At 52.8% G+C, this 69448-nt stretch overlaps 13 protein-coding genes across 13 annotated transcripts; 8 read left to right on the top strand and 5 right to left on the bottom strand.

The window, feature by feature from the left end:
* Positions 1-16427: 16427 nt before the first annotated feature.
* On the bottom strand, positions 16428-19659 carry ALTATR162_LOCUS9796 (uncharacterized protein; the record flags this gene model as incomplete). The annotated part of the gene is made up of 4 exons (XM_043317432.1): positions 16428-19003; positions 19059-19362; positions 19427-19448; positions 19526-19659. The coding sequence occupies 4 exons, from the start codon at positions 19657-19659 to the stop codon at positions 16428-16430; spliced, it is 3036 nt and encodes a 1011-aa protein (XP_043173367.1).
* A 4544-nt stretch (positions 19660-24203) lies between these two features.
* On the top strand, positions 24204-26996 carry ALTATR162_LOCUS9797 (uncharacterized protein; the record flags this gene model as incomplete). Its single annotated transcript, XM_043317433.1, has 2 exons — positions 24204-25126; positions 25217-26996. 2 exons carry the CDS (start codon positions 24204-24206, stop codon positions 26994-26996), a joined length of 2703 nt encoding a protein of 900 aa, XP_043173368.1.
* A 1257-nt stretch (positions 26997-28253) lies between these two features.
* On the bottom strand, positions 28254-28574 carry ALTATR162_LOCUS9798 (uncharacterized protein; the record flags this gene model as incomplete). Its single annotated transcript, XM_043317434.1, has 1 exon — positions 28254-28574. One exon carries the CDS (start codon positions 28572-28574, stop codon positions 28254-28256), a length of 321 nt encoding a protein of 106 aa, XP_043173369.1.
* A 4077-nt stretch (positions 28575-32651) lies between these two features.
* Positions 32652-33563, top strand: ALTATR162_LOCUS9799 (uncharacterized protein; the record flags this gene model as incomplete). Its single annotated transcript, XM_043317435.1, has 1 exon — positions 32652-33563. The coding sequence occupies one exon, from the start codon at positions 32652-32654 to the stop codon at positions 33561-33563; it is 912 nt and encodes a 303-aa protein (XP_043173370.1).
* A 191-nt stretch (positions 33564-33754) lies between these two features.
* On the bottom strand, positions 33755-34597 carry ALTATR162_LOCUS9800 (uncharacterized protein; the record flags this gene model as incomplete). Its single annotated transcript, XM_043317436.1, has 1 exon — positions 33755-34597. One exon carries the CDS (start codon positions 34595-34597, stop codon positions 33755-33757), a length of 843 nt encoding a protein of 280 aa, XP_043173371.1.
* A 1837-nt stretch (positions 34598-36434) lies between these two features.
* On the top strand, positions 36435-37628 carry ALTATR162_LOCUS9801 (uncharacterized protein; the record flags this gene model as incomplete). The annotated part of the gene is made up of 2 exons (XM_043317437.1): positions 36435-36647; positions 36726-37628. 2 exons carry the CDS (start codon positions 36435-36437, stop codon positions 37626-37628), a joined length of 1116 nt encoding a protein of 371 aa, XP_043173372.1.
* Positions 37629-38788: 1160 nt separating this feature from the next.
* On the top strand, positions 38789-39971 carry ALTATR162_LOCUS9802 (uncharacterized protein; the record flags this gene model as incomplete). The annotated part of the gene is made up of 3 exons (XM_043317438.1): positions 38789-39109; positions 39155-39360; positions 39434-39971. 3 exons carry the CDS (start codon positions 38789-38791, stop codon positions 39969-39971), a joined length of 1065 nt encoding a protein of 354 aa, XP_043173373.1.
* A 101-nt stretch (positions 39972-40072) lies between these two features.
* ALTATR162_LOCUS9803 (uncharacterized protein) lies at positions 40073-41049 on the bottom strand (the record flags this gene model as incomplete). Its single annotated transcript, XM_043317439.1, has 2 exons — positions 40073-40870; positions 40927-41049. The coding sequence occupies 2 exons, from the start codon at positions 41047-41049 to the stop codon at positions 40073-40075; spliced, it is 921 nt and encodes a 306-aa protein (XP_043173374.1).
* Positions 41050-42181: 1132 nt separating this feature from the next.
* Positions 42182-50912, top strand: ALTATR162_LOCUS9804 (uncharacterized protein; the record flags this gene model as incomplete). Its single annotated transcript, XM_043317440.1, has 3 exons — positions 42182-49358; positions 49418-50364; positions 50418-50912. The coding sequence occupies 3 exons, from the start codon at positions 42182-42184 to the stop codon at positions 50910-50912; spliced, it is 8619 nt and encodes a 2872-aa protein (XP_043173375.1).
* A 274-nt stretch (positions 50913-51186) lies between these two features.
* ALTATR162_LOCUS9805 (uncharacterized protein) lies at positions 51187-52985 on the bottom strand (the record flags this gene model as incomplete). Its single annotated transcript, XM_043317441.1, has 6 exons — positions 51187-51437; positions 51697-52305; positions 52359-52427; positions 52486-52588; positions 52644-52796; positions 52878-52985. 6 exons carry the CDS (start codon positions 52983-52985, stop codon positions 51187-51189), a joined length of 1293 nt encoding a protein of 430 aa, XP_043173376.1.
* An 814-nt stretch (positions 52986-53799) lies between these two features.
* Positions 53800-55335, top strand: ALTATR162_LOCUS9806 (uncharacterized protein; the record flags this gene model as incomplete). Its single annotated transcript, XM_043317442.1, has 4 exons — positions 53800-54480; positions 54532-54846; positions 54909-55075; positions 55128-55335. 4 exons carry the CDS (start codon positions 53800-53802, stop codon positions 55333-55335), a joined length of 1371 nt encoding a protein of 456 aa, XP_043173377.1.
* Positions 55336-55895: 560 nt separating this feature from the next.
* On the top strand, positions 55896-56831 carry ALTATR162_LOCUS9807 (uncharacterized protein; the record flags this gene model as incomplete). Its single annotated transcript, XM_043317443.1, has 1 exon — positions 55896-56831. One exon carries the CDS (start codon positions 55896-55898, stop codon positions 56829-56831), a length of 936 nt encoding a protein of 311 aa, XP_043173378.1.
* A 7285-nt stretch (positions 56832-64116) lies between these two features.
* Positions 64117-64911, top strand: ALTATR162_LOCUS9808 (uncharacterized protein; the record flags this gene model as incomplete). The annotated part of the gene is made up of 2 exons (XM_043317444.1): positions 64117-64308; positions 64363-64911. The coding sequence occupies 2 exons, from the start codon at positions 64117-64119 to the stop codon at positions 64909-64911; spliced, it is 741 nt and encodes a 246-aa protein (XP_043173379.1).
* Positions 64912-69448: the final 4537 nt, after the last annotated feature.

Raw genomic sequence — 69448 nt, forward strand, 5'->3', positions numbered from 1 at the left:
ATGCACCCACAGCGGGACCCCATCGAAGGATGGAGATGATGCGACACTGTATGATGCCAAAGGTTGAGTGGAAAGAAATTTTCCCCAACCCTCCATTATGAGGCGGGGAGAAAACTTGGATCAAAGGGGATTGCACAGCCACTGCCCAAATCAATTTCGGCTATCCGATTTGTCCCAGGACTTGGAAGCTCCGTTGACCAGTCAATATCTGAGCAGCGGAGAGTTAATTAATTGGAGGAAAGTAAAGTGCAGCCGGGAAAATCTAAGTGCAATCTATCAGATGAAAAAGGGAATGATGTCGTCACACAAAAGTCTTCGGTTGGTGCACTGTGCTTCACAAACGTCCCTTCCGCTGCAAAATGCTATGCAGAGAAATCTAAAACGAAAGACGGATGTCGGTATAGAACTCGTAAATTATTTTTTTTGTATTCCTCACTGTTTATAATCCGTCCCGTAGCCAGCCATAATTTTCACACTGGGCTGCCACGGTCGTCCCCGGGGCCAAGTCGCCCATAAAATTGTGCAATCTGTCTATCTCTGGGCCGTCGGGTTGGACAGGGGCGGTATACTGCGTGCTGACAAACCAAGCAACGTTTTAAAAACCCCGTTTCGTCGTTGGGGTTTGGGACTGGGGCTTTGCACCGCGCCCAGGCCCGCGCCCCCTCCGGCTGCCCCAAATCCGCGCCTGTACGGGGACACGGGGGGCCCAAACCCCCTAGAGTCCCCCAGTACACTTGCAATTTCCCGAAGCGTTGGGTAGGGGGGAAATCTGCAAGAGCGTGGAAGACTTCACACGCAGGAGAAGCCGCACAGATACCCGATGAAGGGGTTTTGCGCTCCGACCCCGGCTGCATCATGCATGACCTTCAATCAAGCTCAAAAGGGTTCCCCTCTGTCTCGCACTTCACCGCTTGTTGGACCCCAACGGTTCCTGTGCCAGTCGAGATGCCCCGAGATAAACATTTTTTGTGATCGGTGACCCAGTTCCATAGGCGTATCGGTCTGAAAAAGGATGCGATAGACCAGATGTTTTTAAAAAACGCCACGGCCTGGCAGTGGTGGAAGCCCGGTGATTCTCCCCCGGGCCCGGGTCATAGCCAGCAATGTAAAGGACGAATCATGGTGATATGGATAGCTGCCGAAGTCTTCGGGTCTGTTCCGTATGGGCCAACGCCGGGGTGTCACGACTCGGGTTTCCCCAGCGAAAAATTAGCAGTAAATCCCAATTCTTCTGGAGACTGATCACACCAAAAAGCGACATCAAGCGGGTTTTTTCCCCATCCCCAACCTCATGGTGCTTTAGCTTTCTATACGAACACGTTGGGGATACCAAACAGCATGCATCGGGGCAAAAGAATCTGCATAGGGGGCTACAGTTCCACGTGCCCAAAGCCAGAGATATCACAACGCGTTCATTCCCTACTGTTCTCTTTTTCTCCCCCTCCTCAGGTTTGCCCTCTTTCCGGAGCGTAATGGTTAAAGCAGACTTTGGCACTGCCTCGCTTACCTCTGGGGCCCAAATTTCATAGATTCGAAGATCGTTTTTGGGCCAAAAACCCGGCCCTTTTTAATGCCCAAAAAGTATTCTCCCCAAATTCGTGCAGCCCCAAGGGTCGTCACTGATGAGACGGCGGGGTTCAATGGGTGGCCTACACACGGTAGGTCTTGCCATGGGGCCGTTCAAAAGCCCAGACGTTTTCATTCCTGCTTCGTCAAATTTTTTATGCCCTGTAAAAAAGACAGCGGAAGAATCGGCCAAGGCATTGAGGGCGCACTGCGTTCGCTCCGGTTCGAAATGAGCTTCTTCACCACAAGACGATGGCCCCATCACGCCCTTACAGTCAAAGAAGCACGGGAAGAAAAAGCAAGCCCCTAAAAACTTCGATAGTGCAAAGGGTATCCGGGTGGTTTTAGTTTTCGGGAGTCCTGTAAACCCTTTGGGAAGCTCAGCGCGAACGGGTAGAACAACAAGAAGACGGAGCTGACAAACCCCAAAAAGGCACATGCAAGAGAGCTAGAAAAACCACAAGCAAGAATAGGATAGCGGGGGGAAGCAAAGGCGCTGGGGGAAAGTGCAAAAGAAGCCCAGCAAAAGAGGAAAAAGGGGGGCTAAAGGGCTGGCCCCCCAAAAAACCGAAAAAGAGCGGGGGGTGGTAATCACTTTTTCCCCGGGGGGGGGAAAACCCACCCCCAACTATCCCAACAATACGGGGCCCGATCAATAACGGGAAACCCAAAAGATATTAGAAGAGTAAAAAAGTTTCGATGAACTTATGTAGTGTTATACCAGAAGATTGCCCGATAATCATGATTTGGGGGGCTCTACAGCTTCATATTTGACTTCACGTACATGTGGGTGGGTGGCTCGATTTGCGTGTCGGGAAAAGTGGAAAAGAGAACTTGCATTGCCCCGGCCTCTGGCAAAAGCCCCTACTTTGGGAACTGACGATGTTCTGGAATGGACCCCGCATGCTATTTCAACCCTTACTAGACAAATCGGCGGCCGCCCGGCTGCGGTAAGACAACCCAGGAGACGCGCCAAAAAAAGCAACGAAAATGAGTCACTGTCGAAGAAAAAAAACAGATGCGGATGTTTGTGGAAGATTTTACCATCGGTCCCTTGCCAAAACGGTTTTAAGCTGTGTACTGACGAAGTAACCCCCGGTGGTTTTTTTTACGGGGTTTTTTCCAACAGACGATCGTGGGCATCATCGTATCCGGGATCTTTCAGGGAACGCCACTGGGACGTTGCCCACATTTCCCAGTATTGGGGGCCCCCGGATCCGGCACCCACGATCGAACAATCTGCCTCTGCGAGAGGCGAAATGACCCCCGACCATGTCCCGCTTGGTGTAGGAGGGAAAATGTCGATACCGCTTACTGGGATACCTGCGCGGGGCCGTTCCTTCGTAATGAGACACTTTGGGAGGGCACAAGGTTGCAGGGATGGGCGGCAATCCGCGGGGCCCAAAAAGTATACCCCCGGCTAGGCATAACTGAAGACTTTTTCCCCATAGAGAATCTGTATCGAGTTTTTGTGCTCCGAAGAGCAGGTATACGCGGGTTTCTTAAACGCGCGGGAAACTCGGTCGGGGACTGCGGGGGTTTCCGCCGTTTCTGAAGTCCCTTTTGGTGGGCTACCTGCAAAGCGGGCCCCGTCCGGGAAGTATGGGGATTGTGCGGGAAAACAGGCAGGGTAGCCACAAAAAAGAACAGAGGCGTCGCATCATGGTTGATCCAGCTGTACGGAGAAAAGGGGCTAAAGGGGACGGTGAGGGGGGGTGAAATGGAGTCTTACACGATCATTTCTGAGAACATATCTGGTCGACGAAGGCTTCCGCTGAGAACGCGGCCCAGACCCCTGACCCCGAGCCCCGGAGGGGCCTACCAGATCGACGTTCTCAGGGAGGGGGAATCGAAATGTGTTTCGATCAGGGTTTTTCTTGACATACCATACTCAGCACCTTTGGGCCCAAAGGCCAAAACGAGTTATCGGGACGGATGATAGTGCGCTGTATCGCCGGGGGGAGGCCCCCGGGGGCCCCGGGAACTGGGCGACGATGTGAGTAAAAACCAGTTTCCATACGGCCACTATCGATTGCAGATTCACCTCTGCGGGCAGCATTCCACAAACCAGTCACGTCAAATCGACGGCTGAACAATCACATCGACTGTTCTGCAGCAGGCATCTAGACTACGTCATATACAGAAGGTGAGACTGCTCATAACAGCTGGGTGAAAGGGGGTAAAGGGTAATAGCTGGTGGCTGTAACAGAAAAACGAGTGTTTTCCCCTTTTCTTACAACGGTCTCTCTGGCTTGTACCGGGTTTAAAGAACCAAGACCACTGCCTATCGTGGGATATCCCCCCCGTCTCCACCCCATTCATCTAGCACAAAAAGACGCAACAGGCTTTTTTTTCCCTCTGCATGCACGGAAACGCTGTTTCCCAAACATAAAGGGCCCCTGGAAAGCCATGCAAGACTTCAAGCCCATGCTAAAATTTCCCCTTATTTACTTTTTTCTTAACTATGAAAAAGGAGGAGGCGCTATTTTCCCCTGCGAACCCGGGGAATTGTGCGACACCCCCAAGATCCCAATGGGGACGTCGTTTTGTGTTTGGGACGACACGGCTTTTCCTGCAACGGGTTTCGCGTTTCGCCCCACGTCCTTCGGCCCCCGCATCTCCTGGGGTTTTTCCCCATGTTCACCCTCCTTTTTTCCGAAGGGCAGGGGACTGCTCGTCGAAGATTGCCCTGTGGTAAAACCCTGGAGACAAAGATCCGGCTCATGGGGCTAAACCCCCCGGGATCCCCACTATCGGGGCGGCCCTGCAGATTACGAGATGGAAGCCGAAGCATTGGCGGGCTCTATTCACTGCGAAAAGTACGACTGTACAAGACCCGGGGCCCCTGGGTCCCGACCTGGCTGAAAAACGGGGGGAAAAAAGGGACAACTCGGCCCAGGCCGAGGTTCCAGACCCTGCTCCTATATCCGGTGACTCGCTCGAATTCGGGAAACAAATCGCGGACCGCCCCCCCTGCAGCTAACACCCTCGCCCCGTGGCAGCGTGGGAAGAGGAAAAATTGTTCCCAATACTCCCGGGTCAAGCGTCACGGGTAAGCCATGGGAGACCTTCAACGAGCTAATTATCCGCCCCATCTGGTATCCATGACTAAGGCATTCAGCGGGTGTTGGACGAACCCGGCCCTTAATTTCAAAACATGGAGCTGGCTCTGCGTCAAGACACGAAGGTTATGACACCTCTCAGCTCCCCGTTTGTCCTTTTGGGCCCCAGCCTTCCCCAAAAGGGGGAAAGAAAGGGCAGGGTTTTTCCAAAAAAAAGACCTCCCGGGGAGGCTTTGTACCACAGGACAAAGGGGGGCTGAATACTTTTGAAAACTGCGCAAGACAGAGTTATGGCCGACGGTAACCTCATTCACAAATTTCCGTATCCACGTCTCCCTCGCGTTTCACCCGTGCTAGGAACGACGCGAAACACATACCCCAAGCGAACCCCTCTGTCCCTACTCACGACCTTGGATCTGATGATCACCAAAGCCAGTGAAGCTCAAGACTGGGGCGAATGGACTGTGCCTTCGCTGCGTTTTGGCAGGATGAAAAGGTCCGGGGGCCATTTTATAGTGGTCCATCTCTCCGCGTTGTTTTTATGGGGGAAACTGTGCCATGCTATAGTAAAGGCAAGAAGGAGATCCCCACACCTCCGCAACCTCCGCTACTCGGTTGAGAAAACCCTGGGGGGTTGATCTTCTCCTCGACGCATCAGCCTTCATGGCACTTGCAACTGTCTGGAGGCGTTGTATTTTGGGAAATTCTTCACCACAAACCTGGTCAGGTATCTAAAGAGTAGACATATCTAGAGGTTAATACATCAAGACAAAAACCCCTCTAACAATCTCTCTATTTAGGCTCGGGGCATGAAACTGTTGTAGGCGAGCGGGGGCAAAAGTTCGCCTTGTTGACTTATATCCCCAAAACAAAGGGGATGGAAGGAGTCGCCTCAAGCGATGAGCACTGAAAACACATTATACGCAGGTGATTTTGGGTTTTTGAACCGCAGACCCCAACGTAACAATACGCGCCGTTCGAGTTGCATTCCCGGGGGTTTTTGGAAGGGGGACGACTATGGCGATTTGCCGCTGAGTGCCCGCAACGTCCTCATCCCCCACGGTTTCCGGGGAATCCTTCCCAAAAACAAATTGCTCTGAGCGCGGCTGTTGGCCCTTCAATACCCGGGTTTCGCGTTCCTTCACGGGGCTAATCGCCCCCAACTTAGTTCACAAACTCTAGAGCCGGGCCCCTTAAAGGATTGTCAGCCCATGGTAGAAGACAAGGGGCGCCTATATGGGGTGTGCTACTCGTTCCAGTCTTAGGTCGTTATTGGGGGCCCTTTTTCCCATCCGGTTTTTCCCCCTGTCATCGCAGGGCCGGCTGCGCGACCACTGTAATCGCCAGCGCCCCCCTCATCTACCACTTCCCGCACCCACATGCAGCCTTCGTCACTGGTGAGCCACCGTATGCCCCCCAAACCCCCCACTCCGGGTCCGATCTCCAAGATCCGTCCCCCCGCCCCTTTTTCAGACCATGGACATGACCCTGTAGGGGTGTCGACTGGACGGCCGACTTGCCCGCAAGCACGCAATAGCACAGAGGCTAATCGTTATCCGTCCGATTTGGACCGCGGTGCCCCGCCAGCAGCCCACCCGTAAACATGGCCTTTAACATAGTTTGGGAAGATCTGGATGAGGGTTCCCCCCAACTTGCGCTCGTCACCCCTTCCCCTTTGGATGGTGAATAGCATTCCACAGCCCCCACCCCCCGATTGATGGACCCCGATGTTATCAGCATTCGGGCCCCAACGGCGTCTTTGAGGGGGCGATCTAACGGCTGGGGGCAGAAAGCCCGGAAAACGCGAGCATGTCCATGATTTTCGGATCTAAAGCCATCCCGTCAGCCCCCCAGAGCAGTTTTGTACATACCGGGCAAAAGCTATGCCTCTCAAGCCAATTTTTCGCATGAGTTCCGCAACGGCGACGCTCTTTCCCGGTTCGTCGATGCTGTTTTGATTAGATAGAGCGCCGTCATCGACGCTTCAGAGCCCACGCCAATCACCGTCGCTGTCATGAGAGCCAGCCACGACGAACGGCTCAATCTTTTGCCTGTTTCTTGTTCCCCTCTGGTGAAACACGCGTTGAATGCGGAATATCCACAACAGCCGGCGCGGGGGTGCGGCGGCTCGATCATCCCTGGAGACGGCGCGATACTCTCGGCATGAAACCCCAAAGTTTTCTGGGTGTAGCAGTAACGCTGGGGAAAATGCAATAAATATAGGACCGTTCGTGTATGATTCTCCTCCTGCGCCCGAACCTTATCCCGGGTATCGGGTGCGTATGATCGTACGGGTGGGTAACCATTATCTATGGTTTGTTTCGGGTCGCTGTGACGAAGTATCTAGCGCTTGTCGAAGCGCTCTGCATCAGATTCTCTCACTGCCACTTGGGTTTCAATCCAGTACTGTGTACTAGTCCACAGTCTCGGTCCGACGTGGTGATGCTCAGCATGTTCACCGTGATCATCTATCACTAGGGAGGTTTTTGAGTCTGGCTCGAGACTTGATTCATAGCTGCTTACCAGCGACCATGTGTAAGCATGTGCAACTGCTGAGCATGATGCGGTGAACAATACCGGTGGTAGACCATACGAACTTTGAATTACCCTCTCGAGGTAGGTGTGTTCATTGCCCTTGCAGGCTGCAAAGGAAACCCCGGTTTTAGGACCCCCCGGGAAAATTTTTCAGGCGGTCCCATCTCCGTTCAATCACGGCTCTGCACTTCACACAGCGAGGCTCTCCAGCTGAATTATCCCCCTGTGTCGGCCCCGTTTTGATCTGCAAGTGAGAACATCCCCTGTGCCTTCAGGATAAGGGGGCATGAATTCCCCCGGGCCCCACTCTTTGATGGAGGCTTTTTGGGGGCCGGGCTGCATCCCAGTAGCATTGGCCAGAATCTAGCAAGGCAATTGTTAAACAATTTTTAACATGACACTAGACGCGCCATCTGGGAGAGGTTCGATACTGCCATAGAGTAAAACTAGACACGAATCGTTATTAAGCCCACGAGCGATAGACAGGCCCCATATATATAGAAATCCCAAACCTTGGCCCACCCAAAACCTCCAGCCTGACAACAATCAGTTTTCGCCAAACTTTGCCTCGCCAATTTTAGCGACAGGAAAAGGGAAAAAAGCTGCTGCTGCGCAGGGTACTTTAAAAATTCCCCCACCGTGGGCTGATAGCCTGGGAAAACTTGCCCCACTTGGGGGGATGGCCTCAATTCGGTTCTATCCGTTGATCATCGCTCGTAGAAACGGCCGGGGGTGTCCAACAGAGTTTCCATGTCCAAACCATTTCGTGAATCAATTGTGCGACTACATCTGCAATGTCCTTTTTCGATCCCGCCTCATCATTCATGGAGTGTAGACGACACTCAAATACCTCAGCGTATACGATCTCTTTGACAGACAAACTCGCGTATTGGTAACCCAAGTTCTGCAAAAAATTCACTAGGCTCTGGATCCCCCATCTCAGTTGTTTTTTGCGGCCCCGTAGGGCGGACGTCCGTGGGTCTCAACCCTACCAAACGTTGCGCCCACAGGTAGACCTTTGCTTGAAAACATTCGTCGGTTTTTAAAGCCAAGGTTGAGAGCTTTCTGGTAATTGCTCCCGGGATTTTATGCCACTTGCGGGGACCGTTCATTATCCCGTGCGACTCAATCTGGCCGGGGGGGAAAAATTCCGTGAAAGCTCTATCAGCCTTTTTCAGCAAGCAGGTTTTTAAACTGGCCGAAAAGCGCGAAAAATTTCTCCGGGACGGCCATCCTCGTAGTAGGCTTACAACAAAGCGAGTCGTGGTTTTGCTGGCTGGTAAAAGGGTTTTTGTTATCGAGGTTCGATTTTGTTTTCACTGCAGACCGGCAACGGGAGTAGCCCCCCCTTCCTGATGTTGCTTAGCGCCGGCTGTCAGCCTTTTCCGCCAGGCGTGCATACGGACAGTTGTGTTAAGGGGTCTGCTTAAAGCCATACAGCCTAGGGAAACTGGCCAGCCCCCCCATCGCGCACTTGGGCCCCCTTTCCCCCTCATCAGGAAACCCCACTTCATCAGGGCCAGCTTGCCCAGTGCTCAGGGGGCTCAGGACTCCACGTCAGCGTCTACATGTGAGTGTACGGCACTCTGGCGACAGTGTTTTGTTGCACCGTTCCATTCCCAGGCGCTTACATGTGCTACCATGAAAAGCAAAAGCAAGTGAGGCAAGACATGCGCCCAAAAACAAATATGGTGCCATGTGCGAAAAGGGAAAATTTGCCCAAGATTTCTTACGCTGACATCACGTCGGTTGATGCCGTTCATTCCTACTTCGCCAAAGCACATTTTTACGCTATGAGGAACCTCCTTTTTTAAAAGGGTTTCCTTGATGGCCTCTAAAAGTTCATGCGGGTATCTTTGCTGGTCAGACAGGTTCATCCCCAGCCATTCCTTCCTACCCAACTTCTAGACACTCTTTTTCCCCGAACATCACCCTGCAATTGAGCGACGCCCCGGGGGTTTCGACACACCCTTGACAAAAATTTATCGCCATGAGGTATGGTGTACTCCCCCCTTTTTCCCCGGCGTCTTTGCACTTTGCGCCTCTCCACGCCCCAGACCGGACACGGCAGCCAATCCACAGCCCTGTCTGATCAGGTCCTCATTCGCATAGCACCAACAACCGCCTCTTGCGATGGTGCAGGTTTCCCGAAAAGGGGTGTGCGGATGCGAACCGGGGGAGCTAAAAACACGGGTTTCAAACATATGGGGGCTCCTTCCCGGCGAAAGGGGCCCCGGGTTAGTGGGCCACATGTTTGAGTCAGACAACTTCAAGTACAGCAGGGAAAACCCCTTTTCCAGGCAGGCCAGGTCAGGGCACAAGGATGATGGGGATGCCCCCTGTTGTCAAGCTCTACGCGGAAAGCGTCGCTGGCGCCGATGCTGTCGCGGAGGCTGAAGCCGACGGAGGGGGCCGCAGGCCTGGGCCGGGGGGGTACGGCTGGCCAACTGCAAGACGAGGGGAAAAGTTTTGGGGTGGCGGCTTGGTTTCTCAGGGACCAGTGCACCCCCCCCCGTTCGAGCGGGGCTACGGGGGAGGTGGACGGGTGGCACGATTTCTTAACCGCGTGCGTGGGCACTACCCCCGGCAGCGGGCGTGACACGTTTTTGGGTGGCTACAACAAAGTTATGAAAGGGGGGAATGGGGGAAAAACGTTTAAAATTCTATACCAATACTAGTTTCTGCCTAAAATTCTTGTCCAACGTAGTACATACTAACCTTTTTTGTGACAATATTACTAGCATCCTCATCTCTCGAGGTTGGTTCAGTCTGGCGATAGTTTTGGACAACAAGCTGCGCTGACGACTTGACGTAAGTTGTAGGTCTCACTGTTCTCTGAACCACTTGATATATTTATGTTTCCCAGCGTTTAGATTTCGTGAACAACCATGCATGGTTGCGGCGACCACACAGCGGCTAGAAAGGCCGTCAAACTGGAAATAGGACGGTCACAAACTGCCCCCCCAACTCTCACATCCCCGATTTCGTTTTTCTTTTTTTCCGGATCTTCTTTTGAAGAATCCCATGGTTGAAGCCAACCGGGTCCCTGATAGCCAATTTAGACGGGGAAAACTTTCGGTTATCGCCAGTCGACGGTTTATTGCATGTGAACTTTCACTTGTCTGTATCACAAACTGACGTACTCCACAAGTAGTGCACGCACACGAGAAAGCCTACTCGTCGTGAAGAGAAGAACTTCAGCAAAAAGCAACATAAAAAAAAGGTATGCCCCCAAAAAAAGATCTACAAATGCCCGTTCGAGCGCAGAATCCGGGGGCGCGAATGTCAGATAAGTGTGGTAAAAGCCTTTTTCAGCACGTTTTGTCATTTTTCTTACGCCCGTAAACGAAACCCGGCTAGCTCGGTCGGGGCGACCCTCGGGTGACGCTATCCCCAACCCCGCCCATGTAGCAGCAACACCCACCCGTAGCCACAATTGGGTCAGAAAAATCGCTGCATCGCACACGGCTCCGTTACAGCGCACGTTCGTTACCCAAGGTACTGGCCTGGCGGGTTGTGGTGCTGTGCAAACCCTGCACGGTCATAGATGGTTCCAACGGCGAGTCTCGACAACCTGCTTTCATGTAACTTCAAGGACTAGATGGGTCAGCCGACCAAGGTCAATAGAATCAACGAAGACAGCTTGTAGTACGACTACATGGCTGACGAGTGTTCCGCAGGGTAGCTGTGTGCGCGAGTCACAAACCGGACGGTCAGCACGATGCGAGATACGTATGTCTTGAATCGGGGCGCGTCTGAACATCACTATCAGTATCATGGTACTGCAACGAAAAAACCCATTTTTCTTCTGGGTAGTGTGAACGAGAGCGGCAGGGTCGAAGCCGCCAACCGTTGGCCGCCCCCCAGTCTAATGCCCTTCCCAACCCCCCTGGTGTGTGTAGAAGCGAAGAGACACGGTATGTTAGTATATAGGCTGCGCAGTCTTGAATGTCACCACAAAACCATCTTACCCACTCTCAAATTCTGCAGGCTCACGGTAGAACAAGGGAGAAGTTTTGTGTGTCGCGGTCTCGACTCCACTACCAGTATCCGATAGCAACGACATGGCACACGGTGAGAACGGACGGGGGGTTTCGCTTGTGCCGGTGCCAGGTTGATGCCAAAAACACAGTGAAGGGCGGCCTGCTAATATCCAGGCACAAATCTCGAGAAAAACCGGCCAGTCCCCCCAAAAGGACGAAGGGAAGGTCGGCCGTCCGCCGGAATTGGGCAGGGTGATCGTGCCCTCACCAATTTTTATCTGCTCTGTTTTCGACAGGTCCCCGATGTTCCCCCATCAGTATGGAACTCGCTGACAGTGAATGCAGAATCAACGTTGGGGGAAAGCCAGAACCAAGGCATGGCAGAAGAGCTGGTCTCAACCAAGGCTACCGCCTGGAATTGGGTGACCTCCATCTTTCATTGTGTATATGTTTGTCGGGGGCCGAGCAATACTCTGTTGAAGAAACCCGGGCCCCCGGGTTTTAAACCCGCCGCTCTTGGTGTGTGGCTTTGGGCTTGTCTCCTTCAGTGCCTTTGTGCAGAGCTTCGAGGGACTGCTGGTTTGGGGCCTTTCTCGGTGTTTTGAGGGGGGGTTGCCGTAAGTCTAGGTTTTGCCTGGTGCTACCGCGTCTGACTTGTCACATCTAGAGGGCCTTTCCTTCTTCATATCCTGCTTCTAAAACGCGAGGGGTTTTTTTTCCGCATCGGCATCTACCTTTTGCGTCCATGGCGGGGTGGGGGCCCGCTCCCCTTGGGGCGAAACTTTTGGGGTTCAACGTTTCCATCCATCGCTCATTGCAGCACCTGTCTCGCATTCCTCCGTGGGGCGCCTCTTCGATGGTCATCCCTACCTGGGGAACATATTCTTCTTCGGGGGCCCGTTCACGGTACTATCGGTTTTTTTTGGCTTTTCCCGATGCCCGAAACCCCAAAATGCTACTTCCGAGCTTTTGGGGGCGTATGATGGGCCCCCTGAGCGGCTTCTGGAGGACCATGGGGCGAAAAAAGGGCGAAAATATTGGGGGGCCCAATTTTGGGGCGCCTTCAAAGATATCAACAATTACTTTCTGCGCTCGGATTCTTTTCATCAAATCACATGCAAAGGGTACGCTCTTTTTGGTGGCACCATCCCAAAAAGGAAGGGGCATAAAACGCTGACAGTACCCCCTAGCCTACTATTTTTAAAAAACCTGGGATGGACCGCCACGGGGGCCCCTCACCCCGGTACCTCCCCCACGCTTGCGCCTGTCTCATCGCCATCGCCGTCGCGACCGTCTCCGATAAGACGAAGCGGCGGGGGATCTACCTTGCCATCTTCACCCTTCCCGCCATCGCTGGCTTTTGTATTATGCTATGGTCAACCGACTCCAACGCACGTTATGGGGGTATCTTCTTGATCACAGTCGGATCCTTCCCCGGAGGCCCCGGATTCCTTGCATGGGCAGCAAACAACGCCGGTGGACCAGCGTTTCGCGCCGTATATATGGCGTGGGTAGTGACGCTGGGCACGGCTGGTGGTATTGTTGCAACCTGGTCAGTCAACCCAATGCAATGGCTCCCTTTGGTATCAAGCTGATGCATCGTAGGATATACACCGTCCATGACGCACCGAGGTACCCCAAGGGTCATAAGGTTAATCTATGCGGTCAAATCGGCGTGTGCCTCTTGGCATGCTTTGGCATCGCCTACTGCAAGTGGGAGAACAAGCAGCGCGACCTGGGCAAGCGCGATCACCGTTTGATCAACCCTACCCCAGCCAAGATCAAGAAACTCGGTAACAGACACCCTGAGTTCCGCTTCATGTACTAGGTACGCATGGTTGCGTGTCCGATACGATCACTTCTGTATGGTTGTCAGATTAGATGAGATAATGCATAGAATTAATAGATGTTGATTATTTCGTGTCCCTTCCCTGGAAGGTGGTGCTATCACGATGTATATGCTCTCGTACAAATAAGGCCGAAGTAGGATCGAGGCGGGTTGGCCAACATGGCTGCAATCGACACCGATGCTAAATTGCCTGCTGGATGGCCTTCCATCTGACAGCAACACATGCTATCTGACAATGGTGTTTCCATTTTGCTGCCTGTCGTTGGTGCATCATTGTGGTTCAGAAGTTGACTTGCCTGATTTTTGCTGTGCGCGGAACGCTCGACACAACTAATTCCTTTCTTGGGCCCCTTTTGGGTTTCCGCAACGCCTGGGGAAAATCCCCACGGGCATTTGATGAACACCGTACTTTGCAGCCGCTTTACCTTAGGCAGACCTCTTCTCTTACCACCTCACCTTGCGATTGAAGAAAACAATTAGCAAAACCTTGTCAACTGTTGCTGCAAGCCATCTCTCACTTAGCCTAGGAAGGACTCACAACACGGCATGGTTTCAGTCGCCGGCAAGGCAGAGAGCTGCCGTGTCACGAAAGATGATCCTGCCTTGTTCCACTGTCGATGAAGATTAAACACACCACTGGCACATGCCATGTATCCGCTCTCAGACGCTAACGTCCGTCCCTGGGTAATGGGACACCCTGCGTGGCGGGACGCCACTGACACTCCCCAACACAACAAACGCAACGACAGGGCAGAAGAACAGATATTCTCGGAATAGTAGCCTTGAGCTATATAGTCTATTCTCTTCTGGTGTCTTTTAGGAATAGATCTTGCTTACTGCGCAATACGACAATGTAGCATAAACGTCACGCGACCGCCTCGCTGACGTCGAGACTTGTGGCTGTGTGGCTATGTGGCCGAGTGGCTGAGTGGCCGTGCGACGCTTTTGCCAAGCGCTTCAGGACACTGGAAAACCGGCTCGGATTGGGAGCAGGGCTAGGTTTGAAGTCCCCCAGCGTTTAGCTCGCGACAACAAACACACCCAGCATCGGAACCGCAACTAGCTTCCGACACAGCTATTGTGCAACTTTAAGACGCGTGCAACGCACGACTATAGCTAACGCGAAAGTTGCCACGCCACAGAGATAAACCATCGCGCCGCCCTCTAGCTCCGCAGACCCGCCGCAGCTCCCTCGTCCGACCCACCACGTTCTCGTGCTGTCGAGCATGTCGCGACCGATACTTATACCAAGCCGTAGCCGAATACTGCTTTGGCTCGTAGAAGGGCACAACGAGTTAAGAAGCGTCTGAGAAGAATGTGTACAGGACTCACACAGCGGGCATTTAAAAAAGGAGACAGACCCGGGGGATGCTACAAAATACCAAGATCCGGGGTCTGGGGTTTTGGGGCGGGCGGGTGCTACTGGAAGATCGCCGTTGCTTGACGCACACACAAAGGTGGAAAGGGTCTACATATCTTAGAGATACAGCTGTTGTATGGTTATACAACGAACAGCTTCTCGTATGAGCACTGCGGTTATTAGGGCAGAGGAAAGGTGCTTTAGTATAATCTCTAAGGGTGATGAGGAGTTTGGGTCGTTGATGCTCATAAGCGCTGGTAGGGGTAGAGCAGAGCTCTGGTAGTACCCACGCATGGTAAGGTACTGCGCTATCTAAGGCTGCATGCCGTCCTGTCATCGATCATGGGCCTTCCATCTCTTCGCAATGCCATCCAGTGCGGACGTTCACGGCAAGGGTATGGCAGGTGCGGGCTGGCCACTCACCCTGCTACCGAGAGCAACATCAAGAGCCAAATCACCTTCAATGTTGTTCGATTCTGCTTCTAAACGCGCTTGCTCAACCACGTGATGCTCAACCCTAGTGGCTCAGTCATCCTGCCGTTGCTTGCCCCCACCATCGTCATGAACTCTCTGCTTTCGGGTTTTCCTCACGACACGTGTCTACTATTGGGTTTGGAAATTTTTGGCCCCCCTTTTACCCCCTTTCTTATAGTGCCTGGGGGGGCGGTCGGTTTTTATCACTATCTTGAATTTAGTAACGCAGACAAAACATTACTTCAGCAATGCCCTGCCGTCCCACCAAATGGTTGCTCAAAAGTAAACCCGGGAAAACCTAGAATCTGGGGGAGAGATATCAACGCCATTGCACAAGCCAGCCGCCGAATTTACTGTCTCCCAGTGGGTACCTCTACCGCTAAAAGGCCCAAAAACCGGAAACTCCGGGGCTGTTGTGGGCTGCCCGACATGGCCAAGAAAGGGGACGGGGCGAAAGTCCCCTTTAGGGGAAAAAACCAAAACAGGCCACAAAAGATGGCGGCCAAGCACCGCTTTTTTGGCGTGAAAAGGGCCTTTAAACAGGTAGTAAGGCTGCTGGTTACAAAACCGAGGTCCCCCAAGGGGGGATATGGCAACCCCACCCAGGCGGCTTCAGCCAGAGGCGACGAGGCAGTGGTGAGGCTGGCCTTTGGGAAAGGGGGCCGACGTCAACGCGCAAGGGGGGGGCACTATGGCAACGCACTCCAGGGGGTTCAGCTCGAGGCTCCCAGGCGGGGTGAAGATGCTGTCAAAAAAGGGCCCAAAAGTCAACGCGCAGGGTGGATACTACGGAACCCCCACCCAAGGGGGCCAGGGGGGGCGAAGAGGGGGGGTGGGGGCGCCGTCGACAAGGCGCGAGATTCGCCGCCCGGGTGGGGTGGGTGGGCCCGGAGGGCCTTGGGGGGCTTGGGTTTTGGGGGCTATGAGGCAAATGGTGAAGATGCTTTTCTCCCACAAAGGGGGGACCCCAACCGCGGGGGGGGTACTGCCGCACCTCTGAGGGAATGAAGGGTCAGGCGGTGGTAGGGCTGCTGCAAGGGGGCCCAAAACCGCGGGGGGGAAACCTTGGAACCCCCCAGGCGGGTTCAGCTCAGGCTACAGTCCCGTGGGTTTAAAAATGCTAGTGGCTGGGGGCTAAGTCATCATAAAAGGGAAAAAGCATGGCTGGCTAAATTAATTTTTGGAAGAAGATAGTTTAATTTTTAAAACCTATTTATTGGCGGGAACAGTAAAAATGATGGAAAACAACCTAATGGCATTCGTATGCCGCTGTAATGAAAGCAAAGTGCGACAAATTTGCCACCATAAGCTAAGTAGATAGTCGACCCGCACCTGCCACACCCTTGCCATGAACGTCTGCACTGGATGGCATTGCGAGGAGATGGAAGGCCCATGATCGATGACAGGACGGCATGCAGCCTTAGATAGCGTAGTACCCTACCATGCGTAGGTACTATCAAACCTCTACTGGCAACGTTATCACTCTAGCTACGGGCTCCAGTCTTGAGGCTAGTAAGACAGGCTTCACAGATCAACCCACCTTGGTGAGGCAAATGGCGTACACATCTACACACTGGGAGCATTTCGATTGCACAGGATCACAACGCCCATTGCTCCAGCCACTTTCTCACCTCACGTGCATCCACTGCCCGCCCCTCCCTCAACGTCGAGCTGACAGCTTCTGCCTTCTTGGTCGCCAGTCTCGGTAACCCTGTTGCCGTCTCAGGACACAGACCCCTATAGAAGTCGAGCAACTTCAGCCCCGGCACGCGTTCGACATTCTCCTTGGTCAACTGAATCCCTCCCAGCTCCTGAACCCAATCATCGTACGCGACGATCTCGATTTCTACGCCGGCTTGCTTGAAGAAAGACTCGATGACCGGATAGATCTGGCTCCAACTCGTTCGGTGGGGATTAGCCAGATGGTAAACGCGCGTAGGCTCTGAAGCTGGTGCCGTAGCGATATCAACCATAGTCGCGGCCGCTACATCCATCGGTACCCAGTCCACCTGTTCCATGGTTCCCAGCGTTCTTGGCAGCTTTTTCATGACCCTGCTCGCGTGAACCAACGATGGCAGCCATTCGTGTCGGTTCCACGCTGCTCCGCTAGCCTGCGCACTGGGTCCTGCAAGCTGGCTCGCGCGCACGATCGCAGTCTGTATACCGAGGCGATGCGATGCGATTGCGAGGATCTCAGCTGCGACATGCTTGGATTCGCCGTAGCCTTGCGGCAACGGGATCGAGCGGTCGAAAAGCGTAGTGGTAGATTCGGGTACAGCAGAGCCGTCCTGTACGACACTGCCCCAATTGCCTACGCTGGCAATCGACGAGACGAAGGTGATGGACGATTTATGAACAGACTCAGAGGCAAAGTCTACGACGTGCCGGGTTCCAGCGATGTGCGTTGCCTCGTAAGATGAGAGCGAGAGGTTGAAGTTGACAGACCATGCTGAATGGATGAATATCGTGACGCTGGAGAGAAGACGTTCATATACTGCCTTCTCGAGACCAAAACCGGCAAGACTGAAGTCGGCCTGCAGGAATCCGACGTTGTGAAGGCCTGCTTTCGTACCATAGTACTTCACGAAAGCGTGTCTTTGTCGGGTCTCTGCGTCATCCGAACGGTCCAGGCAATACACCTGCTCGATTTCAGGGCGCTGGACAAGGGTTTTCAGCACTTGGCTGCCAAGGCTACCCGTGGAGCCTGTGAGGATCACTGTGTGTTTCGATGGGCGCTCTCGTTCGGCCCCCACCCGCTTCTGTTGGACCATGTCTATCGTATACTTCCTCACCATAGCGCCCAGCTGTTCCTCCCGAGTGATGGAGGGCGCCACTGTTACGCTCGACCGGCTCGCGCTTGGTGACAAGGCCATCGTAAGCTCGTGGACGGTGGGGTTCTGGTAGATGGTTGCGGCCGTGATGTCTGTGCGCTGGAGTTTCGTTCTCAGTGCTTCGGCCAAGGCCAACACGCCTAAAGAATCGACCTCTAGGCTGCAGATGTCGACGTCGTCTAGCGTTCCTTCATGGAACGAAGCCAGGACATCGATAAACACAGCACGGATTGTACTCCTGAGGTCCACATCGGCGCCAGACTCTAGACTGGACTCCCTAGCAAACTTCTCGTCGTTGCACAGTGCCGCGATCTCGTCGTGAAACATGGCGACCGTTTGGAGCCGGATGATCGAGCCCTTGGGCGTGCGCTCGAACGACTTTTCTCTCTCCGTGACAGCAATCTTGTTCTGGTAGATGCGTGCATGGGCAGGTGCCTCCCTATTGGCTTGTTCTACTGTCGGCCATATATGTTCCACCAACGTAGCCGAGTCTATCATGCCAGCCCCGTCTCGCTCCGGCTCGATGAGCAGTCCAGTCTGGAATTTGCCTTGGCCGACGACAAGTGCACCCTTTACGCAAGCATGGGATTCGATGCACTTCTCCATCGAAACAGGATTGACCTTTTCGCCATTGCTGAGCACGATGGTGTCATCTCGTCTGCCGCTGTACTTCCATAAAAAAGGCTTAGTGGGATGCTGTCGGAAAAGATCTTTGGTTAGCCATTTCTCTTCTCCGGGAAGGGTGTGGAAGACAGCTTGACAGCTGGTATCCCTCCGTTCGAGAACGAGCTCGTACAGCTCATTCTCTGCCGGTTTCATGACAGCACCAGCAGCATCGCTCCAGTGAAAATAGCCCCATTCATCTGGCGCTGTTGTGTCGAGACTGGGTATGAGTAAGGCTTCGGTACTGCCAATGATGGTTTGAAGCTTTGTTACTCGACAAAGCTTCTCACCGCTCGCATCAGCCAGAGGCGCACCGCCGAAGAAGACCGTATCTAGTCTGCTGAGTGCATGGAAACCTGCTTCCGTGCCAGACATATCTTCAAGGATCGACGGAGGAAAGACACCCGTAGCTGGTTTGATGGCTGCAATCCCACCGATAACTAAACTGGCGTTCCACAGCTTTCCCGACGGGAGGGTGGCGATCGAACTCCTACACATCAGCGATCGGAGTCCGACCACGATGCCCATTGCGTGGAAGAAGGGCACGGCAGCTAGCATCGGCCTTCTGTCTGCAAGAAATAGCTTCATGGTGCTCTGACGGCCTTGCTCTCGACCCAGGTTTGCTTGCTCGTATACCGAGTTCAGGCCACCTACGGTCAGACGAACGGCCTTGGGAAGGCCTGCCGTGTTCGTTAACGACTTGTGGGATGCAATTCGTTGAGGGATACCACTCACCAGTCGAACCAGAAGTATGGAGAATCAGGCTGTTGGCTGCCCCGTCGCGGCGGTGTCGTCCATCATAGTGGGGCTGTCGATGGCTCGGGTCGAGCAGATCTAGCAAGGGTGGCACTTCAACAATCTGCGTATTGGGAGCAACCTTTTGAATGTCTTCAAAACACCGGTGTCTGTCCGGCGTGCTCATGAAAAGTGTACACTCTGTCTCCTTGAGAATCGATTCCTGGCCTTCGGGAGAGTTTCGCGGCGATACGAACAGCGGCACATACCCCACCTTCAGTGCTGCGGCTAGTACGACAAGATACTGCAGGTCATTCGGACCATTATGGCGTCAGCGAGGCATAGAACGCGAAGAAGCACACACTCACCCTATGTAGCCGATGGTCTGGCCTATGGGGTCAGAAACTCCCAGCGTTTCTTCTAAAGACCAGGCTAGAGAATCCACGGCCTGTGCCAGTTGCGCATACGTGATATCACGCCAGCCTTGGTCTACGCTGCTGCTTGACCGTGGTACCCATGCCCAGACCGCGTTGGGTTCTTCTTCTGCTGCCCGATCGATATGGTCTGGCACAGCCAGCGGTGGTGGGGCTGTTGGAACCATTGTGGAATGCTTGGTATTGTAGTGATCCGCTTTGGCCGAGTGTGACATTCGTTCGAACAGGTTGTGAGACAGTGTTTCCGATAGGACACTTCACAGCTATTCAATCTTCCTGTATCCCAAGCTACAAAATGTTTGACTGACTTAACCAAAGCCATAGCTTTGGTCAGTGTCAACTTTCGCTTGTAAGCAGCTTGTAAGCAGCTTACCTGACCGAGTCAGTGATCCGGTGAAGCGACGAAAAATCGCTGTAGACAAAGCATAAGCGCAAAGATAAAGCATCGCTGACACCATCACCAAGAATTTATCTTCAAACAGCTATGTGCTGGAGAGGTATTGCAATGTTTCTGTCAATTTCCTGATCCAGCGGAAAGCATCTCACCCTTTATATACGCAAATAGAGTTACTGCCTGCTTGGCTTAGCCTAAGCTATGATTCAGCCACTATGTATGCCTTAACTCACCGCAGGGGTAGTTATTGGAAGAGGAGGCGGTACAACCAGGTTTAGATGATGGGACCAAATGCACTGCCGGCCCCAAACTAGGCAGACTGAGCAAACAAGTCAAACAATCTCTTGGATACAAGAAGATACACCAATGTTAGTTGGGGTAAGATACAGTAGCATTGATGCGCACGGGTGGAAGAACTTCCTTGTCCCAGTCGGCGAAACTACTGGAAACGACAATCAAACAGGCTGATCTGAACTGTTGCGAGCTAATCATGTTATGATCGGCGTGCTGCGATGGGGCTTCAAATTACAAAAGTTGAGCGAAGCTCGTAAGGCTATATACATAAGGAGGCTGGGTCGACGTCGAACAATTTGACGAAATGGTCGACAAGGTAGGTAGTTTTCCCTGGTATACACTTGTGCCAGGTGCAAAGTGGAAACAGGGTGTTGCCAAAGGAACTAAAATTTGCTACTTCTACGCTGGCCACGTTTTAGAAAGATCTAGGGGTGAGTCAATGTGGTCTCTATTCACAGCGCAGGATGGGTAGAGTCGCGATCGCAACTCGGATCACAGCCATGCGCAAGCCAGTTTCGTCGCACACTCAGCCCCTAATCCTGCTGCGTGCAAAGGACGCATAACTGTGCGAATAGCGAACAAATACTGTTCCTATGATGGATTTATCCTTTTCGACATTCTGCTATCTCTTTCTGCGCTGTGTCAGCTTTCGACATGCCAGGGCGCGGAGAGTCGACTAACCGGTGACAACTTTCGCGGAGCGATGATATGGAACGAGTTCTGAATCATCTGCGATGCTTGTCAGCTCTTATTCGGATCATTGTGGTTCTCCTCGCGTTGCTCGCGCTATACTCAGGCTTGCTAATCAATCAATTCAATTCAATTTCGGTCCTAGTTGAATTGAGTTGCTTATGTAATCGCGAAAAGACAAGTTGAGTTGAGTTGAATTGAAGCAACTCTGTGTTGATTGACAACATATTGCCAAGATATACGGACAGGGGTATGCAATACAAGCGAACCAATCACATTTCAGTGACTGGTCTTGGCGAAATGTGATTGACTTAACGAGGTACTCACAGAAAAGCTATCAGGAACTATACCCAATCTCTGCCAGTTTGCCAGACAGATAGACACACCAATGACATCCGTCTTAAGCCTTCCCCGATTGGCCACTGTTAGAAGACCGCTAAGGCTAAAGATGCGCGCTGGTTCATCACTCATCGGTGGAATAGATAGTATGTCTAGCGCCATCTTCGCAAGCCGAGGCCAAACGCGCCGTTTCTCTAACCAGTATGCTATGGGGGTGTTGCAAGCCTGGTCCTCAGGTGTAACACCTTGTGATATGTATGATTCGTAGTCGTCAGGCTGATCCGTGGCTGGGGAATATGGGCCCATGACAGAATTGATGAAATCGTCCAGATCCGATTTTAAGATCATATCGCGTTGCTGGGGCTCGCAGAGTTCGAGTTCATCCGGTAGTGGCTGGTTCCTATAGTCAACAGTCCAAAGCTCTCTGACTGCTTTCTTAGCGTCCTGAATCCAGTCCTTATGATCAGCCCATTGCTTCTCAAAGTACTTCCACTTCCACTTCGGGTTCAAGACTACTGCAGCGACGTAGATAGGTGACTTCTCAGTAAGCAGATAGTATTTATCAAGCTTAGCCCAGGCTTGGGTAATGCCGCGTCGGAAATGAGGATCCGGATGGGACTAATACTCTTCCTTGAAGCTTTCGAACCTATGGAGTAGCCACTCCATCGTAGGTAGTACATGCCAGATACCGGTATCTGAACTGCGGCTGGGTCTACCTTGCAGCTTTAAGGTGGCCTTTTCGAGAGGCTTCAGAATATCCAAGTAGATCGCAATAACAGCCCAGTCGTCGGCAGTTAGATAGTCTTCGGCTATCGATGGCTTCTGCGCAGAGCGGTGCGAGTTCCATTTGTAGACTTCTGGTGCTATTATTTCGTCAATCACGTTTCGAAGCTCGACTGCGCGCTGCATCTCGGCAAGGTTTGAATTCCACCGGGTGTCGTTTGCAAGAATCAGGTTGTATACAGGCTTCGTGGCTGCATCAGGATCGCCCGTAGTAATATAACTGGCCCGCTGGCGGTTTTGAAACTCTCTTTGTCTCTCTGCAGAGGACCGGATCCAAACAACTACATTGTGAAGCTTCCCGATAGGCCCTAGCGCCCGCCACTGCTTCTGCTGTTCGATGATTTCACCCATGGACTCCTGATTCTCCTCCTCAAAGCCATCAGGATTCTCGCCGAAGAGAAGCGCCCGAGCTACCAAGTTGATAACATGGCCCATACAACGGATGCGTCGCCAGCCATGTTGATAGCCAAAAGCTTCTTCCAGATCTTTTACGCACGTATCATTTTCAGAAGCATTGTCCGCAACGAAATATCCGAGCTGTTGAGGTGGGATCTTAAATCGGTCAAGAATAGATTGGATAGTAGCAGAGATTTTTACGCCTGCGTGGCCGATCTGCTCTGGAAGCGAGAGAAGGACGGTTTTGTACTCGAACTCTCGACCAAGGAAATGTGCGACAACACCTACTAAGGGGTTAGCTTGGAAGAAGCAGTTAATGTGCTACTTACCGGCTAGGCATCGCATCTGCCTGCTTGTCCAGATATCAAACGACAGATGTATCCGCGTGGTAGCATTCTGAAGCAGATCAACAATGACGGGTAGATGCCGCTCGTACTCGTCAATGATCATGCTCCGCATCGTCGTGTGGTGAGGAATATGAGGCCGGCTCTGGGGACGGAGATATTCGCATAGCTTGCGGAAATGCTCGCTCTCAAGCTTATGAAAGGGAATAGCATCAGACACTACCCAAGAAAGAAGAAGCCTCTTGAAGCGTTCAGGGTCGAATCTACTGTTCATCCAATTCATTACCTGCTGGTCTTTTGGGTCGTCCACATTTAGCTGTAATTGCTCGAGCACTGTACGGCTGCGTTTCCTAGAGAGAGGCCCATTTTTTGATATCCAGTGGACGTTGAGAAGATGTTTCTTGATATTGTCGACTCCGGCAATGATGTACTTAGTCGTGCGATAGGGCTTTTTCGAATGGCACTCGCGACAGAGCCAGTAGCGGTCCGAGCTCAGCCCTTGTTGAACATAGTAACCGTATTTCCAAAACCAAGCGCGCAACTTGTCGCTGGTTGGTGGACGTATATAGCCCGGTAGTCGCGCCCAGACAATATCTTGGTAGTGGTCATCATTTGCAAGAGAATCGGTGGACGCAGACGGCTCGAACCGGGCTTCTGTAGAGGTGGGTGGCTCGGACTGCACGGTACGGAAGTGGGTGTCGATAGAGGAGGCGTCGACGATATCTAAATCCATGACAATGTATGAGATGCTTGATAGATGTGCTAGCAGATGCGCCGGTTGACGCGTCGCGTCGTGTCGCGTCCAAACGAAAGCCAAGACGTCCTCGGTTAGCGACGCAGCCAATAGCATGCGGCGCACTAGTCATCTCAACTTATTGTCAATCAACTGGGGGTAAAGTTGAGTTGAATTGCGATTGCTTATGTCAGCAGCAGTAGGCCAGTTGAATTGACATTGAAACAACATGTTGAAACAATGTTGCCAAGAGATTGATTGATTAGCAAGCCTGCTACCCAGTCAAGATAGACAACGTCAAGAGAACAGCAGTGTTGGATGAGAAGGACGAGATTCGAGCGGGAGCAGCAGAAGCGTTTGGAGAAGAGAATGGAACGACAGTCGCCAAGATTGCGTGGCTTAGCAAGAGAGACGTCCCCAAGGCGTACGGATCTATGGTGGTGTACGTGACCAAGAAAAGTGACGCAAGGAGGCTCATCGCAGAAGGCTTCTTCCACGCGGGCGGAGAGTCCGGCACAACAAGCACATTTGAGCAGCGACCACGGCCAGGACAATGCTACAACTGCCAGGAGCTCGGCCACAAAGCGTATCAGTGCCGAAAGGCGCAGAGATGCGGGAGATGTGCCAAAGACGGCCACCACCACAAGAGCTGCAGCGAAATAGTGATGAAGTGCGTATTGTGCGGAGGACCGCACGAGTCGTTCAGCAGAAACTGTCGGATGCTATACCCACCTCAACATGAATAGAGTATTTCGCATGATCCAGCTTAATGTTAGAAAGCAAGGCGAAGTACATGACAGCCTGATGAACGACGAAGAGTTGCAAGACGTGTCGGTGGTAGCTATCCAGGAGCCGCATGCACGGAGGACCCAGGGTCGGCTGCTGACGACGCCCATGCTCCATCACAAGTGGACCAAGATGGTGCCATCGACCTGGCGAGAAGGAAGGTGGCCGATACGGAGCATGCTGTGGGTGAATAGAGAAGTAGAAGCGGAACAGGTACGGGTAGAGTCGCCGGACCTGACAGCAGCGATTATCCGACTACACGAGCGTCGGGTGTTGGTGGTGTCGGTGTACATACCAGGAGGAGATCAGCAAGCACTGCGAGACGCATGCAACAAGCTAGATACGGTGATTGAGGATGCAAGAAGAAGGGCTGGCACGGTAGTGGACGTGGTGCTGGCCGGAGATTTCAATCAGCACGACCAGCTGTGGGGAGGAGAGGATGTGACGCTGGTTAGACAGGGCGAGGCAGACCTGATCATCGATCTGATGACAGAACACGCGCTCAGCAGCCTGCTCCCGCGCGGCACCAAGACGTGGCAGTGCGGAGACTACGAGACGACAATCGACCTGGTGTTAGCGTCAAAAGAGCTGGCAGACACGGTGCTAAGATGCGCTGCCCACGACACCGAACACGGCTCCGACCACCGAATGATCGAGACGGTCTTCGACAGCTCCGTGCCAGTGCCGCAGCAGCGAGAGCGGCTTCTGCTAAAGAACGCACCGTGGAAAGCAATCAACGACAGGATCGCCAGAACGCTCAGCGTGACTCCGCCAGCGGGCACGACGCAGCAGAGGACCGACAGACTGATGGCGGCGGTGCTGGAGGCGGTACACGCACTGACACCCAGGGCCAGGCCGTCACCATATGCAAAGAGGTGATGGACGCAGGATCTGACACAGCTACGCCGCATCTACACGCACTGGAGGAACCGAGCGAGAGCCGCGAGACGGACAGGAGTGGCTAGGCCGGACCTAGAGGAGACTGCAAAGGGAGCGTCGAAGCAGTACCATGATGCCATTCGACAGCAAAAGAGAAAGCACTGGGATGACTTCCTGGCAGACAACGACAACATCTGGAACGCGGCCAAGTACCTGAAGGCGGGCAGCGAGGCGTTCGGGACAGTCCTAGCACTTCGCAGAACGGACGGGACAACTACGAGCGACTATGAGGAACAAGCTGAGGAGCTGCTCAGCACCTTCTTCCCTCCGCTTCCCAGCAGCATCGACGACGAGGGAGCCAGGCCGCAGAGAGCACCCGTGGAAATGCCGGCCATCACGCTCGAGGAGGTGGAAAGGCAGCTACACGCCGCCAAATCATGGAAAGCACCCGGAGACGACGGACTGCCTGTCATAGTGTGGAAGCAGGTCTGGCCGGTAGTGAAAGACCATGTGCTTGCGCTATTCCGACAGTCGCTGGAGGAGGGAGCGCTGCCCAGTCAATGGAGACACGCCAGGATAATACCGCTCAAGAAGCCAGGCAAGGAAGACTACACTATCGCAAAAGCATGGAGGCCGATCTCACTGCTGGCCACTCTAGGCAAAGTGCTAGAGTCGGTGGTGGTAGAGAGGATTTCGCACATGGTAGAGAAACACGGGCTTCTGCCCACCAACCACTTCGGAGCGCGCAAGCAGCGATCAGCCGAGCAAGCACTAGTGCTGCTCCAAGAACAGATTTATACCGCGTGGCGGGGTCGGCGGACTGTCAGCCTGATCAGCTTCGATGTCAAGGGAGCGTACAACGGGGTGTGCAAGGAAAGACTGCTGCAGAGGATGAAGGCACGAGGCATACCACAGAAGCTGCTGAGGTGGGTAGAGGCATTCTGCTCAGAGCGCACAGCGTCAATCCAGGTCAACGGACAGGCTTCTAAGGTCCAAGAACTGCCACAAGCAGGTCTGCCGCAAGGGTCTCCGTTATCGCCAATTCTGTTTCTCTTCTTCAACGCCGATCTGGTGCAACGACGTATTGACACGTACGGAGGCGCGATCGCGTTCGTTGATGACTTCACTGCGTGGGTCACAGGCCCGACGGCGCAAAGCAATAGAGAAGGTATCAACGCCATCATCCGAGACGCACTAGACTGGGAACGGAGAAGCGGAGCGACGTTTGAAGCAGAAAAAACGGCCGTTATCCACTTTACTCGCAAGGCGTATAAGAGTGCCACGGAGCCCTTCGTTATTAAGGGGCAGAGTGTATCGCCCAAAGACCACGTCAAGATACTCGGCGTGCTCATGGACGCCAGGCTCAAGTACCACAAGCACATCGCAAGAGCAGCCGCGAAGGGACTGGAAGCAGCACTGGAACTCAGGAGGCTGAGAGGGCTCTCACCCACAGTGGCGCGACAGCTGTTCACAGCGACAGTCGCGCCGACAGTAGACTACGCGTCGAACGTGTGGATGCATGCCTGCAAAGACAAGCTGGTAAGACCCATCAATAGGGTGCAAAGAATAGGTGCACAAGCGATCGTAGGGACGTTCCTCACGGTGGCGACATGGGTGGCAGAGGCAGAGGCGCACATCCCAAGTGCACAAGAGCGGTTCTGGAAGCGGGCAGTCAAGCTGTGGACGGACATCCACGCGCTACCGGAGACCAACCCATTGCGAAGAAACACATCACGGATGCGAAAGTTTAGAAGACAGTACCGCTCGCCGCTATTCCAGGTGGCAGAAGCGCTCAAGGACATAGACATGGAGCAGATGGAGACAATCTGGCCGTGCATCCTGGCACCATGGGAGAAGAGAGTGTAGACCGTAGTCGAGAACGCGGCACAGGGCCTCGAGGCGAACTGGGCGGTACGCATCGCTGTAAGCAGCTCGTCGCGGAACGGGGTAGTCGGAATGGGAGGCGCGATCAGCATACAGAACAACGAAAAACAATCTTTCTCCGTCACATTGGGCAAGAGTGAGGAACAGAATCCTTATGCGGCAGAGCTGGCAGCAATGGCCGAGGCGCTGAGCAGGCTGCCGAAACTGAGGTTTCACAACATTGCACTGATAACAAGGAACAAAGCTGCTGTGCTCACACTTAGAAGACCGCAGCAGCAGTCTGGGCAAAGCTATATTAGCCAGTTCTATAAGACTGTACAGACGCTAAGAAGAGACGGCAACATAGTGACAGTACTATGGCTACCCGCAAGCGAAGAGTGCGAGCTCGCAAGCCTCGCTAAGCAAGAGGCGAAGATGGCAACCAGACTAAATGCTAGGCCACGGACACAGCTCCCTAGGATGCGATCAACTACGCATAATATTGCACGTAAGCAAGGCATAGTCAAGAAGGTGCCAGCAGACGTAGGAGCATACTCTAAACGAATCGACACGGCACTGCCAGGAAAGCACACTCGACAACTCTATGATGGGCTTTCGCGGAAAGAGAGCAGCGTACTTGCCCAGCTCAGAACAGGCATGGCGCAGCTAAACACGTATCGACACCGAATCAAAGCGTCGACGACAGACCAATGCGAATGCGGACAGGCGGCAGAGACGGTGGAGCACTTTCTATTTCGTTGCAGAAAGTGGACCACACAGCGAACAGAAATGCTGCAGTGTACGCAGTCAAGTAGAGGAAACTTGCCGTTCTACCTGGGTGGCAAAGCAGCGACAGACGACGCCAAATGGGCGCCAGATATGGACGCAGTGCGAGCGACGATACGATTTGCAATAGCAACACGAAGACTCGAGGCAAATTGATATCTAACTAGTCACTAGGTAAACCTTAGATGCTAACATAAACTTGTCTACAGCCTCGTGCAATAGACAGCAGACAACGCTTCAGCCGCGGAAGATAGGACGCTGAACACTTGGAGAATCTCTTGGAGAAGCCGACTCTAAGCCAGCCTGCCGCCAGCAATACTAACCCACGAGCGTCTGATGAGGTGCATTAAATAGAGAAGAAGCGTTCTAGATATAGAGAAAGGGTTCTGACTTGGATGATAAGCTACACGAAGAAGCGAGCCAAAGAAGATATACGGGCTAAGGAGGCCGAGACGTAGCATAAGAAGTGTAAAGTTAGACTAACGTTAGTAGCCCTTTCGGCTCGGCCGCCGGGCGTAAATAAATTGTGTGTGTGTGTTGCTTGAACTCTTGACAGACAGTGTAGTCAATGCGGTCAGATACCTTGTCGTATTTCTTCTTCTCAGAGTCGAAGATGCTTTGCAAGCTTTGGAACTTCTGGATAGTGTCCTTACTTGCTGAGTCTGATGGTTTCGTCGATGTGAAGACGAGGTTCTCAATGCCCAGTGGATCGCAGTACTTCCACACTTCGTTCCGCTTAGCGAGATCTCCGATGGAGTTGTACCAATCAATCCAGTCGCTGCGGGCGTTGAGCATTGGTAGATTACCGTGTCCGTGCACACAATGCACGCCGTCAGTCAATGCACGCGCATCACCAAAACGGACTACACAAAATTGAGGCTGTAGAGCCACACACATAAGTAGTTATTATAAGGCAACTTAGCAGAGTACTCTATAGACCTATGCGACAAACTTTCTCACCAATACTTTCTTGGCCGGAGGATTTTGCGGCCGCGAGTGTTGGTTTGGTGTGGCGGTGTTGGAGTACGCGCCGTGCGCGAGGCACCACCCACATCATCTCTAGCACTACGTTTCTGCTTCTTCCTTGGTGCTGCTTGTTGTGAAGCCTTGCGCTTGCGTGTAGGCGGCTTTTGGATAGTTTTCTGATGGTCGCGAGCTTGCCTTTGGCGCTCTCTCTCTGCCTTGCGTTCAGCAACTTCCTTGGCCTTCTTAGCCTTCAGCCAGTCGCGCTCTTCCTTCTCCCTCGCGCGCGCATCACGCTTCTCCTGCGCAATCTTTTCGTTGTATAGCTTGTTAGCCTTAGCAAGCTCCTTCATGTTGGCCTTTTCCTTCTCATCTGCCTCTCTCTCCTCCCTTGCAAGCTTCATGCGGGTTTTGGCTTCTCTAAATGACCGAGGAGTCCACATCATTGAAGGGCCCCAGTACTCATAGTGTTGCAGCAGGTCAAGAGGCTTGCCCTTTATCTCTCTCCTTTTCTTGACAGTAAGAGCGTCAAGCAAACCCTCATTTTCGCTCTGCAGGAGGGTGTTCTGGATAGCTATGTGGTGGAGCGATTGCCGAACGATAGATGCGTCCTTTTCTGAGGCACCACCTAACGCGCGTTTTATAACTGTATTTAGTTTCTGCTATGCCTTACCGCCATATGTAGGAGCTTCCTCTGACGCGTTGCTAGAGGTGTCTGAGTCGTCGTTGGTGAAGCGATCGAGTATAACGTCGGGGTTGAAGGGGTGTACACCCGTTGCCTTGAACGAGCTGAAGATGTTCTTCGCAGTAAAGCTGCTCACCCAAGCGTCCCAGAACAGGCCAAAGAAGTTAGCCTTAGTCACAGGCACTAAGCCTTGATGCTTGTGAAGGCGTGTTGCGAGCTTCTTTGAGTATGCTGTGCTGAGAGGCTTGAACATTACCACATCGAGTGGCTGCAGCGTGTGGGTGCTGTGAGGTGGATAGATACCTAATAGCATCTTATGCCCGTGGCAATACTCCAGAAACTCTTCTGTTAGGTGGCTCCTATAGCCATCCACAAGCAACAGGCGGTACTTTCTTCGAGCTTTCGGTGCTGTGAAGCGCTCAAACACCTGCTGAAGCCAGGCAAGACCAAGACCATCGTTCGACCAGCCACTACCTGATACTGTAAAGAAGGCCATATGTTCTCCTGCCTTCACGTCCTCCACCTAGGTTAATTGTATGTTGTTAGAGTCAGCCGCATAGATAAGAGCCAGCGGCAACGCTGTACTATTAGCGTAAACACACGCTAACAAGCTTATCCACTCGCGATTGCCATCCTATAGCATCTGCTTAAACTGCTTCTTCTTGAACAGCCTCTTGCTAAAGATCCTCTTCTGTCTACTAACAGCTCTAATTATAAAGCCTTTCTCGTCTATATTGTATGTATTCTTAGGCTCCACTTCGTAGAAATGGATTTTGCTGCCCAGCTGTTCGAAGTACACCTTGTACTTATCACCCGAATCAGCAACGTGGCGTTTACGGTCCATAGAAGTGCTCCACTAGGATGTAAGCTTATCTTAGTGTTAGTGGAGGAAGCGGGTAACCCAGCTTTCGGAGACAGGGTGTCCAGCGATATCTAACGCGTAAATCTGTACCATCTCTCTTGTAGGAGGAAGCTTTCGCTCTGTTAAGTTCTCTATATACTTCACAAGCTCTGCCTCCTGTTCTAGTTGAAGGTTGCGACGTGCTAAACCTGCCTCCGCACGCGACCTACTAATACCTCGGTGCTTGCGCGACAACGTTAAGCGAGCAACACTATGCTTTTTAGCTATTTCTGCGTAACAAATATCTTCGTTAGAATTAAGAGCATCTAGCTCTGCAAGAGCTTCTTCTATAGTCATCGTAGCGTTGAGTTGTGGGGGGTGTAAAGTTGGGATGAAATCGCGATCGCGTGCATTGACTGACGGCGTGCATTGTGTGCACGGACACGGTATGTTCCCTCGTCGACATCATGGAAATATATTTGATTGCTTCTTGATACTTGTCTTCCTTTTCCTCAAGGTGGTTGTCGTTGTTCAACCCTTAAGTGTGGTGACGATCGCGGGGATGCGGGGTTGCGGATGCGACCCCTCACTTTCTGTTGGGATCGTGCTGACGGTCGCAACCAGCAGCGTGTTTGCAATGAGCAGTTAATAGAGATAGTAATGTCTGCATAGACTGATAATGCTGCAGAGGGAAGGTTGACCGGGCTCATAACTGTCGCACGGTTGGGTGCGGTGTTGCAAGTACGAGAAATTATGAAGTGTGTATGTCTTGTATTGTTCTAGCATCATAGCTCAGCTTAAATGAAGGTCATCGCACGGCGTTATTAGTAATAAGGTTCATGTTCCCGACAGCGCATGGCCTGCGACAACAACTTTGGAATTAGGATGAAGAAGCTCCACAACTGACGCGAGATGTCTTAGGATTTAGCCTAGAGAGCATTGATTAAGCGCGGAACAATAATTAAGCACGCGAACATAAAGCTTGATACGAATACGACCTGGGCTGTTATTCGCGCTGGCACATAGGGTTACTAGCAAACGGCTGCATGCTGCGGAACTATCGCATTGTGCACGTAACGCCTACGCACTATTGGTGGAATGACCTTGGGAACGTGGAGGCACAGCGGCACAGCGGGTGGCCTGAAGGTTAGTACCGACGGGAGGGTTCTGCGAGCCGACGCCGAAGCGGCCGTACTTGAGCTTGCGAAAGCTTGATTTCGTAGCGCTGATAGGTAAATGCACCTACCCCTTGCTAGCGCTAGGGTTAGCACAATAACCTATCTCCCCGCAGCAACATGGCGTTGGCAGCTGGCGTAGGTGTCTTCCAACTTGCTGATGCCGTATCTAGTATGCGTAAAACGTCTTTTTCTTTACTAATAAAGAGCACACAAGGATGGATAGAAGTATCGAGGTTGCGGTCGTAGATGCTCCTTAGGCGCTGCCCAGTACGGGGTCTGTGGGCGGCGAGCAGGGAAGGCGACTGTGCCGCAAAGCTGCGCTTGACTCATGTCCGCTCAAGGTCGGCTCTGGCTTTTTTAGGAACGAGTTTATTCTATCTCAGGGATTGATTGCTAAGTTGTTAGTCTATGCTTATGTACATGCCAAGGTACCCTATCGCCCCCGCCTCTTCAAGGTATGCTCGTCCTTAAGCAATTCCTTCCTCTGCACGTTGTATATTATATCCTTACGCGCTTACGGGGCACAGCAGCGGCCACATCGAACAGGCCTCTTTGTGGAAAAGCTGTTTATATTGGAGCGAGGGGCCTCAATGGAAGAATCATGGCTGGCGAGAGGACCGGCCATGGATGCGTTTCCTACATCAAAACGCGCCGCATGCGACAGATGTCGCGGTCAGAAGCTACGATGTCCGGCCCGGGCAGACCCTTCCCTACCTTGTGACCGTTGTGTACGTGCGGGCAAAACGTGTGTCACGGGTTACGCAAAGCCATTGGGACGGGCACAGCGGATTCTTGCGAATGCATCGTCCATGACATCGCAAGAAACACAAGCGCCAGGCTCTTATTCGCATAGCTCAGGCAGCAGCATCTCTACCTCGGGATCTCCGAACGATCGCTTGTCCTGGAAGAACGTGACAGTACCAAACGGCGATGCTTCATCGACGAGCTTCGCCGGAGTGAAGCGCTTGCCGCATGGGATGGATCCGTCATTGTGGCCGCTGGACTCAGTTGATCTTGACTTTTTGACGACGCAAGACATGACGGACTTTGTCGGGAACGAGAATTTTTCTGAATTATGGTCGCCGAACAGCGGCCCAACGTTCGATCATCATATTTCGACACAAGCAGGTCCGCACCATGACAACACTGCTCAACTCCTGGAGAATGTCCCGCATGGGGAATTCACACCTCCCCAGCCAGCCAGAATGGTCGAGAATGCGTCGAGTCCCAATGGGTCGTCTTTGGCTTACGAAGACTCGGGACTATCGAAAGATGCTCTTTCGGCGACAGATTGCGACCGCCGGCTCTCCGAACTGAGTGTTGATCTATCCCGCCATGTTGGTCGAATCAAGTTGCATGATTATGATCATAACTTCGATAATTCAGGTGCCTTCCCGGAAAATTGTGATCACGAGGTCCAGGATGCCATCGCGAGAACATTGAAGAGCAACTCAATGTTTATCAGTTTAATCCAGTCGTATGCGAGAGGCACATGCTCCGCTGCAGATCGCATGGAGGACGTGACATCCACCGAAGGCAATATTCTTGGCTCACCGCATGACTTTCTCTGCTCTCTCAATATTCTTAGCACCTACATTCGTCTCATCAGTCTCTCCGATAACCTCTTCAAGCAAATCTTTGCTTCGATCAAGGACGATTCAGAGCGTCACACTCGCGTCGAACCAAACGGTGCCCATGCTCGAAGCACGATTCCGCAGATCTTGCCCGGCTTACAGCTGGCAGGATTTACCGTCACGCAGAGCAGCTTCCAGGCACAAATACTTATGCAGGCCGTGCATCACCAATTCGAGACGATGGCACAGCAATTGGGATTGCCTGCAGAGCTTCGCGTATCGGATACACTGAGTCTGGAATCCGCCAGACACCCTGTCGGTGCGCCCAACTTCAAGCTCGTGGACGTGCTGCAGAAGTCCCAGTGTGGCTTCGTAGTCGCAGTCGGAGGCGAGCAGAACGGAAAGAAAGGCGATAGTTCATCGGAGCGATCCGAAGTCGTCGCCTCCCTCCGTAGGAGCATTGCCGAGGTGCAAGCGCTTCTGGGAACACTCGAGAGGAATTCAGGGCGGATTTTGAACGAGCAAATCAGTCTGTCGAAGTAAATAGCACTGAATTTATTTTCGTTCGTAATGTGGAAAATACCAATGACTACGAGAATTTGCGGTGCGAATACACTCTGCCCATTTCTACCTGAAGCTCCAGAAGCACAAGGAAATATATCCCGTTAACAGTCTAACCCAATAATTGAAGTCACGTCCAACACCACCTCATCACGAACCCACGTCCGACCCGTTCACACTCTGCAAATTCTCCCATCGCCGTCCTCCGTGAAGTCCTCACTTCCAACGACTGTGTAACCATAAAACAAACCTTCGGGATCCCATTTCTGCTTGACAGCACGCAGACGCGGATAAATATCGCCATAGAAAGCTTGTTGCCAGTGCTCTGCGCTGTCGTTGTAGACCAGCGGCTCCGCCTCGTTGAGGTACGCACCGCCGTCCGGCGTCGCAGCCTCGATGGTCGGCGTGATGGTCTTGGTCAAGTATTCTTTCCGGAACATCATGTCCTCCCACGGGATATCCCAATCGAAGAGCGCGATTTCGATGCAGATGGCAATGGCATTTCGCCAGTGCGGTGTCACGGCATTGTCGGGATGGCTGATGTTGGCGACGTTCAGCGCGTGGCAACCGAAGCCCCATCCAGGCCATCCCGCGGCGACAGGACTGTTCAGTGCATTGTCCATGGTCTCAGTCAAGTTCATTGCACGCTCTGCTGAGAGCGAGACAGCGCGCGGGATCAAGCGGCTGTTGAAGAGCATGGTTGTTGGGTAAACGCCGTATGGCAAGGGCCCGTTGCTTGCGCTGTAGTGTTCGTAATATGTCGGTTTGGTCCCGCTGGAGAACTGGTACTTGACTCCGAGACGGTCGAGTGTCGCAAGGTAAGGCGCAAACAAATCGTTCACCTGATCTGCTGTTTTGTTCGTCGCCGTGAAGGACTCAAGGAAGAAGATGGATGGCTCGATCGCCCACAGCACAGTGGCTCCAGTGTCGACAACACTGGGGAGAAATTGCCACCATTCTGCAATCGCTTCTACGAACGCTTTATTGCTGGCTGCTGCAGTGGCGTTGAAACTCATTGCAGCCGTGCCCACGGGAGCTTCGTGGTAAATCTTCACTGTCATACTGACCACGACTCCGAATGTTCCGCCACCACCACCGCTGAGAGCCCAGTAGAGGTCCTGGTTTTCCACCGGGGTTGCGATGAGGTGCTGGCCATCGGCCGTCACGACTTCCCACTCCAGGACTTGATCAGCAGCCATGCCCAGCTCGCTGTTGAGGAAGGAATGGCCGCCGCCTTGAGTGTATCCGCCGGTGAAGCCCACCGTCGGGCAGTCTCCAGATACCACACGGAAGCCTTTGGGGCCTACGAACTTGATGGCATCGTATCCAGCAACACCTGCTCCGAATTTTCCGGCGGGGCCTGAGTAGTTTCCGGCGCCACCGGAGTATTCAGGGATCATCTCCATGGATTTCATGTTGTGCGTCCAGAGGGAGAGACCTCCCTTTCCGGTCGACTTGCCGAGAAAGTCATGGCCGGTGTTCTTGATGACAAGGCGAACGTTGTGCGATTTCGAAAAATTGATGCCACCCACGATGTCGCTGACACCGGTAACGTTGATGGCGTAGCTAACATAACTGCCGAGCTCGCACGTCCTGTTCGTGTTGAACGGATCACACGATCGGTTCTGGTAGTATGGGTTCATGATCTCGCTTGATATCGGCTCATATGTCTGCGGGTAGTTCCATCCAGGTTTCAACGCGTCACACTTGCTCGCATCGAATGTGAGATTGCCGTATCCTGATGCGTGGCATACGGCAGCTTGGGGCACTGATGCGATCAAGCGTCCGTCGACGGTGCTGTTCAGCGAGTTCCATTGCTCAATTGAAGGCCAGAGATTGTCGCCAGGAATTACATTGCATGAACTGGATCCTCTTGATCCAATGCTGTGGGTCAGCCGATTAGAGTGAGCGATCGTGGGAGTCGCCCCTATCGATCTGAAATGCGGCAGTACTGCGAGGACACCGAAGGCACCGTATTCGAGCTTCATTTTGCTGCCAGTTCGACACTAAGTTATCTGAGGGATTCGAAGGGAAATACTCAGGTGTTTGAGGCAACAATAATCTATCACCGGAGACACCGAGCCTTCGATGACGAAAATCAGTGGTGAAAGGGATTGTAAGAATGGTGTTTCAGCGAGCTTTGATTCATTCCACCCGTTCAATCTCACAACATTTATAAGCGTGTATTTTTATCGATGCTGCCGCCTGTCCGTGCCTCCGTAATCTCCTACCGTTCGCCATGTGCCGCGTCGTCGTCCTCATGTCCTGCCTCTTACCGTGGACCTCAGCACGCTCTAACTCCAACATAGTTTTAGTAGAACTCAGCCGCACGAATATCTTGGATTGTGGCGTTCCACTTGACTGCAAAAATTGCTAAGTCAGTGTTGTGAGAGGCGGTAGGATCCTGATGGTGTTGGCACCAAGTGGCAACGTCCTCCGTCGGGGAAGCACCATAATATAACTCGCTGGCCAAACTGGCCAATTGTATTGCCTGAAAGACCAACATTCAAGAGTTCCCGCCCTCGTGGGACTAAAAATAAGAACCAGAAACATTCGCAGAGCATCTCCCCAACAGGCAAAATGAAGGGCGGATGAGGCTTAGCCGTACCGCGTGCCTGCCGCGGGGGCAGAATGGCGAAAGGATCAAGGGCTCACATCGCGAGCAGAGGCTGCAGTTAGGTCGCCGGTCGCGGTGAATATCCCCGGGAAAGACAACGGCACAGCTTCGGAATGTCGCGACTCGGAGGGAGCGGCTGAATTTAGCGTTCGGTGCCAACTGCCCTTTCCGGCACACTTACTGACCCGATCTTATGGCAGCAGCGAGACGTCGACCATTCCAACAATCCCTTCACTATGCCTTCCCAAGCTGCGATAGCTTTCGGCTTGCTCATTCCCGTTACGCTCGTCTTTGCTCGTACCTTCTCTCAAAACAGCACACCAATGAACAAAATGGCTGTGTCACCACCACCGCGCCCACAAAGGCCTCCATTTTCGAGCATATGGACGCAGATGTACCCGCCGTCTCCTCCATTTACCGAGAAGCGTCTACCGGATCTCGGAGGGAAGGTATGCCTTGCTCAGCCACAGTGTGGCAACTGCTAGTTTGAAAACATGGACATGTCACTCATGGCTTTGCCTCCCTAGGTTTATGTCGTGACTGGTGCATCCGGCGGCGTAGGCAAGGAAGTAGCGCGCATACTTTACAGCAAAAATGCCAAAGTCTTCATCGCAGCCCGAAGTGAGAAGAAAGCCACTGCTGCCATAGCCGATATCCAAGCGACATGCCCGAAGTCGAAGGGATCATTGGTATTCCAGCACCTTGACCTTGCCGACTTGGCAACGATCAAAGGCTCGGCCGAGAGCATCACCTCGCAAGAGAAACGTATCCACGTTCTGTTCAACAATGCAGCTGTTCAGGCTCTCGAGAACGATGCGCCAAAGACGGCACAGGGCCACGAGATCCACTTTGGCGTCAACGTACTCGGCAACTTCCTTTTCGCCAAATGCCTCACCCCGACACTCGTTCAGACTGCCAAAACCGAACCCGCTGGTTCTGTGCGCATGGTCTGGGTCTCATCACTTGGACTAGAAATGGTCGGTGAGATGTCTCATGGTATTACTTTGGACTACCTCAAATATTGGCCTGCCTGCAAGCCCCTCGAGCGGTACGGTATCAGCAAAGCGGGAAACTGGCTGTATGCTGTTGAATTTGCACGACGATACAAGGCTGACGGTGTCGTATCGGTGCCTTGCAACCCTGGCCATCTGCGTTCTGATTTATATCGTGACGGTGGATTCTTGTTCAGAACCATCATCAACGCTTTCATTGCGTACCCTTCAAAATATGGCGCATACACCGAGGTGTTTTCAGGACTTTCTCCTAGCCTGACAATCAACGATACTGGCAAGTGGGTAGTGCCTTGGGGCCGAGTGCATCCTCTGCGAGAGGACTTGCATGTCGCCGCGAAGCCGGTCACTGAAGGAGGTAATGGTCACTCGAAAGCTTTCTGGGATTGGAGCGAGGATCAAGTCAAGGAATTCCTTTAATCTAGGCAGCGTCTGGCTGGTTTGGGTATCGCAGGGTCGTGCGCAACAGTCCTCAAGGCATCGGTCTGCGGCCAATGTTTCATAGATAAAGGCACAGGATATGCGGAAGGGGGAAAAAGATATTCAGAAGGGGTAATATAACCTTGGATCACGTAAGTGTCTCAGCGAATAGGGTCTGTATAGTCTGCATACTAGATAGCTCAACGCGTATTAGGATACACACCTTAAGACTGGCGCTAATTAATTATATATACAGATTATACTAGATCTAGGATCTAAAATCACCTTATAGCGATATATAGTAGTAGTACAGGGTGCCTATATACTAGGTACTAGATACAGCTAAGCTTTAGTACTACACCTCGGTAGGCTCGGCTTTAGGTGAACATTTCCCTAGCGCCGGGCACGAATACTAAATACAGTACCAACATAACGCAGGTGCTATACTACTAATAGGTATTATTACAAGGTAATCCTAGATCCTAGATCTACTATAATATGTATGCGCAATCGATTAGCGCCAGTTTTAAGGTATGCATCCTGATATAATCCTAGATCACGTTACCCTTCCGAATATCTTTTTCCCCCTTCCGTATATCCCGTGCCTAGATAAAATTTCTGCGTTACTACTCCCGCAACAGTCAAAATTTCTCTTCTGTAAAAGTCCCCGTGTCTGGAGCCTATGTTCACAAGTCTGAGGCAGAAGAAATCGCCTCGAGTCGATGTGATATCAGTGTTCCGTTGTCGCACGGTTGGGTGCGGGTATTGTAGACAGAATAATTAGGAGAGAGTGTATGTGTTGTATTGTTTTGTAGCCTCCTAGCTGAGCTTATATAAAGGTCATCGCACGGCGTTATTAGTAACAAGGTTCCCGACAGCGCTTGGCCTGCGACATCCGTGATGAACGAACGACGTCTCGCACTGTAAGAAAATTTGCGTCCAGTCTCGCATCGTGACTCGAAGAGAAGGTTTGGCTGACATCGGTTCCGAGCAATTGAATGGATCGGCCTCGGTTTCCTGTTCTGACTAGCTATCCGACTTCAGCAGGGTGCAAATGCGTTTCGGAAGAAAATGTGCGAATATGTAGTCAATCTACAAGTGTCTTTTCACCTGGAAGCAGTCACTTTCCCGATTATCGCCCTCCATACTCTGTGACCAAAATGGTTGCCTCCGCATTCCAGACCGCGGTCATACAGCAAACGTCGAAAGATGCCCCAGCAACATCGCGACTCCCGCTGACGGTTACCACGAAGAAGCCAATTCCCCACCTTCCTTCGCCCCATCATGTACTGGTGCGCGTTCATGCCGTCGGCCTTAATCCCACAGATTGGAAGATGATAACGCACTTCTTCATGGAAGGAAATACGCCAGGCTGTGACTTTGCTGGTGTTGTAGACTCGGTCGGGGCCGAGGCTGCAGAGTCATTTCCGCCAGGTACCAGAGTCTGTGGCGCTGATTTCCCCTACCGGCCGAACAACAAAGTCAATGGCGCCTTCCAACAGTGGTGCTTGGCTGACTCGCGGCAGCTCCTGAAGTTGCCAGGCAAATGGAGTGATGTGAATGGCGCAGCTCTTGGGGCCATTGGATGGGGCACAGTCTGCATGGCACTTTCTGATGACGGAGCTCTGGCACTCAAGGGTACTCCAAAATCACCCGATGATTCGGGCGCACCCGTACTTGTGTACGGCGGAGCCACAGCTACCGGCTTGATGGCCATTCAAATGCTGAAATTGTAAGAGGGTCACCGAGATTCAAGTCAAGGTGTCATACTCTACGGACTACATCAATGACTAACATGACCGAAGGTCAGGCTATACCCCGATCGCAGTCTGTTCCGAGTCGTCGGCCCCTCTCTGCATCAAGTACGGTGCCATAGGAACGGCTTCATACACAGACAGCGACTGCGTTCGAAAGATCAAGGAACTGTCAAAAGGGATTCAAATCAAACATGCGCTTGATTGCATCACTGATGCCGACTCTGCTGCAGCTTGCTTTGCCTCTCTATCCCGCGTGGGAGGTAGATATGCCTGCCTTGAAAACTGTCCGGAGCAATGGCGCACCCGCCGGGCGGTGAAGGTCAAGGTAGTCATGGGCTTCGAAATGCAGGGAAACGACGTTGACCTCGGCCACCCCACGTACGCACGAAAAGCAAGTAAGAAGTTGTTTGATATCGGTGTGTCATGGACGAAGGAGATGCAGGGGCTATTGGACCAGGATAAGATTCAGACGCAGCCAGTACATGAGGTCAAAGGTGGCTTTGAGGGGATACTCGAAGCGCTCGAGATGCTTCGTCGCGGTGATTCCAAGGGTAAGAAGCTCGTAGTCAATATTGCAGACACATAGTGGGAGTGCGGTACGCGAATGAGTTTTACATAAATTTTTGATGCCAATATTTTCTTCTGTGACTGTTGCTGGAAGTGGTTGCGTACATAGTAAATGGACAACTACTTCTTGACTTGATCGGCGGTTGCACCCTGAAATTCCTCCTGCAACAAATCCTCAACATTCTCCCAGTATTTCCCTCTCGTGGGTAGCAGTGAGTATATCCAGTAGTTCCCATCTGAGTCCTCGTTGATCGAGAAGGTATTCAGGAACGAGGCCGATTGAGCGAATGCGTGGAGCTGCGTATAAGAGGGCCTACCGACTTTGGATGGTCGCTTCCTGTCTCCTGATTTCAAAACTGCAGCTGAGAAGTCGACCTCATGAATCTTGTTCTTGCTCCAATTTGTGCAAATGATCATCCTCATTCCAGCACTCCCATACAGGGCAGACAATCCCCGCTGCTGAGGCCCACGGTCAAGCTGGAACCGTGCTTCGATCTGCTCTCGCGTCTTCAGATTTGTGACTGCTTGACGTAGAATAAAGGCACTGCATCCAAGAGGCTGGCCTAAAAGGTCTTTTGCAGTAAAGAATGACGGCATCATCATCAATGCATTTGAGATATACGCTTTTTCTGGCGGAATTAAGTCGTAAAGCATGCGAAGACCGAGCACATTATTAATAACAATTTCTTGTTGCGGTGACGCTGGCGGCCCTGCTGCAACGATTATGCGTGCCCACCAACCACAAAGGACGTCTCCGGCGCTCAACCAAAAGGGTTCTTTGGCTTCGGAAGCAAGCTCAGACATAGCGCGCGCGCGAAGCTGAGCAACAAATGGCGCGGGAATACATATCATACGACTCTCAGAAAGGCCTTTTCCTGTCAAGTAGTCGTATAAAGCCCTCACGACGAATCGTGCAGTCTGCCATGTAGTCATTAACTTCCCTTTGTGGAGATAACTCTCTGTTGCGTTTGAACCAAGAATAGCCAGCGGGTCATCTCGATACCCATGCAAAGGAGGTACTTCGGAGATCCGACCTTGAAGTACAAGTGACCAAGCTTCAAGAAGCGATTTTCGTCCACCTCCATCAAGAACGGCATGAGAACAAGAGAGGGTTACAAGCGTGCTATCAGTAAATGACAAAATGTAAAGTCCAAGAATTGGTCGATCGTCCTGACGATTCAAGTAATCGGTAAGTTGTTCTGGGCCACCTGGCGGTCGCATTAATGGAACGAAGTCGTCGCACGCTGCAACTATTCTTGGTTCCTTAGACGCTCGTGGAAGTTTTGAAGCAAGAGGGTGCGCGTTAATTCCTGTTGTATGGACTTCATGGTGGTATGATATCGCTGGACGAGAGTCGGAAAAATTAAGAGGAACGTGGTACTCATATTTTCCCTTATCCTACCTCAAAACATACGTATTAGTGTTTGGAGTCGTTGAATTTATGCCATATCGCTTACATTTTTGCGCAGACGCGCTCCCAATTTCCTCCAGCCATCGCATTGTAAAAGCCTGGTAAGTGAAGACTTCAACATGGCCGCATCTAAAACGTCGTCAAACCGCGAAAGGTGGTAGAGAATAGCATCGCGATATGTCGTGTCCCAGAGATGAAGCGGAATGACTTCATGGCTAGAACCAACGAAACGTTTGTGCGACGATACAAAACGAATCTGGCGCAGATGCCCAGATGGCAGCGCTCGACGACGGCATCTGCCAAGCAGCAGCTTTTGCCGAAGTCCGAATGACAGCATCTTGTGGGGAGCACGAGGGACTCGACTGAGCATTGAGAAATATGGTATCATCGACTGGATACTTGCTGCAACAAGGTGGTACTCGGCACCTGAGGAAGGCTTGCGTTCGTCAATTGTGTTCTTGTGCATGTTTTTCCAGACATAGTGGCGTTAACCCTAGATGGGGACGTTCGGAGGGTCTGACCAACCTTAGATAGCTGTATCGGAGCGTTCCGAGCCGTCCGCTTGGCTGACACGAGTCAAACAGAGCGCGTGACTAAGTGTGATCATGGATCTCACCTGCAGCTTCGGCATGGGCTCTGAAAGTTTGCATTCCGTTCAAGATGGTAACCGAAGACGAAGTTCCCTGCCGCTCCACCGAAACGCTCAATGATGTTGGACAACATCGAAGTAATTGAAGTAGTATGTGCTCGGCTGTGATGTCGATACCATCACATGCTCCCAGACCTATTGTTAGTCTCTAAGCAGGAAGTTGTGAACAATGCCCAGTACCTCTCGTCAGAATGAGCCCATCGCCATTATCGGCAGCGCCTGTCGGTTCGCGGGTGGTGTCAATACCCCATCAAATCTGTGGAACTTGCTACGAAACCCCAAAGATGTTCGCACAGAGATTCCTAGCACCCGCTTCAATGCCACTGGATACTACCACCCAAACAGCGCACACCATGGCCACAGCAATGTGAAGCACTCGTATCTTATCAACGACGATCTAAGCGCCTTCGATGCTGAATTCTTCAGCATCAACCCTATCGAAGCGAAAGCAATGGATCCCCAGCAACGCGTTCTCTTGGAAGTCGTATATGAGTCCTTGGAATCAGCTGGACAACAAATCGACAATCTACGAGGAAGCGATACTGCTGTTTTCGCTGGTGTCATGACAGGAGATTGGGAGGCCATGCTTCTACGTGATCTTGATGCTGCTCCAACTTATTTTGCTGTCGGAACTTCACGCGCAGTGCTCTCTAATCGCATTGCGTACTTCTTCGACTGGCATGGTGCTGCTGTAACGATCGATACTGCATGCTCTTCAAGTCTAGTAGCTGTGCATCAAGCCGTCCAAGCTTTGCGATCAGGAGATTCTCGGATGGCTATTGCCTGTGGAGCGAATTTAATCCTTGGGCCGGAGAGCTACATTATCGAAAGCAAGCTCAAAATGCTTTCGCCTGACGGCGTTTCCCGGATGTGGGATAAAGATGCGAATGGTTATGCGCGCGGCGATGGCGTTGCTTCGCTACTTTTGAAGCCATTGTGCGATGCTATCGCTGATGGAGACCGCATCGAAGCCATAATTCGGGAAACTGGCGTCAACCAAGATGGTGCTACCGCTGGTTTGACAATGCCAAGCGCCATCGCGCAGAAGGCCTTGATTCACGCAACATACGCGAAAGCCGGACTCGACATTCGAAATGACCGTCCCCAATATTTCGAAGCACATGGCACTGGAACTCCCGCCGGGGACCCAGTTGAAGCTCAGGCAATCAGCAGCGCATTCTATGACGGAAGTATAACGTGTGCCGCCACAGATGACCCGCTCTACGTTGGTTCTATTAAGACTGTGTTGGGTCACACAGAGGGCACTGCAGGCATCGCAGCAATCCTAAAAGCTTCTTTGGCCATGCAGAATTCCACAATTCCGCCAAATCTCTTGTTTGAGAATCTGAGTCCCACAGTGGCTCCATTCTACAACGATCTTCAGATATTGACAGCACCAAAGCCTTGGCCACATCTGCCACCAAACGTGCCAAAGAGAGCAAGTGTCAATAGCTTTGGATTCGGGGGCACCAACGCGCACGCCATCCTCGAGAGCTACGTAGAGTCCTATCGTGACCCCTCTGAGAACAAGATCGCACGATTCACGCCGTTTGTGTTCTCTGCTGGCTCCGAAAAAACTCTTCGTGCGAATCTGGCTGCTTTTGCGGACTACCTAGACGGGAGTGAAGTCAACATTGACGATCTTGCGTACACCTTGCAGGAGCGCAGGAGCGTGCTGTCTCGGCGCATAGCGCTGCCGGCAGACCGACTCGTGGAGCTCAGCAGTACGATTCGAACACTCATCAGTGACACAGAGGCCACCGTCGGAACGAAGGCAACTCATAGCACAAAGCCACGTGTACTTGGAGTTTTCACAGGTCAGGGAGCTCAAAGCGCCCGCATGGGTGCATCATTGATCGAACAATCTTCGCTTGCCTCTGAGATTATTCAACGGCTGGAAAATTACCTTGCAGAGCTTCCTGTGCTTGATCGGCCGAGCTGGTCACTTCGAGAGCAGATCCTCGCAGACAATGACTCACGTGTTGGCGAAGCTGAAATCTCGCAACCTCTTTGTACCGCCATCCAGATTATGATCGTCGAGCTTCTGGCGACCGCTGGAGTGACCTTCGCTGGGGTCGTGGGCCATTCTTCCGGCGAGATCGCAGCTGCGTATGCAGCCGGATATCTGACATCTCGGGACGCGATTCTCATAGCTTACTATCGAGGTCTTCACTGCAAGCTTGCGGCTAGTCCTACGAAGGACACCAAAGGCGCTATGCTGGCAGTCGGCACCTCCATGGAAGACGCGCTTGAGCTTTGTGCCGACCCCGAATTCGCTGGTCGCGTAAGCGTTGCTGCAAGCAATTCGTCATCGAGCATTACGATCTCCGGGGACGAGGATGCCATTGCAGAGCTCCAAACCATCTTCAGCGACGAGGGGAAGTTTGCCAGGCGATTGAAAGTTGATCAGGCTTATCATTCGGCGCACATGCTTCCTTGCTACGAGCCCTATGTTAAATCGCTGCAGCATGTCGGAGTCAAGGCACTTAACCCCCCCACAGGGGCGTGTGTCTGGTACTCGAGCGTCTACGAAGGCAAAGTCGCCCACTCTGGGCTTTCTCTGGACGATGAGTATTGGGCATTGAATATGACCAAGCCGGTTCTCTTCTCTCAAGCAGTCACGGCGGCAGCGTCATCCGGGTTGTCATTCGATGTGGTTGTTGAGGTTGGACCCCACCCTGCGCTACAGGGACCTGCCTCTCAGACACTCCAAGACACACTTGAAAAGACATTACCCTACCACGGAACACTGTCGAGGAGTCTTGACGCTGTGAGATCGCTTTCATCGGTGCTGGCATTTCTCTGGTCTCATCTTGGTAAATTTGTCCAGCTGGCTAAGTGCCAAAAAGCCTTATCGCCGATCAAGTCAGTCTGTAAACTTCTCAAAGGCCTGCCTTCTTACCAATGGAACCATGAGAGTAAGTACTGGCACGAATCTCGACGATCACGCCGAATGAGATTGCGGTCGAAGCTCTTCCACCCGCTCCTGGGAGATGTTTCTCCAGATAGCGCAGCGCATCATTTGAAATGGAAGAATGTACTCCGACCCAACGAGATCGATTGGCTTGAAGGCCATCAAGTTCAAGGCCAGATTGTCTTTCCAGCTGCTGGATATGTTTCCTCCGCGGTTGAAGCAACTCTGGCACTTGCTGATGTGAAAAAGATGAGTCTTATTGAGATTACTGACTTCCACATCCACAACGCCCTGACTTTCGACGACGACAATGGGGTCGAGGTGCTGATCGAGCTCTCCAATGTTTCTGACGCTCAAAAAGACTCGATAATTGCCCATTTCACCTACTCTGCGGCACTGAGCGGCGCAGATGGCGAGCTCACATTAGCCGCCTGTAGCAAAGTCAAAATCATTCTTGGTCCATGGTCCACTGAGACGCTACCGAGCCGCCGGCCTGCGCCCCCTCATCTGATCAATGTCGAGCAAAGTCGATTATACAACTTTATGGAAAGTCTGGAATACGACTTCACAGGCCCATTTCGTTCCTTGTCGACGCTCCAGCGGAAGCTGGGCAAGGCACGATGTACCGCCCAGAAAGCAGACACCACGGATGCAAAGAGCTTGTTGATTCATCCCGTTGATCTTGATGCCTCTTTCCAGTCGGTAATGCTTGCTTATAGCTATCCAGGAGATGATCAATTGCGCAACCTACACTTGCCAACCAGTATATCGAAGATCAGGCTCAATCCCGCCGTCCTTACTCAAGACTCGTCTGACAGAGCGTTGGAAATTGACTCGATATGCAACCAAGAGGACCGTGTCACTCCTGGCGCCGGCTTCAGCGGCCACGTCGAGATTTACATGAATGGTCTCTCTCACTCAGCTATACAAGTGGATCGAGTTCTTTTCAAGCCGATCAAGTCGGGAGCTGACTCCGATCGAAATGTCTTCTACAAGATGCACTGGGTTCCGAGCGCTCCAGATGGACATCGAGCTGCATCAGGCATTCCTATCAGCCAGAACGACGTCGATCTCCTCTGGATTCTAAGTCGGATCGCTTCATTCTACCTGCGAAAGTTCGACGAGGACGTACCAGAAGATTCACCTGCGCGCCGGGAAAGCCCACTGTGCCACTATTTGAATTATGCTCGGCATATGACCCAGCTTCTGTGCAGTGGGGAGCACAAATATGCGCGGAAATCCTGGGCAGACGATACTGTGGAAGATGTGAGAGCCGAGGTCAAGGCCAAAGGAGTTGAGGACAACTCGGACGTCAAGATCATGTTCCTCGTTGGAGAAACAATGCCCCGCGTCTTTACTGGAGAAACCACAATGCTTGAGCACTTCCGCGAGTCCGGACTCTTAGATGAATATTATGCCAACGGTTTTGGCACAATGCAGTCCTCGCTATGGCTCAGTCACGCAACAAAGCAGATCACAGACCGCTCTCCGCACCTTAACATACTGGAAATTGGTGCTGGAACCGGTGGCGCGACCAAGAACATCCTCAATGAAATTGGGCACGACTTTGACAGCTACACCTTTACCGACATCTCCTCCAGTTTCTTTGAGAATGCTGCAGACATCTTTTCTCCATGGCGTGAACGCATGGTGTTCAAAGTGTGCGACGCTGAAAAGGATCCACTCACTCAAGGATTTACTGAAGGGGCATATGACGTTGTAATTGGGTCTCTCGTTGTGCATGCGACGGCACAGCTGGACAAAACTATGCGCAATCTCCGAAAGCTTCTGAAACCAGGAGGCTACTTGATCATTGGCGAAGGTAGCAGCGATGGGCCGCTGCAGTCTGGAGACGGCTTCATCTTCGGTGCTTTACCCGGCTGGTGGCTTGGCGTCGATGAGGGACGAAACCTTTCGCCATTCATCAATGTACCGCAATGGGATTCTATCCTGAAACGAACTGGATTCTCCGGAATTGATACGCTCTCACCACCAGACTTTCTCGAAACGTTCGGTGTCATACTGTTCGTCTCGCAAGCGGTTGATGAGCGTGTGGAATTCCTACGTGAACCTCTGAAGCCATCAGCCTTCACTCCCGCTATCCCAAAGCTTGCAATCATCGGTGGCGAGACAGAAATTGTTGCCACCAAGAGACTGGAGTTGAAGTCAATCCTCGGAAATATTGCCGGAGAGATTGTCACTTTTGACAGCCTCGAGACCGTCGATCATGCATTGGTCGATGAAGAAACGACCGTATTGAGCTTGACAGAGCTTGAACGTCCAGCTTTCAAGGAGATTACGCAAGAAAGATGGTACAGTTTTAGAAAGTTTTTCGAAGCTGAAAGGACAGTGTTGTGGGTCACTAAGGGTCGTCTTGAAGATGAACCCTTCTCCAACATGATTGTCGGCTTCGGGCGCTCTGCTGTGCACGAGCTCGACAATCTACGTCTACAGTTTGTAGACATTCCAGACGTGGAGTCTTTGAGCGCCACATCCTTGGCTGAAACCTTGATCCGTTACCACGCCAGGACAGTGGAGGATGATAACATCTTGTATGTTGCAGAGCCTGAGATCGTCCTTGACGCGAACTCCACCGAGCTCGTGCCTCGTCTGGCTCCAATTGCGGAAGCGAACGAACGCTATAACTCTCTCCAGAGACCGATACCATACAAAGTGGATCTTTCTGAGTCCATTATCGAACTGGAACAGGCAGAGGACGGAACCTACTTCAGAGAAATGACCAGGTTTGAGATCAACAAGGAAGTTGCTCATGCTGAAAGCATCCAGCTCCGCATCACCAATAGCTCCTTTTCTGCGATCAAGACAAGTGCAGGACAACTTTTCCTCGTTATTGGCAAGAATGACAGCAATGAGGATGTCTTGGCACTCAGCTCAAGTCTCAGCTCGACAATCAGAGTCCCAGAAGCAAGTACCATCAAAGTTGACTTGGCCGTCCGTTCAGGAAGCAAGTACCTTGCTACTGCTATCCTGGAGCTCCTGGCCTTCGGGATACTTCAGCCAATGTTTGAAGGCCAGGTTTTGGCAGTACACAATCCAACCAAAGGACTGGCTAGAGCAGTCTCTGCGCAGGCTCTCGAGCGCGGAATTCCGGTAATCTACACCACCGATGAGCAAAATGACCCGGAAAAATGCAAAAAGCTTTCAACTTACGCTAGTCGCACTGATATTGCAAAGGCTATCGGTCGTGATGTGGCCTCATTTGTCAGTTTTTCCTTTGGCATCTCGAACAATGACCAAACGATCTTGTCGGTTCTTCCGGATCATTGCCGGGTAGAAACGATCGCAACATTGTTCTCAAATAAAGGCACAACCACATTTCACACCCCAGCCATGGCTCTGCAACAAGTTTTGCTTAGCATCTCCAGCCGAGTCACGAGCCGAAAAGAGACCGAAGACAGTGAATGCGAGATCTTGAACATACGTGATCTCGCCGCAGGAACAAGCCTGCAATCACCACTGACTACCATTGATTGGGTTTCGCATGAGCCTTTAACTGCCAGGCGAAGTCGGCTTGATTACAGACCCATGTTCAAAGCCGATCAGACCTATTGGCTGTGTGGAATGTCAGGAGCACTCGGGATCTCGCTTTGTGACTGGATGATCGATCAAGGCGTCCGTAACTTGGTGTTGACCAGCAGAAACCCGAAAGTCGAGCCTGATTGGCTGGAGAATCATAAGACGAACGGTGTGAGAGTGGAGATACTCACATGCGATGTCACTGATCTTCAGGCGCTGAAGCTAGTGCATGAGAAGATAGAAGACACATTTCCACGTATAGTCGGTGTACTCAACGGCGCCATGGTGTTAAGAGACAGCTCCATACAGAACATGGAATTCGATCAAGTTACGGACGTGATACGACCCAAGGTTCTCGGAAGCAAGCATCTGGACGAAATATTCTTTGACGTGGATCTGGATTTCTTCATTTTATTATCCAGTATCAATTGTGTAATTGGCAACGTGGGACAAGCCAATTACGCTGCAGCCAACATGGGCATGGTTGGTGTCGCAGCCAACCGCCGCAAACGAGGCTTAAACTCTATTGCCGTCAATGTTGGTGCAATCATCGGTGTAGGATACATCACGCAATCAGATCGTCAACTAGATCAGACGGTAGCCAAGATGGCGATGATGCACCTATCGGATGATGACTTTCACCAGATCTTCGCGGAGGCGATGGAGGGTGGTCACCTCGATTCCACAGTGGGCGCAGAACTCTCCACCGGGCTGCTTGATATCTCACCAGATTCGGTCAATATACCGAAATGGTTTTTGGATCCCAAATTTGCTCGATTCATCGTGCATCAGATTGCAGGATCTAGCGACAAGAAAGAGCACGGCAACGCTGCATCCGTGCGGGAGCGACTCCAGAGTTGCAAAACTGAGCAAGAAGTATTGCAGACAATCAGACGTAAGTACTCCTTGAATTGCGATGTGTTATGATCTTTGAAATCCGCTGACGTGACCCAGAAACCTTCGCAGCGCAGTTGCGCAAGATCCTGCAAACAGACTTGGCTGACGATGAGATGTTGGCGATGCGCGGCTATGAACTTGGACTGGATTCGCTCATCTCTGTCGACATTCGAAGTTGGTTCCTCAAAAACTTCTTGGCCAACATTCCGGTTCTGAAAATTATGGCCAATGATGTCCAGATGGACAGCCTAGCCCAACTTGCCGCCGAAAGCATTCCCGGTAGCCTCATTCCTGGAGTCTCCTCTCGCAGTGCCCCAACCCACAGCAGCAATGGCACCATTCAGAGTAGTGCAGTCGGTAGCCGACTTGAAACACAGGCTACAAGCCCTGCAACTACACCAAGTACACCCGCCTCTTCCGTTGACGATGCAGCTTATGAAAAAATTGATTGGAAAGCTGAGACCGCGGTTCCTGAGAACATTGAACACACCAAACTCGGCCGGAAAGTCAGTGAACCGCCAAAGGTTGTGATGCTCACTGGAGTCAGTGGTCTTCTGGGTCATCACCTACTCAATCACCTACTAGAGCAACAAAGCATTGAGAAAGTCATCTGTGTAGCTGTGAGACGACTATCTGAACGAGTCGAGAAGGGAGACATTCCTCCGGCTTCTCAGCGTGTCACCTACTACGATGGAGACCTTCGGGACAGGTATTTCGGGCTACCTGAAGCTGAAGCACACAAGATTTTCGACGAGGTTGATGCCATCATTCACAACGGCTCGGACACGTCCCATCTGAAGTTCTATTCGGCGCTGAGGGACGCGAATGCAAAATCGACACGACAAATCCTTGAGTTTGCCATTCCCCGTCATATACCAATCCACTACGTCTCTTCGGCAGGAATTGCCCTCTTCGCCGGAATGGACGCATTCCCGGAAATCTCGGCCACGCTGACGGGAACACTTCCCCCAGCCGATGGCGCACATGGTTACATGTGCGGAAAGGTACGATATATAAAATTGTTCATGGAGCTCACTGGAACTAACTTGCTACATAGTGGGTCAATGAGTGCCTTATGGAGAAAGTCAATGCTCGTTATGGCCTCAAAATCTGTATTCATCGACCTTCTACAATCATCCGTGAGGGCGACGATGCTACAACCTCGAGAGCCGAATTCGATTGGGTCAATGCGCTCATCCACTACTCTCACCGCATTGAGAAGGTGCCAAAGATCTTGCATAGCCGTGGTGCATTCGACCTTGTGTACGTTCAAAATGTCTGCAAGGATATCGTCCGCGAGCTCTTCAACAGCAATCTAACGGCAGCCAATGCGGTCACATACGTCAACAACGTGGGCGATATTGTCATCCCCATGGCCAATCTTGTACAGATTGGAGATTCAAAGGGCAAGAAGTACCAAGTATTGGAGATGGAAGATTGGATTCGTGAAGCTATTGCGGCTGGGCTTCATCCGGCCGTCGCTGCGCTCATTGAGACATTTGATGAGCCGGGTTCACCGGCATATCCAAAGCTATTGAGGTCGAGGTCATGAGTCATGTACAGAATTGATTAAGATAGATAGCAATAAGAGGTTTGAAGATGCTTTAATGGTCAGGGGGTTAAGTTGAGGTCGAAAGCCTTGTGTGTCTGAACGTCTTTGTCGAGACAAGCCCGCTTTTACAGGGAGTTTTTAAGTATTAATGGTACAACAACTCAATGGATACGGTCGAATGACGCGCACCTGACACAATGACCAATACTTTTTGAAATCTATGATACACAATGAATCAAGCTCCATGAAATTCGGCTATTGTCGCTACATAGAATTACTTTGCAATGCCAGTGTCGAGGCCAGTTCCCGCTTTTCTGAACAATACCTCAGCAAAAGGACTGGCAGCCGCAGAAAATCCCACCATGAAAGGCTTGACCGCAGTGCCCGGCTCCAACTTCCAGTCGAAACGCGACAATAGGTGGCACATGATAATCTTGATCTCCGCTGCGGCGAAGAATCTGCCAGGACACACGTGCTGACCGTGACCGAATGCAAGATGATCAGAACTTGTGGATACCAGCTGAGCTGTATGATCCATTCCATGTGCTTGCCTTAGCCTCAAAAATCGATCTGCCTGCCATTCATCCGGATTCGGATAGAAACTGGCGTCCCACATACGGCACGAATCCACGACGATTCGCGAGCCTTTGCGCAATTTGAAACCCGTGCTTAAAGTGATATCATGCGTAACCCACCGGCGCATCGTAGCTGATGATCACGATATTAAGTATTTGACGTTGAAGTGTCCGCAAAGCGGATTTGCTCATGGAGTGATATGACTCACCGATGCTGGCAGGCTTTAGCCTCTGAGTTTCTTTAATCGTGCTGTCTAAGAGCTTCATATTGTAAAGTGCAGATTTCGTCCAACCATCCCGACGTAAGCACTCGGAAGTCTCTTTGCGAAGGGCTTTGATAACCTCAGGATGCTGTGCAAGGTCAATAATCACCTGCGTCAATAGATCCGAAGTTGTGTGCATCGCTGCAACCGACATGGTCAGCTGGAACTTTGCCTCGTCGATAGGGCTTTTCATCGCTTTCGATTGATCTCTGGCCCATTCAATAGCGTCATCGAAACCTTGAGCCGCCGATCCCTTGGTTTTGTTGGTTTGGACGAATTCTTGCCGTTTCCGAACAGCTTCACTGAGAACTCTCCGGGCAGATAAGAACTGCATCCTCAGCTTTTTGCACCGTGGCAAAAACCAGTGGATAAATGGACGTGACCATTGTGGCCATCTGCGAAGCTCAGCAGCTGCAACGAACATATCTATGGTGTATGTTTTGGTGATGTCGAGCCATTTCTCGTCTCGACAAAGCTCTTGCCCAAGGAAGATACGAGAAGACACTCGAGCGACAATATCCAACACAATGGGTTTAAGTTGGATTTTAGTCCAGTCTATATACCATCAGCGACATCGGACTAATTATTTGAGAGCGATTCTAGTATACCACCCCCTGCTTGAATATTACTGTCGATTGCGTGAGTTGCTTCATCAGATAAAATTGGCGTAAGCGAGGCTATCGGGTCGGTCAGAGATAACACGCGATAGCAGTTCAGATACTGAGATCAACATACGCAGCAATCTAGTCAATTGGTTTCGTGTTATGGAGGACACTAGATGCGTGTTGGAGCCCTTCAAACTTGTGAGTTCGAACCCTTTGATGTGTCCATGGAAGTCCTGCGCGGTTCAGCTCGATGTCAAGGGCGATTTGATATGTCCATATGCTGCTCACCACTTCCATCACTCGACCAAGGTCCAGATTTGGATGGTTTCGAAGTTCGTCTGCGCAATTTGGTGGAAGGACGAGCACTTCACCGACATCTGTAGCGATGCGAAACGGCTTGTCTGGATAATGGCTTCGTGCGCTTTCCATCAGACTCTTAGTCTGTGTTGTGAAAGTACCCTTTAAGACGTCGATCCACGTCAGCTGGTTCAAAGAACTACAGGTCTCTTGCTTCGAACATACCACGTAATCTGATTTGGACCAGAACGAACGCTTGCCCGGGTTGACAATCGGAACATCGCGGTAAAGGCCTTCTCCAAGGTATCCTGTAGTGCGTGTCGCAAGCGCCATGGTGCCTAAAAGCAGCATGCATAACATTGCTATCGTTGACCATGGTTGGAAATCTAGATACTCTCCAATGAAATCTGTCATATTCATCGCGAGGGTTGAGAGACCAAGATTAAGTACAAAGCAGGCAGTATCGGGTCTCGTTCTCAAACTAGAAGCCTGCAGCTTAGGAGGTGGGCCAGGAATCGTCTACACATGCCATGGGAGACAGTGCGGAGACAGGAGCACCAACAAATACTGAACCTTTGAACTAACAGCTCGCATGCGAGAAGAAGTCTGCGATTTGAACGTCGCATCTGAATCAAGGCGTGCGTGTGGCTGCGGACGCCCAGCCAGGGCCTAAGCTTCGGTGATCACAACGCCGCTTTCTGTAATTGGCAACCGAGTCCGAAAAGGATGAACAAACACTCCGTAGCTTCCATGAGTGTTTGCTCAACATTGTTGATGCAGACCACCCTCTACAAACGGAGACCCACGAGGTCTGCGTAGGTCAGGCTGGAAGTATTATATTTGATATCATGGCACATGAGGCACACCTCGAACGGACAGTCGTCGCACAAAGTTTCAAATATGCTCTCATCTCCGCTGAAACTTCCCGAGTGGAATGTTACATTTATAGTACCTCTGATTCTGGTTAGTGCGAGACCTGAAAGTTCGCATCTGAAGACTATTGCATCATGATTGCTGATTACATTATCTCGAATAGCTTTGTATATACGCCGTCGTCCTTCGTCCGCTATATAATGTTTTCCTCCACCCCTTGCGCAGATACCCTGGCCCGAAGCTATGGGCCGCATCGACCTGGCCTTGGGCAATAATGTTCTTATCCGGCAAGTCTCATCTCATGTTGCCGAAGCTCCACGAGAGGTACGGGCCAGTTGTGCGGCTTGCGCCAAACGAATTATCGTTCACTGTACCTGAGGCTTGGGAGGACATATTTGGACGGGCGCAACCTGGAAAAAGGGACGAGAATCAGAAGGCGCCTTGGTATCTCAGCCCCGGTGGTTCAGGAATCCTTGGTGCAGCCCATGCCGATCATGCGCGCATGCGCAGGCTCATGTCCAATGGCTTCTCAACGGGCGCAATGATTGAGCAGCAACCGAAGATTCGGGAGCACGTGGACACCTTGATCGAGCGCTTGAGGCGCAAGGCTACCACAAGTGATGTCCCTGTCGATCTCCGTGATTGGTACAATTATTGTACGTTCGACATCATCGGCGAGCTCGCCCTGGGTGAACCATTTGGCTGTCTCCGGGAGTCGGCCATGCATCCCTGGATATCCCTCATTTTCTCCAACATCAGACTCACAGCCATCTTGTTGGTCTGCAAGCGCCTACCTCTACTATTCGCTTTGATGCCGTTTTTTATCTCCATCAAATTGGTTCGACAATTCATGGAACACCAGAAGATATCTAACGAGAAAGTGGAACGGCGCTTGGCTCTGCCGGACGCAAAGCCAGATTTCGTGGCAAATATGCTATCTGTGAGGGGCGGTCAAGTGAGTGGGATCCGTAGATTTGCGCAGGAGTACCAGCTGACAATCGGGAAGAGCATGAGCCGACGAGAGCTAAACGAAAACGCGGTGATCCTGACTCTCGCGGGGTCCGAGACTACGGCTAGTGCTCTGTGTGGAGCGACCTATCTTTTGATGCAGCATCCGAGATGCATACAGAAGCTGAGGGATGAATTGCAATGTTATTTCAAAAGCGAAGGTGAGATGGACCTCGTCGCTGTGACGAAGTTGCCGTACCTATGCGCTGTTACCGATGAGGCGCTACGCATCTATCCGCCTGGACCCAATTCTCAGCCACGAATCACACCTACCGGAGGTAACACTGTGCTCGGGCACAGACTTCCGAAAGGTGTAAGTGCAGCTCGACCCTGAAGCAGATCGCGAACTGCTAAGCTGACGAGAGCGAATGACAGGTGGTCCTTGGTGTGCCTCACCGAGCGATGTATCTGAGCGAGAATAACTTCTACCGAGCTCATGAATTTGTACCTGAACGTTGGCTCGGGGCAGCAGGATTTGAAAATGATCGCAAGGACGCATTCAAACCGTTCTCCCATGGGCCACGAAATTGTATTGGCACAAAGTAAGCAGACCAGGCTTCGATCATGTGTGGAATTTGCTGACCTTCATTACAGTCTGGCATATGCAGAGTTCCGACTTATCCTGGCCCGTATGATCTGGAATTTCGATTTCGCATTGGCAGAGCACAGCAGGAATTGGATGGAACAACATCTTTCCTATTTGATATGGCAGAAACCTCCCCTGTATGTCCATCTCCGACCTCGCGATAACCCTCCGGCACGTGTGCGGATGACCGAGTTCCGGCCCCTCGTGGTATATTGACAAATCCTGGTCACATCGCAAGATCAATTCCTATGCCGACAAGCTGTGTGCCGGAAGAAGTCGAGGTCATCGGTGCTATGCCGTAGTTGATCGAAATATTGCGAAAGATTTCGGATATTGCCGATCGCCCGAAGAAGCTGGCGCTTCCGATCAAAGTCTGCACATCCAATTTCTGGTTCGACTCATCCTCGCCCTGGCGGCTTCTGTGGCTGTGCGGAATAGCTGATGCTGCCTCGGTGGGAAAGCCCCGATACAGTACGGCCTCCGCGATGGAAACATAACGTTGGCCGAACTTCATGGAGCATTCAGATTTCTGATGTCGGTCGACCTTCGGCGATGCGCGGAGAATTGTGACAGCCTGCAGGCATATTGAAACCATTCGGAGGGGACTTCCCAATCCGTGCAAGGGACTTATTCTATTACATTGCATATAACCCACGAATCACCTAATTTGTGCCTTCTGTCGCTTTATCTAACAGTGACTGTGCCAGTTGCCCATTAACCACTCAAACCCTAACGGCCTTTCCGAGTTTCACCCGTGAGTACCCGGAGCACACATGATGTCAGCTGAGGGCGTCGAGTTCGACCCTGCCCGGGATATTCCCAACCTCGCGGGAAAGACCATCTTGATCACAGGCGCCAACACAGGCCTCGGCCGACAAACCGCTTTGGAGCTGGCCAAGCACCACCCCGCCGAGCTCTGGTTAACGGCTCGCGACGAAGCTAAAGGCCAGGAAGTCGTCGCTGCGGTACAAAAGGTGCTCTCTGGTCATGGCACTGTTAACATCCTGCCGCTTGATCTCACTTCATTCGCTTCTGTCCAGCAAGCGGCCGAAACATTCCTCTTCAAGACATCTCGGCTGGACATTCTCTACCTTAACGCTGGCATCCTCGGAGCGCCTGCGGGGCTGACCAAAGATGGATACGAGATCCACATAGGCGTGAACCACCTTGGGCATGCGTTACTGTTGCATTTGCTCACACAGCGGTTGCTCGAGACTGCGTCGAGCCAAGGCGCTCCACCGCGTGTCGTCAGCGTCGCATCGATCGGCTACAAGTACTGTGGAGACAACGGAATTGCCCTTTCTACCCTGCGCGATCTCAATGCCGGGCTCACGCCTGTGCAGCGCTACACACAGAGCAAGCTTGCCAACGTGCTCTATGCGCAAGAGGTTGCCCGACACTTCCCACAGTTCACAACGTTGTCTATCGACCCAGGTAGCGTGGCGACTGAGCTCTTCTCGCGTGAGCCCGGCGACGCACAAGTGAAGCATTTGCAGGAGAACGTCGCTCCGAAATCGACGAAGCCCGTGCAAGAGGGTGTCAAGAACCACCTATGGGCAGGCACAATAGGCGCTGAGAAGCTGGTGAATGGGAGGTACTATGGGCCTGTCGGAAAGAGCGGAACGGAAACTGGAGCGGCCAAGAGTGAAGAGAAGGCGAAAGAGTTGTGGGAATGGACGCAGGAGGTGATTGGGTCAGTGGTGAAGGCGTGATGTGCAGATGACCACTTGGGCAACAAAGCTGCGTGCGACGATGCTCTCCACTTATATAACTTTCTATATCTATGTGGCGGTGGAAATGCATCTGTTTTGGGAGGTCTTTGGCCGCTGTTTTTGGAGGCGTTTCCACCTCGCTTAGCCTCTGGCAACGTATTTTTCCAACCACGTACTGGTGCTAGGTGTACGAATCGTTGAAGAATGTTATCATACCAGCTATACCTTGATAGACTCGCATAGAAGAGACCTAAGGTGTCTGAGTAGTGAAGTCGTCTCGTTACGCAGTGATTCTCGTTACGTAGTGGGGGATATTACAAGCCATCGCGCGTCCCTCCGCGTCGATCTGATACCTGTAAAACCGCCGTTGCGGCCCTAGCAGAGATGGACACACCCTAAGCGTCCACCAAATGCAGCGGCAGCCATCTAGCCGCGAGCCCAGACACCTCTTGAGCACAACAGTCACAACACACACACACACACACAACAGTCACTGATTGGCTTTCTGGCCAGCCCATCACCATCCGACAATGCCTGCAACGTCCCGCATCGACGAGCCCTCGGGCTGAACAGCATCACCTCTCGCGCGAACCAACTCACAGACATCTGGCATGCTACCATCGGTGCCTACAATACATACAGACTATCAGACAGCCTCGTCCACAGCCGTCTCTACTATGTCGAAGGAGTGGTGCCCCTTTGACACACCCGACAAGGTGAGGGATTCGTGCGGAGGCCCTCATGCTCAGTAGAGTCGATGGCGCGCACGAGCGGAGCATCGATCTCGTGAAGCTGCGTCACGACGAAATGCTGCTGCCGCTGCGCTCGGCGGCAGGTCACACCACACAACACAGCCGCATAGGAACCCAGTGGACGGCATCACAACACTGAAGAATATCGGAGTTCGGAGAACACATTGCAGGCCCTGGGGGCACGGGGGCAAGCTAGCACACACGACCGCTAAACGCTAGGGGGAGACTGAAGATATTGCGGTCGCAAAGCATGAGGCAAACGTGCCTCGACGAGCCTTGAAACAACGTTACACACATGAGGCTTCGAGTACGGCATACGCACAGGAAGACAATTCGAGGAAAAATACAGACAGGCAAACACGTCACTTCTTGAGGCGAAATGCACATAGTCGTAGATAGAAGCCAGACCACGCATGGGCGAGGGGACAGCTGGCTATACCATCGGTATGGTGTAGTGAGGCGGTGCTGATGGTATTTAGCCACGCGTCGGCTGTCCACCAAAGTAGGAATAAACCAACTAACCACCCAACAGACGAAGATTTTGGTCTCCCGTAATTTCGCCATGGTGCTCACGACGTAAATAACCACGTTCCCATTCAAGTATGATTTAGTCTCCTTCGTTTCATTACGTGAGTGTAGCCTTGTCAAGTCTTCTTAAGACCGACACAGTAGGCATATAATACCCGAGGCACAGCCAAGTACGAGCGAGGTACAAATGCAGTTCGTCGATTCCTTCCATGCTTGACCTGTAGCGCTCCGATCGTGCAATGACAGGCAGCACGAGGGCGATGACGCTTACCTAGTCAGACTACATGGTCAGTACGTGTTCACTGTGGCACGACCCGCACCTGGTGCTGGCGGTCATCACATGTGGCGCATCATAGCGTATTACGCTGGTGTTGCGATTACATTACCCGTTGATAGCATATCGATTATGATCCTCTCAACACTACGTTGATGGACGCCAGCATTTTGTCTACACGGCTAACCTGTCAACGCAGGCATCGTTAGGCGTGATTGGTAATGACTGGTGGATTCCATGCTCCATGATGCATTTCGTGGCTGGTACGCGATTTGTCCCGCGGCCCGCAGACTCACCTGCTAAGCTTGTTAACCTGCGTGACTGACATTTGAACGATGGGAAGAGCGTTGAGGCCGTCCTTTGCGACCCTGGCAGTTCTCGTTCACATGTGGCACTGTGATGTTGCTGCTCATTGTCATTGTTAGAGTTGTCATTCGGAACGTAGACACCCAGAGTCGCACGAACCGTTCGGCTTGCTGCGGGGTCAGCGAGGCGAATCTCGGCATATCAAGATACGTGATCAGCAGAGACTACTAGGAGCGAACAGCGCTGTCACAACCATGGTTTCGATACCAATTGCTCACCTCCATAAATACGGTCAGCAGTATTACCGTCGTACCTATCTCTGATCTCCGTACGCAGCCATGTCAGCGATGGGAAACGTGTCGAGGTCAGCTTCCATCGCCGTTATGCTAGCAGCTGGCATTATGCTATTCTCCTGCTTATCACCGAGGACATACATCCTACTTTTGAACTTGATCACTTGAGAAGGCAGAATTCTCGACACGGCGGACAGTAAGTACGGTAATGTAGGCTGACACTGTGGTGCAGATTGTTGGCACTTGCTTTACAGATGGCATTCTATCAGCATAAGCGTAACGTGGGTCAGTGACTATAAAGGTGCCGGTGCGACATGTTCGGAAACCTCGTCTGTGGTCATACATTGCTACACTCAAGGCTCACTACTGGCGGGGATCTGCGATGCAACAGGCGACCAACCTCAGCTGCATCCTGGAGGACTACGACTGCCGTCCCTATCCTCCCATTTGAAGCCAGGTGTAACGGCTAGTGACCGGTGGAACAATGTTCTTGTGCTGAACGGCTGAGCTGCAGCGTGTTGGTGACGCCAGTTGGCCACTATGTGTTTTGTTGAGACACTAGAGAGAAGGCATGTACTGCGCTAGCTGACATCAGGGAAAGCCTCGTGTGTTCAGTTCCGCATCCGGTTCCGCATTTCCGGTAGTTCCGCGCTGAACTCCGCGTCTACATCCTGCTTTGTCCACACAGTGAGTATCCTGTGGCCTTCATTTTGCATGGAACTAACATGCCAGTACGGTCAGCGCCGCTTGGCGCCGAATCGTGCTTTTGAGGCTTAATATCCCTCCGTGTGTGGCGGAAAAACCTGTGTGGCGGCACGACGATAATGCTCCCCACCACCACAAAGCCAACCACAGCAGAGAAGCGCAGAGAATCTCGGGATAGAGACCTTGGTCTCAAAGCTTCCTCTGCACTCTATCTCGTCGCCCACAAATTCCTGCTTAGCTAGCAATACCACGATTCGCTGCCAGCATACACTGCAGCCCCGCCTCGGACTGCCTCGGACGCGCTAAAGGTTCAACGCATGTATCTAAGAGTCTGTCAAGCTATACAAAGACATGTAAAGAGTGTATCCCGAGCGAAGTACTGCGGCATCCTAGGTCGTGGCGCTGTTGTGCAGGTATATTGATCTGCAGAGCGGGATCGACAACTAAGGCGCGCTACCTGCACGTCGTACGGAAAAGCCGCAAGAAGTTTAGCGGTATTCTATCCGCGCTGATGTCAGATCCTTGTACTGCCAGGGTAGCTTAGGTGAGCTACCTAGCTAACGGGGAAAAACACGACAAACAGCGAGAAATCAATTTTTGGAATTACCATCACAAAAAGTATCAAAAACACTTGCCAGTGGCCACAACAGTCTCTACAGGCCACCGCGCGTCCCCCAGCGTCGGTTGGCATCTGTAGAGCCGCTGTTGCGGCCCTGGCGGGCACAGACAGCAAAATCCGCGAGCAAGCTACTTAATATGACACGTCCACCAAAGGCAGCGGCAGCCATCTAGCCACGACACAGCAACGCAAGACGCGACGACGGAGCCCAGACACTCCTTGAATATAACGGTCACGATACACACAACGCAGTCACTGATGGGCTAGCAAGCAAGCCCATCACCATCCGACAATGTCTGCGACGTCCCGCATCGACGAGCCCTCGGGCTAAACAGCATCACCTCCCACGCGAATCACCTCACAGACATCCGGCATGCTACCATCGGTGCCACAACACACTCACAGATCATCAGACAGCCTCGTCCACTGTCGCCCCTTTGTGTTGAAGGAGTGGTGCCCCTTCGACACAACCCGACAAGGTCTGAGGAGATTTGCGCGAGAGCTCTCATGCTCAGTAGGCTCGACGGCACGCACGAGCGGAGAATCGCTCTTGTAGAGCTGCGTCACGACGAAATGCTGCTGCCGCTGCGCCCGGTGGCAGGTCACACCACACAACACAGCCGCATAGGAACCTAGTGGACGGCATTACAACACTTGAAGAACATCGGAGACCAGGGAACTTACTCCAGGCCCTGGGGGTATCGGGGCAAGCTAGCACACACGACAGCTGAACGCTAGGGGGAGACTGAAGGTATTTCAGTCGCAAAACACGAGGCAACCGTGCCTCTACAAGCCTTGAACAACGCTGCACACACGAGGCTTCGAGTACGGCATACACGCAGGAAGAAAATTCGAGGAACACAAACACAGGCAAATACGTCACTTCTAGAGACGAGATGTACATAGTCGTAGATAGAAGCCAGACACCGCAGGCCTCTGGGGACAGATGGCTCTCTCTCGAGTGAAGTGGGGCGGTGCAGATTCACGTCCGCACCGCGTCGGCTGTCTGCCACGCCTGTTATCCGGGCATAGCCTAACGGCTGAAACCGAGTAGGAAATACCAACCAACCAACCAACCTAGCTAACGGCTAAGGCTAAGCATGACGCTCGTGTTCGAATATATGCTTAGACGCCGCACTAGACTCTACGCACGCCTGTTTTGGGAGCAGATAGTAGTAGAGGTAGAGGTTTATATACAGTCCTGCAGCAACGTCGAAATCGGCTTAGAGTTATTAGTGCCGATATACAGGATCTTTCATCCTCATCTCGCAGACGACTTTGAGCTTCTAATCCCTATCTTTGCTAGCCCGCGCAGCAGCTTCGACCCTTTGCCTGTGCGTGCACGTGCGCTGCCATCCGCTATTGTAGGAGAAACAGCAAGCTGGTGCTACTCGTGCGATACAGATGCGTCAGCGTAATGCTGGTGACATGCACGTGTGGTCGGGTGGTCCTTCCCAAGTACAGCTTGGTACCCAGCGCATGCTCTCTCGTAGAGAGCAAGGGCTTCGTTATAGCGATGCCGATATGTAAGGAGGTGGGCAAGACAGTATATGCTCGTCAGCGTGGATGGATGCTCATGCCCCAGCACCTTCTCACTCCGCGCCAGCGTCTGTCTGTGCATCGCCTCCGCCTCTTCGTACTTGCCCTGCCTGTTGAGCACGTTCGCCAAGTTGTTCATGCTCGTCAGCGTGTCTGGATGCTCATGCCCGAGCACCTTCTCCCTCCGCGCCAGTGTCTGCAGGTTCATCGCCTCCGCCTCTTCGTACTTGCCCTGGCTGTCCAGCACCGACGCCAAGTTGCCCATGCTCGTCAGCGTGTCTGGATGCTCATGCCCCAGCACCTTCTCCATCCGCGCCAGCGTCTGTCTGTCCATCGCCTCCGCCTCTTTGTACTTGCCACTAAGCTCCCTAGCTAGTCCTACCATCCCCATGCTGCTCAGTGTCTCCTTATGCTCTTCCCCAAGCTCTTCACTCCTAACCTCCATCGACATCATCGCCATCTCTTCTGCCTCGCCTGCTCTCCCTCGTTGCCACGCGTACCATGCCGCCTTGTACAGCAACAGCGCCCACTCCTTCAGTGACTCTCTATCCTTCGGCCGCTGTGCCATTGCTGCCTGTGCGTGTGGAAACAGCGCCTGACACTTCTCCCAGTTCTCGTGATCTCCCGTCGGCAGCTCTGCGCACAGGCTCGAGATAAACTGCGCTCTCCACTTGTCGAGCTGCCCTTCGTTCTCTAGCCACGTGCGCGTCGCTAGCTGCACTAGGTTGTGCATCTCAAACGTGCTCGCGTCTCTGGTGACGGTAATAAACGAGTAGTCTCGCAGGGCTAGCACGTCCTCCTCAAACCCGTCGTCTGCTGTGCTGCTCTGGCGGCGGAGCAGAGCTTCCTGGATCCCCTGTCGGTCGAAGAAGCTCATCAGTGACAGCAGGCCTGCTGCCGACTGTCTTGTGCTCCGTATGTGGTCGAACGAGATCTGCCACGTTATCAGGACCGAATTGCTGGCTGCTGCATCTCGGCGAAGGTGACCCGTCTCCCGGTTCAGCAGACTTGTCTTCCTGCTGTCGCTCTGCCGGTACTCTTCGAGGTACTGCTGCACCGAGCATCGCGGCGCTCGCTCTCGAATGTAGGCCGCCGCCTGCACGAGAGCAAGCGGCATGTGATCGAGCGTCGTCGCTAGCTCAGCGATGCTGTTCCCTTCCTCTCCTATGCCTCCTAGCTTCTTGCGGAGCAGAGCGTGTGCAGCTGCATCGTGCATCGGCTCAATCGGTATGATGTCGCTGTCCTCCACGACCTGCCTCGCCGCGTGCTTTGTCCGGCTCGTCACCAGGATGGAGCCATGCCTGCTTGAGGGGATGTATCTCGATAGATGTTGTTGAAGAGCGCCGCCGTCTGTCTGAGAAAGCACAGCAGCATCGTCCGCGTTGTCGAGGACGAAGAGCCACCGTCCGTTCTTCTCGTCGCGCAGCCAGTCGTGCACCAGCTTGAACACATCCGCTTGCGGGTCTTTCCGCCCGCGAACCTTGACTTGGTCGGCGATCTCGCGGAAGCTCTGCTCGAGTCGCGCTGTGTTGCTGGCGTGCGCCCAGAACACCCACGTGTCCGGCGACTGCTCAGCGGTGCGGTAGCAGTGCTCGATGGCCAGCTGCGACTTTCTGTGCCTGCGTTAGATGCGAGCGCCGACCTAAGCTCTTTTGCCGAACCTACCCCACCCCGCCGAGGCCCACCAGCGCAACTCGCGATGCTGGCGCAGCGCATCGTTCGCGGATCTGGTCGAGCAGCGTTCCACGGTCGACAAAGTCGGGGTCGCGGCGGAAGGGTACGAAGCACGAGGGCTGTGGTGGGGTCTCGGGACGTTCTGCGCGGAAGAGCGCCGTTAGCACAGTGTCGGTCAAGGCGGGAGCGGGCACTTGCCCGGTGCAGCAAGGTGGATAGCGCCAGAGTTGTGTCCTATCTGCAGCCCCTGGTTGCTATTACCTGCGAACGTGATGTTGGTGCTAGGTAAGGCCATCATACACATTGGCGATCTGGTTTGTGTAGGAGGGAGAGCCTTGTGCAAACGGGCAGCTACGCTGGCGCGCGAGGCTTAGCCGTCACGGCTGGGTCGTCAAGGCTGGGCTGGCGCTTCAGCTGAGCTGCCCGCACATTCTATCTATAGCGCTGTGTTTATCTCTCATGCTCTGGCGCTGCTGCCTCCAACGTCAAATACTGATCTTGCGCTCGTTCCTCGGTGAGCGTCTACGCATACTGATATTCGCTTTCCATCTTCCACATCCGACGTTCTCAGCTCACTCTATTTCCGACGAACGACATGGCAGAGGCAGCCGGTCTTGTTGTTGGTGTCGTCGCCCTTGCTGGCCTCTTCAACAACACAGTCGAGTGCTTCGAGTTCGTCCAACTCGGCCGCACATTCGGAAAAGACTTCGAGACAAGTCAGCTCAAGCTCGACAGCGCAAGACTCCGCCTGTCGCGGTGGGGCAAGTCTCTGAGTCTGGACAATGATGTCTGAGATACGGTATCACTTCAGGGGCGTTTTGCGTTGGAAGCAAACGTCAAGCACGCCGAAGCCTTGTTGGGTCAGATCGTAGAACTATTCGCGGAAGCTGAAGGCGTGTCAAACAGATACAGGGGCCGGACAGAGCCTCAGGACGGCAGCCTTGCAGTATACGATCCACAAACCGACCTGGATCCGGCGATGGCGAAGCTCCACGAGAAAATGCGCCAGCTAGCTATCGAGCGCCAGAACCGGTCTGGCGTACGGCAAAAGGCCAGGTGGGCATTATATCAAGAGAAGCAGTTTAGACGACTGATCGAGGACATCACCGAGTTGGTCAACGACTTAGACAACCTCTTCCCCAACACTCAGCAGTCCCAGCGTGAGCTCTGCGACATCGAAGTCTCTACTATTGGAGAAGGTCAAGACATCTCTGTGTTGAGAGAAATTGCCGCCGCCCAGGACAAGTTGTTAGAGCAAGCTATCACGAAGGCTGCGGAGGGTGCTGGGAAGTCGCACCACATCGTCTTTTCGGGCAGTGGAAACACTGGCCTTCAGCTGGGCCACAACTCTGGTACAATGTCAGGGTTTACATTCGGGAGAGGCAGCTGAAGCTGGTGAAAAGCGACACAGGATAGTAATCGGGTGATGTAGAGTTCATAAGCTATAGATGAATAACACTCTATGCTTGTCAATAAGAAAACAATGGAGAACACACTCGTGCCGTTTACAACAACTGCACGAGGGACGGACACCCTTCGCTGGGTAGAGCACGGGCGGGGCAGCGCGCTATCGACAGAGCGGGCTGGCAGCTGTGTCCTCCCGCGACTGCCCTGATCGACGCTGCTCTAACTACTGTAGTTAATCGCGCTCCACGACCTGATCCTCCACAACCTCTTGCTTCATTCCGTTCCGCTGCGATGCAGCCTTTCTAACTGTGGAGGCGGCTCGCGCGACACTAATATCTTAACCGCGCTGTACTGTATTCCAAGCTATTTTCAAAGTTATTTTCAAAGCAGTACAAGTGCGGCGCTCTTCTAGAAGCATCTACGGACAGAGAACTATTTTTAGCATTCGAGTGGGGGGCAGAGGGCATCCTCGCTGGTTGTCCGTTCGTGACTATGGTACCACCACGATCGTCGAGATGGATGCTGCTAGCAAGGCACTTGCAGAGGCACCCCCAAACGACGATAGAACATGGGCTGCCCGGGCCGATTCCAGCGGCATCGCGATTACCACGTTATACAATCGTTGGCGAGGGCGGCCCTCGATTCAGAAAAAGGCTGAAGGCCAACAGTACCTTACCGCAGAAGAGGAGAAAGCTCTTGTCGCGTTCTTGCTACTCATGTCTAGTTTTGGACAGCCTGTCCGCATCAAGTACATACCAACGCTAGCCTTCAGCATCGCCCGACGTCGATCCCCCGCGAGTAGACCGAACAAACCTCCCGGTAAGAACTGGGCTCAAGCCTTCGGGAAACGCCACCCCGAGCTCAAGTCGAAGAGAGTAAGATTCATAGACTGGAAGCGCCATGAGATACACATATATGATAAGATCACAGAGTGGTTCGATGTTATGGGCAAGGTGCTACGGGATCCGGCTATTCTGCCGGAAAACGTATATAACATGGACGAGACAGGTGTCATGCTAAGCATGCTGGGCTCTGTCAAGGTTCTTGTAGGTAGAGACGACGTGCGAGGGCATAGAGGCGCGGGTGTCAAGCGGACCATGGTTACCGCTATAGAGTGCATCAGTGCTGATGGTAGGTCGCTACCACCTCTAATCATCTGGCCGGCCGCGACACACCGGAGCAACTGGACCACGCACCCAACCCCGGGGTGGCACTACGGAGTTTCCGAGAATGGGTACAACGATTCCAAGATCAGCCTCGAATGGCTAAAGCGCGTCTTTGATGTCGAAACTAGAGCCCGAGCTAATGGTAAACCACGAGTACTGATCTGTGACGGCTTCGGGACCCACGAGACGCTGGAGGTCCTGGAGTTTTGCTTTGAGAACAACATTACCCTGTGCCGTCTGCCTTCCCATACCTCTCACAAACTACAGCCCTGTGATGTCTCCGTCTTTGCGCCCCTGAAGACCGCCTACCGCGATCGGTTGAGCGACTGAACCGCGGCGGGCATAACACAATAGCCAAGACATTTCACTTCCTTATGCGCCAGCGGAAGGGCATTAACTAAGAGGAACATCGTTGCCGGATGGGCTACTCCGGGCTTGTTTCCCTTTAGCCCGGAGAGAGTGCTTCGTAACACACCAAAGCCGCCTGCAGGCCTCGTCGTCCCGACCGCTAACGAGGTGGGATCCTCCTCCCAGAGCGATGTACCGCTGACACCCGCAACTCCTGTGACACCGGTGACGGCAGAGGGCTTGACAGTGCTACATGACCTGATCAAATGTGATGCTCGTGCGCCTGACGAGGCGAGCAAGCAACGCCTGGAGAGACGTGTACAGAAGCTTGTGAGTGCCGCTAAGATATCTGTTGCCAAACAGAGCCTCCTCCAGGACCACAATCGCCTGCTGTGCAACGTCAACAACGAAGCCACGGTCCGCCGAACGACACGCTCCTTAGTTCTCAGCGACGGAAGGGGAGGGCAGGTGATGCGTGGGAGGACCTCCAAGGGCACGAGCGGAACGCACTGCTGGAGATGGCCGCCAGGAGAAGGGCAAGGAAAACGCAGTCAAAGCCAAACACCTACAAAGTAGAGGAAGAACAATGTCTCTGGAGGTAAAAGCGGGCCCCTCGGGCCAAGGGAAAAGTGTCGAAAAAGAGCAGGGTCCAGGAGCCTGCGCCATGGAGGGCACCAGTAGCGACGATGTATTGATGTAACATTATTAGACAACAAATACCATAAAACCGGTCACGTTGCCGAAAGACAATCTCGCGATAGATGTACATGAAGTAGTGCTCGTGTTATTCTGGCATGCACTGATGACTGCGCTAGTTCGCCATAATAGTTCAGCTGAGACAGCCCTGCTTCAGCCTCGGCGACACAGCCTTATGCGTAGGGGCAACTGTGCCGCTTCGCAAAGCCTACAACAACGCGCAAACCCAGCCGCTGTCACATACAGCGCAATGGCTTTCCCCAGCATCACCACCACGTTCACAGGCCCAGGAAACCAAGGGTTGCAGGTTGGATACAACTCGGGCTCTATCGAGACCCACATCCACGCTCCTGGTAAGTGCCCGCCCGCTTCCCGCTCTGACCGACACTGTGCTGACGGCGCTCTTCTGTGCAGAACGTCCCGAGACTCCACCACAACCCTCCTGCTTCGTGCCCTTCCGTCGCGATCTAGACTTCGTAGATCGCGGAACGCTGCTCGACCAGATCCGCGAGCGATGCGGTGCGCCAGCATCGCGAGTCGCGCTGGTGGGCCTCGGCGGGGTGGGGTAAGTGCGGCGGAAGGGGCTAAGGTCGGCGCTCGCATCTAACGTGAGCACAGCAAGTCGCAGCTGGCCATCGAGCACTGCTACCGCACCGCTGAGCAGTCGCCGGACACGTGGGTGTTCTGGGCGCACGCCAGCAACACAGCGCGACTCGAGCAGAGCTTCCGCGAGATCGCCGACCAAGTCAAGGTTCGCGGGCGGAAAGACCCGCAAGCGAACGTGTTCAAGCTAGTGCACGACTGGCTGCGCGACGAGAAGAACGGACGGTGGCTCTTCGTCCTCGACAACGCGGACGATGCTGCTGTGCTTTCTCAGACAGACGGCGGCGCTCTCCAACAGCGTCTATCAAGATACATCCCCTCAAGCAGGCATGGCTCCGTCCTGGTGACGAGCCGGACAAAGCGCGCAGCAATGCAGGTCGTAGAGGACAGCGACATTATACCAATCGAGCCGATGCACGATGCAGCTGCACGCGCTCTATTCCGCAAGAAGCTACGAGATGTAGACGAGGAGGATGACAGCATCGCTAAGCTGGCGACGACGCTCGACTACATGCCGCTTGCTCTCGTGCAGGCGGCGGCCTACATCCGAGAGCGAGCGCCGCGATGCTCGGTGCAGCAGTACCTCGAGGAGTACCGACAGAGCGACAGCAGGAAGACAAGTCTGCTAAACCAGGAAGCGGGCCACCTTCGCCGAGACGAGTCAGCCAGCAACTCTGTCCTAATAACATGGCAGATCTCGTTCGACCACATACGGAGCACAAGACAGTCGGCAGCAGGCCTGCTGTCACTGATGAGCTTCTTCGACCGACAGGGGATCCAGGAAGCTCTGCTCCGCCGCCAGAGCAGCACAGCAGACGACGGGTTCGAAGAGGACGTGCTAGCCCTGCGAGACTACTCGTTTGTTACTGTCACGAGAGATGCGAGCACGTTTGAGATGCACAACCTAGTGCAGCTAGCGACGCGCACGTGGCTAGAGGGCGAAGGGCAGCTCGACAGGTGGAGAGAGCAGTTTATCTCGAGCCTGTGCGCAGAGCTGCCGACGGGAGATCACGAGAACTGGGAGAAGTGCCAGGCGCTGTTTCCACACGCACGGGCGGCATTGGCACAGCGGCCGAAGAACAGGGAGCCACTAAAGGAGTGGGCGCTGTTACTGTACAAGGCGGCATGGTACGCGTGGCAACGAGGGAGAGCAGGCGAGGCAGAAGAGATGGCGATGATGTCGATGGAGGTTAGGAGTGAAGAGCTTGGGGAAGACAATGCGGAGACGCTGAGCAGCATGGGGATGGTAGGGCTGGCTAGGCAGCTTGGTGGCAAGTACAAAGAGGCGGAGGCGATGGACAGACAGACGCTGGCGCAGAGTGAGAAGGTGCTGGGGCATGAGCATCCAGACACGCTGACGAGCATGAGCAACTTGGCGGGAGTGCTCAACAGCCAGGGCAAGTACGAAGAGGCCGAGGCGATGAACCGGCAGACGCTGGCGCGGAGTGAGAAGGTGCTCGGGCATGAGCATCCAGACACGCTGACGAGCATGGGCAACTTGGCGTCAGTGCTCACCAGCCAGGGCAAGTACGAAGAGGCGGAGGCAATGCACAGACAGACGCTGGCGCGGAAAGAGAAGGTGCTGGGGCATGAGCATCCATCCACGCTGGGGAGCATGAGCAACTTGGCGAACGTGCTCAATAGGCAGGGCAACTACGAAGCAGCGGAGGTGATGCATAGACAGACGCTGGCGATATGTGAGAAGGT

Source organism: Alternaria atra (assembly GCF_907166805.1).
Source record: "Alternaria atra isolate CS162 genome assembly, contig: 32, whole genome shotgun sequence".
Classification (NCBI taxonomy): Eukaryota; Fungi; Ascomycota; class Dothideomycetes; order Pleosporales; family Pleosporaceae; genus Alternaria; species Alternaria atra.